This window comes from Tursiops truncatus, chromosome 15 (genome assembly GCF_011762595.2).
Source record: "Tursiops truncatus isolate mTurTru1 chromosome 15, mTurTru1.mat.Y, whole genome shotgun sequence".
Taxonomy (NCBI): Eukaryota; Metazoa; Chordata; class Mammalia; order Artiodactyla; family Delphinidae; genus Tursiops; species Tursiops truncatus.
This window is the reverse complement of record NC_047048.1, coordinates 20,564,854-20,627,141: the sequence shown is the minus strand read 5'-3', so window position 1 is coordinate 20,627,141 and position 62,288 is coordinate 20,564,854. Positions and strand designations below refer to the sequence as shown.

The following is a 62,288-nucleotide window of genomic DNA, read 5'->3' as shown; positions in this document are numbered from 1 at the left end:
ACTTTTGGGAATTAAAGTTTTTTTACTTTTTTTTTTTTTTTTTTTTTTTTTTTTTTGCTGTATGCAGGCCTCTCACTGTTGTGGCCTCTCCCGTTGTGGAGCACAGGCTCCGGACGCACAGGCTCTGCGGCCATGGCTCACGGGCCCAGCCGCTCCGTGGCATGTGGGATCCTCCTGGACTGGGGCACGAACCTACGTCCCCTGCATCGGCAGGCGGACTCTCAACCAGTGCGCCACCAAGGAAGCCCGGAATTAAAGTTTTGATAGAAGAAATTTAAAATTGAACAAAAGAGTTGGAAGATAAAGTTGCAGAAATCTCCTAGAAAGTAGAACTGTAACCAAGCAAGACCCTATGGGGCCTTCCCGGGACACACTCCTCCTCATATCCTCTACTTTAGCTCCTCTTTGAAGTACCTGGATAATAGTATCTGATGGACATTTCCAGAGTCATTTTACAGTTGCTAAAACCCCCACCAAATGGAAGATGTTAACTGCTTGATGACCATGAACACATAGCCTCCTGGAGTCTAAGGACTGAAAATGTTAACCCCTGTGACACCACCTGTTATTTCACCATCAGAGAATTGTGCACGAGCTGATCACAGACCCTGGGGTGCCACTCCTTCACCTGTCCTTTAAAATGCTTGCTGAAACCCTTTGGGGAGTTCGGGGTTTTGGGGGGTATGAGCCACCCATTCTCCTTGCATGGCCCTGCAATAAACCTTTCTCTGCTCCAAACTCTGATGTTTCAGTATTGTTTGACCTCACTGCGAGTTGGGCACAGAAACTTGCATTCGGTAACAGAATTAAAAAGAAAACAGATGGGAAAGAGGAAAGAAAAGATAATGAGAAACAATTCATTGAAGTTCAATACTTAACTGACAGTAATTCTACCAAGAGAGCAGTAATTTCCAGCAGGCAGTAATAGAAGAAAATGTCCAGGACTGAAGAACATGAGCATCTAGAGTAAAAGTATACAGCAGGGCTTGCCTGGTGGTGCAGTGGTTGAGAGTCCGCCTGCCGATGCAGGGGACACGGGTTCGTGCCCCAGTCCGGGAGGATCCCACATGCCGCGGAGCGGCTGGGCCCGTGAGCCATGGCGGCTGAGCCTGCGCGTCCGGAGCCTGTGCTCCGCAACGGGAGAGGCCACAACAGTGAGAGGCCCGCGTACCGCAGTAAAAATAAATAAATAAATAAAAAATAATAAAAAATAAAGTATACAGCACATTGTATTTGAAAAAGATCCCCACCAAGGCATGTAATTGGGAAATGTAGAATCCCAAGAACAAAAAATATCATAAAAACTTTCATAGTGAAAAAATAGGACACAGTCACAAAAAGAAAAAGGGAAAAAAAGTGGAAATCAGAATCACATCAGACTATCAAAAGCAAAATGAGAAGCTAAACACAATGAAGTAATGTCTTCAAAATAATGAGGGATTATTTCTAATCTATAATTCTATTCCCAGACAAACTATACTTGAATCAAGTGTGAGGATGGAACAAAGGTAATGCCTCAGAAAATATACTTCCCATGACTTTTTTGTCAGGGCTATTAGAAAATACAGTCAACAAAAATGAGGGGTTAAACCATTAAGACCGACAGAAAACCCAACACAAGGAGAGGCTAAAGAAAATTCCAGAATGCTAGTGAACAACCAGTTCAGGAGGAGTAAGATTACAGAAGACTCCAGGAAAGATGTGGGAAAAAGGGAAACTTGATGTGTCTGACTACATAAAAAATTTTTTTCAAGTGAAATTTTGCAATTCTGTTGGAGAGTTTAGAAAGAGTTAGAGACAGTGACATAGAAAACTAAGCAAACAAAAACAAGAAGCCGCAACTCCAAGGAAAACACAAAAGTTGACCAAGGGAGGAAATTAGAGTACATGACACAGATCAGTATGGAGTAATATTTACATAAGTCAAATAACATGAAACACTGAATTAAATAAAAACTGTCCCTTAGCCATATTGAGAGGTTGGTAAGGGTACATGGTGCTATGAAGGTGCTGAATCCTTTTCTGCACTGTGGCTGTCAGTGCTAGTTGCCCACCTAACATCTATTCTCCCCTTATGATTTAACAATAGAACTCTGATTTTTGTTTGGGGCAGCAATGAACCCGGTTTAAAAATTCCATTTTTACCTCCCCTGTATCTAGGAGTTGCCAGACAGAGTTCTAGTCCCTGACATCTCTGTAGAGATTTCTTGGAAAGTTTTTCTTTCCCAGTCTAGGTGCTAACCCTTCCACCTTGTCACTTGCTTCTTCCTCCCAGGAAAGATCTTCCAGACCAAGGGATGAAGAGGTCAGCTTGTGACCCTGAGATGCAAAGGACGGTGGAGCAGAAGAAAACAGGAGACTGGACCTTGACATCCTTGAGCAGCTGCGTTAACTTCTAGCATCTGGTAACACAAGCAGAAAATGAAATTAAAAATGAAATCATTTATGACAACACCAAAACCCATTGAATATCTGGGAATAAATCTGACGAGAAACATAAGACCTCTACACTAAAAACTATGAAATATTGCTGAAAGAAATTAAGCAAACCCAAATAAATGAAAGGATATACCATATTCATGGTTAGAAGACTCAGTATTGTAAAGACAATATTGTAATGCCAGTTCTCATAAAATTGGTCTATAGATTCAATACATTCCCTATCAAAATCACAGCAAGCTTTTTTGGTAGAATCTGACAAGCTAATTCTAAACTTTATAAGAACATACAAAAGACCTAGAATAACCAACATAATCTTGAAGAATGAGGACTTACACTACCAGAGATCAAGACTATATAATTAACTTATCTGTATTACTTTGTTGTTATCTGCTCTTATCATTTCCTTCCTTCTACTTTCTTTGGGTTTTATTTTGCTGTTCTTGTTCTAGCTTCTTGAGATGGTAGCTTAGAGGGTCGATTTTCAAATAGTCTTTAAAATTTGTTTAACTTTTTATTTTGAAATAATACAGGACTCACAAGGAGTTGCAAAACTAGTACATAGAGTTCCTTGAACCCTTCAGCCAACTTCTACCTATGATGATGTCTTATGTAACTGATGTGCAATATCAAAGCCAGGGAACTGACATTAGTACAACATCGTTGAATGACTACAATTATTTAGTTTTCACCAGTTTCAACTGTACTCATTTGTATATGTGAGAGGAGGGAATTCTGTGCAGTTTAGTCCCATGGATAGATTTATGTGACCACACTACAGTCAAGATACAGAACTGGTCTATCACCACAAAGCAACTCCCTCCTGCTGCCCCTCTCTATTCCCACTCACCCTCTCTTACCCTCATCCCTGTCCCTTAGCAACCATCAATCTGTCCTCCATCTCCATAGTTCTGTCAATTTGAGAAGTTATATAAACGGAATCCTCTAGAGTATGACCTTTTGAAATGAGCTATTAGCACTTTACATAATGCCCTTGAGATCCATCCATGTTGTTACATTTATCCACATTCATTCTTTTTACTGCTGAGTGGTATTCCACTGCATGAATGCATCAGTTTGTTTAACCATTCACTTACTGAAGAACTTCTGAGTTATTCCCAGTTTTTGACTATTACAAATGAAGCTGTTATGAACATTCACATAAAGATATTTGTCTGAATATAAGTTTTCATGTCTGGGGAAAATGCCCAAGGATGTGACATGATTGCTAAGTTTTATAGTAAGTGCGTGTTTGGTTTTTCGGTTTGGTTTGGTCTGGTTTGGTTTGGGTTGGGGTTTTTTTCGGGTTTGGTCTTATAAGGAACAGCCAAACTGCTTTCCAGAGTACCAGGTTACATTCCCACCAGCAATGTATGAGAGATCCAGTTTCTCTGCATCCTTGCCAAGAAATATTCTTTTAAAATATGTGCATTCAAGTTATAAATTTCCATCTGAGCACAGCTTTAGTTGTGTTCTCTACACTCATTGTTTAAGCCACTGTTAATCAGGGCTTCTAATACTTGGAGCAGAATGAAATCTTAGTCAGTTGTGTCCTTTACAACTCCAGGGGGTCACCATTAACATCATGGTATAGAGTTTTGTGAAACGAAATTTGAAAGCTTCTATTAGGTATCTTGAATTCAGTTAGGGGGAATAAACCTAATTTAAATAGAGTGGTCATGAAAGACTTGTTGGAAAGGTGACTTTTGAGAAAGGATCTGGAGGAGATCTTGAGCTAGGCAAAAATTAGGAAGAAGGGCATTCCAGGCAGAGGGTAGCCCAAAAGCCTGGGTTGGGACTTCCCTGGTGGTCCAGTGGTTAAGACTCCACGCTCCCAATGCAGGGAGACCGGTTTTGATCCCTGGTCAGGGAACTAGATCCCGCATGCCACAACGAAGACCAGAGCGGCCAAATAAATAAATAAATATTTTTTAAAAAACCAAAAAACATGCCTGGGTTGTTTGAGAAAGAGTGATGAGGCCAGTGTGGAGGTGAGTAAATAATGGGCAAGTAGTAGGATATGAGGTTAGTGTGGTAACTGGTTTAATGGCACTAAATCATGTAGGGCTCCAGGACAGACTGTATGGTAGGCCATAAAGCAGGCCTCAGTAAATTTAAAAGGATTGAAATCATACATCATATGTTCTCCGACCACAATTGAGTGAAATTAGAAATCAGTAACAGAAAGAAATGTGGGAAATTCACAAATATGTGGAAATGAAACAAGATACTTCTAAATAACCAATGGTCAAACAAGAAAGCACAAGGGAAATTAGAAAACACTTTGACATGAGTGAAAATGAAGACACAACATTGCAAAATTTATGGGATGTAGCTCAAACAGTTCTTAGAAGGAAATTTATAGCCTTAAATACCTATATTAAAAAAGAAGAAAGATATCAAATCAATAACCTAATCTTCCACCCTAACACACAGAAAATGAAGAGCAAATTAAATCATGGAGGACCATATGGGATTTGGGTTCTATAACTTCTGAGTACCTTTTGTATCCTGTTAATTTTACATGTCAAGTTGACTGGGCTAAGGGATGCCCACATAGCTGGTAAAACGCTATTTCTGAGTGCTTCTGTGAAGGTTTCTGAGAGATTCACATTTGGAACACTACTGAGCAAAGAAGATCATCCTCACTAGTGTAGGCAGGCATCATCTAATCTTTCCAAGTAGAAGGAAAAGGTAGAGGAGGAGCAAATTTTCTCTCTCTCTTCTTGAGCCGGGATGTCCATCTTTTCTGCCTTTTTGTTTGAGCTCTCATGCTATATTTTTACAGCCTATTTAGTGCCATTCTCTCGTATTTTTGTGCCTTTTGTTGGTGGTTTTGCTGTTTAAAACGGCCCTCAATTGTAGTGCTTATGTGCTGTCCCACGCACAAGAAGGCTGTGATGTGCCTTTCAGAGAAAATATGTGCATTAGATAAGCTTCGTTAGTACATGAGTCATCATGCCTTTGGTCGTTCGATGCTGATGAACCAACAGTAAGGTATTTTTAAACAGAAACGCACATTCTAAAAGTTATGTATTTATCAGTTGATGAATACGTTGTGACCAGAGGCTCGCAGGAAACTAACTCTCTATTTCTCCTAAGAGAAATGGTTCAGTATTCGCTAATTCGGTGTTTGTGTGACTTCACAGAACATAACTACTGCAAGAGTAAATATCAGGGATCGACTGTACATTTTTAGTTCTAAAGGCAATCTGAGTGTGACATCTCTTATCTGTCACCTGTGCTGATTGAACAACCTGGCTGGAGGAGGTCACTTTCACTCTTTCATCCTTCTTGCAGTATCCATCTCAGATCTTCAAGTGGCATTTTGTGGGAGAGGAACATACCATTAGAGACCTCCTGCGAAATGGGAGAACCCACAACGGCATCCATGGCTGCTGTCCACGGTGCTGATCATCTAAAGAGACATTCCTGCAAGAGAAGGAGCATCAGAAAAATCATGAAATTCACACAAGTGAACCTACGGATCCTGTTCCCTGTTCCCCAGTGATCAAAGACAGTAGGTTTCCAAAACTGGTCAGTGAGCATGCATGAAGAGAGAGTCTTGATCTCATCCTTGTAACATCAAGTTAACATCCCCAAGAACAGAGGGATATTATTCTAGAGCCACAGGAATCCTGGAAAGAGCCATACTTGGGAACAAGCTTACTTATTACCACTGGGTTCCCACACTTAGCCAATCCTGTGCCCCTGAGTCCTAAGCCCTATTATCAGTTTAACCAAACCTTTTAAACCCCTTTAGATCTCCTCTGACTCTCCAGAAGGTTTAAGATTTCCTGGTATTGATATTTCTCATGACCGGCTTCCTGAGTCCCTGAACCTTGATCCTCTAAAACCCAGAGTCTCTACAGACTCCACATTACAGAAAGTTTCAAAAAGCAGAAAAAGATTTTAGATAAATTGATACAACATAGAAGCCAAGAGAAGAGAGTGTTTCACTGAGACAACTATCAATTGCAAGTGCCAAGGAAGGCAAAATTGGGGAAATTATGGAAGATTAGCTGTTTTGCAACCCAGAATTCACTTGGATTTTGCTTTGGGGGAAATGACCCTTTTCTCACTCTCAGATCATGTGTTTTGGGTAAAGGTGATTCCAAACCTAAGCATGTGATCCAAACCTAAGCCAATCAGCACATTCTTTATTTTAATCACAGCTTTCAGTTAGAGGTTAGGACATGCTTCAAGCAAGGTAATAAAGCCTGCTTAGGATCATTCAGAACTAATCGTACAATGCTGGAGCCCCCAGTCCTGCTGGACTCAGTTTTGTACATTTAGGGGCTGGAGCTAATGCAGCCATCTTATGATTGCACTGGACAGAGAATGGCATGAACACTGAGAAAGTAGGGTCAAGACTTAAAGGCAGAGAAAACAAGTCCTGGTGACATCTTTTGAATCCAGGTTTATGCTAAGCTGAAACCAAACTCCTCAGTACATGAGATAATTTGTTCCATTTTAAAACCTAAACTAGTTCAGAGTTGTTTGTTTCAGATACTTGCAAAATACAGAGCTCTACTTGGATTACAAATAATACTAGAAGTGGAGTGTTTTAGATGATGTATGCTAAAATGTTGAATTGTCAAAGGCCTAGCGGGTTGGATATAGGGCAGTGAAAACCCTTCTGACATAGCTAGGAGGTTGAGAAGACTTTTCACATGTTGGCAAAAATGCTGGTTAAATTCTCCTTAAGGGAAGGTTTTTATCAGCTGGCTTGGGAAGCATGCCCTTCCTGAACCAATGATGGCCAGAGAGAATATATTATGATTGGTGTCGAAGGGGTGGGGGGTTCCTCCCAGAATCACATGGCCATAAGGTAGGGGACGAGGATTTCCCAAAGGAAAACATAGGTTCTTTCGCCAGTAGAAAGTGGAATGGATTCCATGTAGGCAGGAGAAACAGATTCCATCAAGAACTCTCCTGTGATAGTTGTCTTGTGTACTTTCAATAAGTTCCCATCATCATAGGTAATCTGTGCATGTCTCTTGAGCCTTAAAAAATCTGATTAACAAAAGAATGTTTCCTACACTAGATAATGATGCTAACTTTTGTTAGAAGCATGTGTGCCTCTTGGAGAAAAATGTGTCCTAGAAGATGAATGTAACCAAATTTACATTTCTTTAATATTACAACAATTAATGCTATTGCTCTAAGCTAAGTCTATATGCAGAAATAGTATCCAGGTCATTGGGAGCTTGGGTCAGATTAAGAAATAAGAATGATCTTCTATCATGCCACCACCTCTCATGTACCTAGCAAGTTGTGGAAGATGGCCCTCACTGGTGTCATCTGGCGTAGAAAAATGTTCCCCAGAAAGTCTGTAGATCCTGCGTCTGGGACTGGATATGGAATACCCTTACTTTAAGGAGTGGAAGATGGCATCACCCTCTCCAAGCAGATTGTTGGTTGGGGCTCTCTTGATTTCTAGTGAGAGAAACTGAACTCAGAATGTCTTAAGCACAATAGCAAATGTATTGGCTCACATGACTGAAAAATCCAGGAGGTATACCCAGCTTCAGGTAGTGCTGGGTCCAGAGACTCACATTTTATCATCAGGGCTGGAACACTCTCCATCTCTCAGCTCTCCTTTTCTCCCAGGTCCCATGTGAGTCTCCCAACAGTTCTTAGATTACACAATTCTTTCTGCTGTTAGCGCCAACAGTAAAAGAAGTTCTCCTTTTCAATCTTTCAGAAAATGTCCTGGGTGGGCCTGACTCTCATTGGATTGAATTGGGGCCCATGCCCACTCCTGAGCAAAACACTGTGACCTGAATGATAAGATAAGCGGATTGGCTAGACCTAGAGCCAGAGGTGTGATCAACCCAGCTTGAACCACAGTTTCAAGTACTAGGAAAGGAGGATGAATTGGTCTCCAAAGGATATTCAGGATGTCTCCAGAATAAGAGGAAATAAGTGTTGATAAAAAAAGAAAGAAAGAAAGAAAACAGACGACCACTGTACCAGTGTTTCGGGCAACAAATCTATAAAACCCGTGCATTTAGGGGACAGTGTAAATCTTATCTAATATTGTCTTTTCCTAAATGGCCTAGAAGTAGTACTATTAACACAAAAGGATGTGTTGGTTCACTTCATTTTAAGGTTTCTTCTTCACTTATAGCCACATTCTCTGAGAATTGCCCATCCACCCATAGCGGTGGACATGTACTGCCATGTTTAATCCCACCCTCATGGTGCTAGCCAATTGGACCAGGCATGAAGACAACAGATCCCAAAAATCTTGCTCATCTGCATACTAGTGGTTAATCAAATTCTTCTTGGTCTCCGCTGAGACTGAGAAGGGGTTTGAGAACTCAAGAAAGCCCACAAAATCCTCCTCCTGAGAGATCCAGAACGTTCCTGGTTCCCACTCTCCTGAGGCCTTATTTGTGTTTCTTCAGATCCTGTTAAAAAGACTTCTGCCTGCATCCATTTAATAATTTTTTTGGTTTTGCTTATGCTAATTTGAGTCTATTTCTGTTAACTGAAACCAAGTGACTTTACCAAGACTAATTCCAGCCACAAGCTTCCAGTAGCATTGAGGAAGGAATAGCTGATTTTGAGTGTGATTTTAACGTTCTCTGAACTTGGCCCCTGTGGTTGCATTTCCCAGGCTCTAAGCTCTTGCTGCTAAGCCTGTCACTAGTCCCAGTAGTCCTGAAATGTTTGGGTCTTTCAAAGCTCCTGTTTGAGTGAAGTAGTACCAGTTATCAGTTGCCATAGCAATGTTGCATGACTGGTGCACCTGGAATCAGCTGTGGGGTAAGCGTGGCAATCCTCCTGATCTTAACTGGGCCTGCCATACAAGAAAATAACATAGGAAGGCAGGTAGGAGGCCTTTGGAATGATAGGAAATATTGTGGTTTTATTTTATTTTTTAAAAGTCTTTATTGAATTTGTTACAATATTGCTTCTGTTTTTATGTTTTGGTTTTTTGGCCCTGAGGCATGGGGGACCTTAGCTCCCCGACCAGGGATTGAACCCGTACCCACTGCATTGGAAGGCGGATTCTCTACTACTGGACCACTAGGGAAGTCCAAACATTGTGATTTTAAATAGGGTAACCAGGGAAGTTCTAGCTGATAGAAAAACAATAACTCAAAGACTTGAAGGAGGCAAGGGGATAATCCATGGAAATATCTAAGTGACTGTGTGTGTGTGTGTGTGTGTGTGTGTGTGGAGAGAGAGAGAGAGCAGTTCAGATAGCAAACCCTGAAGCAGGAGTGTCGGTCTTATACAGGAAACAACATGGAGTTCAATTAGGAAGAAGCAGAATGAGCCAGAGTAAGGGTGGTAAGAGATAAGGGAAGGGTGATAACAGGGGTCAGGTCATGGAGGACCTTGTAGGTGACATGAAGGCTTTGGTTTTTACTCTGAATGAAGTAAAAAAACATTGAATGGGTTTAAACAGAAGGGTGACATGATCTGACTAATTGAAAAGCATCCCTTTGGGTAGTGAATTGACAACAGGCTGTAGAGGACAGACTCAGTGAGACTAGTTAGGAGGCTATGGCAATGGTCCAGGTGAGAGAAATGATGGATTGGAGCACAGTGGTGGCCCCAGAGGTGATGAGAAGTAGATTGTAGATATATTTCATAAATATGGACATGATGCTTCCAAAGGGAAAAGAAGTTGCCTATGGTCTAATGATGACAGAGATGGTTCAGAGACAACACCACCCTGTACCAAAGACGATGTTTACAACTTTGATCAACTATGCTTTATGCAAGCACCTTGATAGAAGGCTTGTTGCCCCATGGCCTAGGAAGTGAGGGGCTTCTCTGCGTCTCAGCCATTCCAGGCAAGGACTTTTCGTCATTCTTCATGTGGGGCCTGGGAGGGTGAGGGTTGGTCCCACTCACAGCAAGATTCTCATGAAGCTTTGTGGGTAAGTGTGTAGGCTTTGTACTCTACAGAGCAGACTTGAATGCACATCTTAGCTCTACCACTTACTTACAAATGGCAAACTTCAGCTTTCTGAGTCTCAGTCCCATCATCTCTAAAACTGGGGTAATAATAACTCAGTAAGCAGAAGCAGTGATGGCATAGTGGAAAAACAAAAGCCAGAACTGAATTCAGGAAAGAAAAGCAGCCACAAAAGAGTACATACTATGTGACTCCATTTACATGAAATTTAAGAACCTAAAAAATTAATCCATTATTGCCATAGGAAACACTGGCTGCCTATGTGGGAAGTGAGTAAAAAGGAGCTGAGGGAACTTTCTGGGGTAATCTATATATTGATTAGGGTGATGGTGCATAGTGTATACCTTTATCAAAACTCATTGAACCTGTAAAATCTGTACATTTCACTGTATATAAATTTTAACTGGATTTTTAAAAAGAAGCCAATCCAGCCTAAATTCATTATATCTTATGGTGACGTAGAGCTGATTTTAAGTCTTATCCCTGACTTCAACTAGCTCCCATCTTGTAAAAACATTCTTATTTTTATGGCACAGGTGATATGTATATACACACACATATATATATATATATATATATATATATCACAAGTAAAATTTGTGATATATATAACACAAGAAAACACAAATAAGTAAAATTCAATTGTAAGCTTACCCCAAGAGATAACCTCTTTTTAAATATTTTGATATATATTCTATTATTCTATACATTGTTTTGTAGCCTGCCCTTTTCTCTTAACTGTTCTTTTTGTTGTACCAATTAAACTGGGTAAGTACATTGACAGAAAAAAAAAATACACCAGTAGAAATTTATCCCAAGGAAATAGTCAGAGATGTACATGCTATTTTACAGAATCATTTATATTAGTGAAAAATTAGAGGAAATCTTAAACTATATCAATAGATCGATTAAATAAGTTATGTGAAAGGAATACTTGGGTAAATGTAGTTATTGGCAAGGAAAGTTACACATAATATATCATGAAGTGAAAAAGCTGGCTTTATTTTACAATGAGAACCTAACTGTGCAGTGTATTGTCATTAAAACAAAGTTAAATTAAAGAATAGTATGTACATCATTATATATACATACTGGTAACTGTGTTACCGGTATTTAGTGGGGGTCGCAGATTATGGAAAGACGTCCATTTTCTCTTTATCTTTTGAGTTCTTAACTATGAGGATGTATTGTCAGAAAAAAAAAAACAGTTGAGATTTTAAAAGACGATTTTCTTTAAATTGCCCTCCCCAAATACTGAACCACTCACTTGGGCAAGTGCCCCTCGCTAACTCAAAGTGTAGTCCTTGGACCAGCAACAGAAGCATCACCTGAGAAATCCAAATTCCCAAGCCCCATCCCACCCCTAGTGAATTAGAATCTGCACGTGAACGCGATTAGCATTGGAAAGTCTGAGCAGCTCTGAGCAAGAGCGACCGCTTCCCCTGTCTGTGTCCTTCCCTACTCAAGGGGCCTGTGACAGAGGTGCCCTAAGGTCCCTCCCAGTTGCAATTTTTTAAGCTCATGTCTTGTTTTCAGCGTGAATGCCTATAAAAAGACAGCTGAAGAGACTAAAGGATGAGCGGCCTGCCTGAACAGCCCTGCTGCCCAGGTGGGCACTGAAGTAGCCTCAGGCTCCATCGAGGTCAGGAGGAAGCCAGGGGCAGGAGGCTACTTGGGATTTATCTTGATGGTGGGGGCGTGAGGGCGCCCAACTGGACCAGAATGGAAGGCGCTGGGCAGTAACAGGGCGGCAGGAGACGCTGCGAGGCGCTTGAGGAAGGTGCCGCACAGACCCAGCTGGAATGCAGGGTGCAGGGTGGCCTCAGGGCGGCAGCAGGTGCTGAGCGATACCACCTAAAAGCGCCGCGCAGGATGGGCTGGGGCGCAGTGCGGCCTCAGGATGGCAGGAGGCGCTGCAGAATCGCGGCCCACTCTGGGCTGCCGCGAGTCCTCGGCCGCTGGGGAAATACACCTGGGCAGGCGGGGTCGGGGTCAGAGGGGCGGGGCTCCAGGGGGCGGGGCTCCAGGGGGCGGGGCTCCAGGGGCGGGGCCCAACCCACAGGAGCCTTGGTCTCTGGGACTGCGGGATGCTCTCGCTGTACGAGGAGCAGAGCGGAGCGTACCCGGACCGCGCACACGCTAGCCGCGGACCCTTCGGAACTGAGTGAGGTGAGCCCAGCCGGGTCGGGTCGCACCAGCTCGGGGGTTTCAGGCACCGGAGTGGCCTCGGGGTCCCTGGGCTTCCCGGACACTGCCCTCCCGGTCGGCGGCGGAGCGGGCATCAGCCCGGGGCTGCCTCCCGGTACCTGGGATGCTGGGACACCTTCCCAAGTCCATTCGGTCCAGCTTTCTGCTGTCTGCCCTCGCCGTGGCCCGGGACGCAGAGCTGGGGCGGGAGACGTTTCTGAGTTACTCAGAAACCGAGTCTGGGGTGTCCGGGGCCGCGCCCCGCCTCGTCTCTCCACCCAGCACCCGCTCATTCCCTTCCTGGCCTTGGTGAGACGCGTGGACCTGACCGCGATCGTTCTTTTTCCCCTCTGGAATGTTTTCTCTGTGGTGACTGGGGTTGCAGAATGTAGCAAACACTTGAAGCGGGTTGGTTGGGTTCTCTCCGGCGGCCTCAGCGCGGGCTGCCCTGGGGCAGACGTGGCTTCGGCCACAGCAGCCGGTCTCTCGGCGCGGGGAGGTCAGGGGCTGCAGAGTCGCCCCCCGGGATGAGCGCGGGCCTGGCGCCCAGAGCCCAAGGCTTGGGTTCCATCACTGAGGTCTAGGGGATAGTTGACGTCGGGAATGGGCGAGAGGGGTGCAGTAGAGAATCATGAGGGACTCCGGAACTCCAGAGAATTCTTTTAATCCTTCCTCCCCGTGTGGCATCGGACAAGTTGCCTAAACTCTGCACCTCCGTCTTCTCCTCTGTGCCTCATGTAATAATAATGGGGATTAAATAAGGTAATGTGTGAAAGGAGTAGGAGGAGGAAGTCTGGGAGTAGAGTAAGGGGTCAATAAATGATAGCTGCTATTGTTTCTGTTGTTCGTGCTGTTGCTGTTGCTGTTACTGTTATTATTATTATTATTATTTGAGGAGCAGTTTGTAGTTAAAGGCATGGTTTCAAATCCCAACTCAGCCACTTTCTAGGGTGACCTTGGACAAGCTACTTAACCTCTCAGTGTCTCAATTTCATGTGTATAATGGGGAAAATTATGGTGCCTATCTCAGAAGATATTTGTGGAAATTAAATGAGTTAATACCTGGAAAGTGCTTAGAAGAGTGAGTGCTGGGTGTCAGCTACTAATTCTTCCACAGGGGCATCATGTTTAATCAAGCAGTATAACCTAAAGGTAGCTACAACCTTGCTTTGTTTATAAGTTGAAATATTATTTGTGTGAACGTGTATATGTTTTATGCTGTGCAAGATGGGTTCCCTTCTTTCACCTGTGGTTTCACTAACATTGGTGGCTGATCCACTGGGGTCAAGGTAGTCCTGGATAAGGGGCTGATGGGGCAGAGGGACCCCAGGAGTTATCTTCAGTGAGAAAATGGAGGGTTTGATGACAGAAGCTTCCAGAATCACAGTTTCTGTTGAACGTTCACAGAGGAGAAAATCTTCCCTGGGTTGCAGTTTTATTTGACAGGAAATTGTACCTGGATCTAGGTTTCTTAAAACAAACTCTTGCTAATTTTTGCTTTTGGATTGTAGTGAGAGAGGAGATGAGGATGGGCAATTTTAAATGACAAAACACAGTAAATCACATTCTTCTTGCCAAGAGGCTTCTTGCATAATTTTGAGGGTCAGAGATCACAGCAAGACCATATACGTCTGTGGAGGGTTAGAGTGGGCTGGCTGCCTTTGGACGTCTCACCTTCCTTCCACAGCACTCTGCATCCTTGCCATCATAAACCTGAAACCCACTAACATCATTAACTTGAAAGCCTCCCACCTTTGCCCCAGCTCCCGATTTTGGATAATACCCCATGGGTTCAGGGTGGAGAAAAAGTATTTCCTCAATGCCAGAATCCTGCCTGAAGAATGTGATGGGGCACGGGGACTGCCCTGTATATCCTACTCCAAATTCGAGTATATCCTAATTTGCCGCTGTCACCGACGGTAGGCATAGGAAACAGAGTTTCCATATTCCCCCTCCCCAGTACCAGTGCTCACCAATACTAGTGTTAGGAAGTGGCCACACTACCTACCCAGAGTTTGGGAATTAAATAGCTCAGGATTCCATCTCTTTCCACCCCCCACTTTAGTCCCACGGACTGTTAATTAACTGTCTTGGGGAGGGGGCAGCACCCAGCACAATACCGGGCCCCTCAAGGCATATACCATGGTGATAAAGGCTGCAAGATTCCAATCCAGTGCCTCCACTTCCTAGCTGTGTAATTTTGCACAAGTTACTCCCCCTCTCTGAGCTCATTTTCCTCCTCTGTAATCTGGAAGTAATAATAGTATGCCTACCTTACGGCATTGTTGAAACATGAACTGAAATATATAGAGAGATTATATATATTTGGAGAGAGATTGATTATATATATGATATATGGAGAGAGAGACTGTATGCATTTGTGAGGCTAATGAGACCATATATTATTTTAGTTCACTTTTTAAAAGATTATTATTTCACATTGTGAAGTTTCTGTAATTCAGGGGCAGCACGTATATTGATGAACACGGTCATTTGCTTTCCAACACTCTTCCCCAGACAAAGTTGTTATTAAATCAAAGTGTACTCTCCAGATTCTCTTAGAATCAAGGAAATATGGCATGGTGCCTGGCAAATATTAAGTGGTCAGTATTTGTAGGCTATTATTATATCAGGTGCTCTAGAAACACTAAGGGCTTGACAGTAAAGAGAAGTGAAACAGAAACGAAACAGAAACACCCCACTTGCAGTAAAGCAGCTGAGAAAAGGCTGGGAAGACACAGCTGGGCTGGGAAGGGACTGGACATGATCTAGGGTGGCTGCCCGGAAATTCTCTTGGCAGATTTTATCTGTTAGAATCGATTTGCAAGGTGCTTGCTCTGTGCCAGACGCTGAGCTGGGCACCAGAGGGCAGGGCGAGGCAGGAACGATGCCCTAAGGAAGGCAAGCTAATGGAGACACTAAGATCAGACCCCTCGATGCTCTGATCACGATGGAGCTTGATAAGAGGGGCGTGGAGGCTGGTTGGGATGGGGCTGCCCAGAGGGTTCCTGCTCCAAGCACCTAGGGGGAAGTTCCTGCAAACCGTGCAGTGATTTCACAGGTTACACCTCACCCAGCCTCCAGAGAGCTTGGCCTGGGGGCCACAAGAGAAGGAGGCAGCTCTTTGGCAGCTGTGGTGGCCCAAAAGCAAATATCCTGGAGCAAGGGTCAAGGCCTCAAAACAGACTGTCCAGGCCAGAGGGAAAGAGGAAGGCAGCCTCTGAGGACATGAGGGCTGGTGTTTCCCAGCGCCCAGCCTCCGGGCTGTACCCACTCACCTGCTTTTTTTTCTTTGCCCCTCCAGCTTGCCTGCCCCGCCAAGTCGCATCTTCACCATGGCTGCTGGAGAGAAGATCAAAGCCAAAATCAAGAAAAATCTGCCCGTGCGGGGACCTCAGGCACCTACCATCAAAGAGCTGATGCGGTGGTACTGTCTGAACACCAACACCCACGGCTGCCGCCGCATCGTGGTGTCCCGTGGCCGCCTCCGGCGCCTGCTCTGGATTCTGTTCACGCTGACAGCCGTGGCCCTCATTTTCTGGCAGTGTGCCCTCCTCATCTCATCCTTCTACACTGTCTCTGTCTCCATCAAAGTCCACTTCCAGAAGCTGGATTTTCCTGCTGTCACCATCTGCAACATCAATCCTTACAGGTAAGAGGAAGGAGGAGGGACAGGGAGGGGGGTCACGCCCCCTCCAGGTGCCAATGCCCCTCCCAAAGGTGACACACTCCAGCCTGCAATCATGCTTTTTAGAAATTTGAATTCATTGCCAGTGTTGGGAAACTACCCTCTCCCAGGTTTGAAATCTGTACCAAGGTTTCAGTCCCTCAGCTACTTCTGGGGATGGGCTAGCTCAAGGAAGGCAAGAGAGGGAGGCTGCAAGGATCACTTTTGCTTGGTGGTTGAGCCTGGAATGAACTAGCATTCCTCCTACCCTGGAGATACACACACACACACACACACACACATACACACATACACAGCCCAGCTTAGCCATTTCCCCTGAGCTCTCCAAGCTCACACCCTCACTCTCCCCTGAATGTGAGCTGGAGGCTGACTCAGACATGACACCTAGGTGACTTCCAGAAGCATCTCAGCTCATCTGAGCGAACCCAGCCCCACTAATTGAGATCACTGGGCTCTGGGCAGGATCAGCCCTTGGTACTGCCCAATTGTCTGCTGCAGGACCTGTTCTAAGTGGGTCACTGGAATCCTTCTCAGGATTATTGAAAACTGATCTGTGAGGCACATCGGAATCTGGCAGAATTTGTCAGAGCAGGTGTGAGGGTGGGGAGAAGGGAAGAGCAGGGGCGACTCTCTCACCCAGAGTCATCAATGAGTTGATGGCAAAGCTCAACATCAAAATCAGGTCTAAACTCATCCTCCACCTCAAAGTCTGTCTTTCTTTCTCCCTTCCTTCCTTTCTCCATCCCTCGCTCCCTCCCTCCTTTCCTCCCTTTACCTCACCCTCCCTCCTTCCCACCCCCTCCTTTCTTCCTTTCATCCATTGTTCCATAATATGTTACTCAGCATCTACAAATCGTCATTCACTGTGCTAGATTCTGGGGCGTGGAAGTGAATGACCCAAACACAGCCTTTGTCCTAGTGCAGCTGATGTTGTAGTAGAGGATTGAAATATTAACAAATATAATTACACTAACAAAATTAATAACAGTGACCATTTAACAGCATATATGTGTGTGTGTATATACATACATACACACAGAGATACATGGATGGATGGATGGATGGATAGATAGATAGATAGAATAAACTCATTGACTCTTGCCAATAACCCCATTTTACAGGTGGGGAAACTGAGACACAGAAAGGCTAAACGGCTTGTCCAGGGTCACACATCCAGAACCAGAATGGGGAACTGGAACCCAGGTAGTCTGGCTCTGGAGTTTATACGCTCAGTCACTATGCTGTGTGGCCTGTGCCCCTAGCAAGGGAGAGAGAGAGTGGGGAGAGTTAAGAGGGAGGCCAGGATCATTTGGTATTGTGAAAATTAAAAGATGGTGTTGTTATGCTTCATGTAGTCAACTCCCAGATCATGCTTCTGTGTCCTTGGGGGCTGTCAAGGTAACAGTTATACCTCTTCCCTCCCAGCATTGATTCGAGGAGAACCCATGGGCAGGGGCAAGTATGCTGGGTCGAGACAGAGCCCGCCCCCTGGAGAGACTCCTGGTTAGCAGTTATTTACTTGTCTTCACTGTGGCTGGTTTATGGGAGGCACCTGACAGTCACCACTCCAGAAATGCTGGTTGGGGCAAACTCATCAACACACTCTGAGAGCAAGCAGACAGTGGTGGCAAAGGTGAAACCACAGGAAGCCACACAAGGGTCATATGGGAGCCTGCCCCATTTACTTGAGCCAGTGGTCACATTGGAGGGGGCAAATTATAAAGGGCCTGGTTTTCTTGGCCAAGTGCTCTGGGGTGATGGGCACAGGCTGACGCACATCGATGGAAAGCAGCATGGGGTAGTGCCAGCTTTCTGCCAGAGGGGTTTTCCATCCCTGACTCCCCCTTCCCACCTTGACAGGTACAGTGCCGTGCGGGACCTTCTAGCTGAGTTGGAACAGGAGACCAGAGGGAGCTTGAAGACCCTGTTTGGCTTTTCAGAGATTACATCTCGGAAACGCCGAGAGGCAGAGTCCTGGAGTTCGGCCAGGAAGGGCACAGGGTCGAAATTCCTCAACCTGATCCCACTGCTGGCCTTCGAAAAGGGTGAGACAAGCAAGGCAAGGGACTTCCGCACAGGACGGAAGCGGAAAGTCAGTGGCAGAATCGTTCACACAGCATCAGACGTCGTGCACGTCTATGAGTCCAAGGGCTTGGTAGGATTCCAGCTGGTAAGATGCACATCCTCACGGTTTCGGGGAATGGGATGGGATAGTGTGTCCAGGGAGGTTTCTCCTTTGCCATTAGCCCTATAGTCCCACAGGAAGAAACACACTCAGTTAGGGTGAATCAGCTGCGAGCAACTGAAACTGATCCAGGCAATCTTAAGATTAAAATGTCTTAGAAGGTAACCAGTAGCTCATGGAGGCCTCTTGAAGGACAGAAATTAGGGAAGATCCAGGGATCCCGGTGGCAAGAAATGATGAAAAGTCATTTCAGATACTGCTACTGGATTAAATAAGCTTCAACTGTTTTCAGTCTTTTTGTTAATCCAACCATAAAGATGGATTCAGATCCCATTTGGGGACTATCTGATTGGCCACATTTGGGTCAGCTGATGGCTCACATAGGGTAGGACATCTTGATGGACAGTCTCAGCTTACTGTATCCAAAGGGTGGAAGGAAATTCTACCAAAGCCAAATTGGGGTGCAGATACCAGAAGGAAGAAAATAGAAAATGAGCAGCAGAAACACAGTGTTCCCAGCAGCACTTGCCTTCATGAGGTGCTAAAGCTTGACTTCTCATCTCTCCTTCTTGGTCCCATTTGAGGGACTCTGAAGAAGCAGCCATTCACCAGAAATGAATTCCATTGTCTTCCTGGCCAAACTCAACCATCACCCTCCTGTCTGTGCCCCAGCCACCTCTGCAAGATGAGAACTACCTCCACTTTATAGTCCCGGTTGCTGATTGTGAGACCTCATGGCTCCGGTTGCAAATCCTGGGGGAAAATGGCCCTTTCTCTAAATCACTGAGCCTTTTTGAAGTCTTCCTGGGTCCTTATATAAGATAAAGTTTCCTTGATACCAAAATCCATCCTTTGGTGTCCATCTTTTTTTTTTTTTTTTTTGCGGTAGGTGGGCCTCTCACTGTTGTGGCCTCTGCCATTGCGGAGCACAGGCTCCGGACGCACAGGCTCAGCGGCCATGGCTCGTGGGTCTAGCCACTCCGCGGCATGTGGGATCCTCCCGGACCGGGGCACGAACCCATGTCCCCTGCATCGGCAGGCGGACTCTCAACCACTGCGCCACCAGGGAAGCCCTGGTGTCCATCTTTTAGGAGAGTTTTCAAGTCCTGTGTGATGAGAACATCTGGAATATACCACAGTTTCCCTATAAAACTCTCATTATTATGTATTTTAAATGCTGGTCCTCCCAACTACCATGTGAGGTGGGGAAGGATGGTATTTTGGTCAACATTTTGTAGGTGAAATAATGGATAGGTAATGCCTTGCCCAAGATTCTGCAGAGAGGTCGTGGCAGAGTCTGGGCTAGAATCTCAATTTCTAGACTGTTGACCCAATAAGAAATGGTGAGAGTTGGGTGGGAACTCAGTAGCCATAATCAGTCAAAGCCTGGATGTCTGGGGACCCTGAAGAAGCTGATTTTGCTTCTCGCTTGGTAGGGAGTCATGAGAGTGAGGCTCTATGTCCTTCCTTACTCAGCCCCTTCTTGGTCCTTGAGGCTTGAGAATGATGTATCCCAGGCCCCAGAAGTGAGAAGAAGCCCATCCTTGCCCCAGATATCCCTCCTGTTCCCCTGAGTGTTTGATCTAGAGTTTCAGTTCCTTACAGTCCTTCTGAAGGCCACTGGTAGGGCTGATAGTTCCATCCTGGTGTCTCCTCCTATTCACAGTGTTCAAATGACACATCCAGCTGTGCAGTCTACACCTTCACCTCGGGGGTTAATGCCATCCGGGAGTGGTACAAGTTGCACTACATGAACATCATGGCACAGGTGTCTCTGGAGAAGAAAATCAACATGAGCTACTCTGCTGAGGAGCTGCTGGTCACCTGCTTCTTTGATGGGGAGTCCTGTGATGCCAGGTCAGTAGGGGAAGGCTGCTCTCGCAGCTCCAAGGACCAGCGGCTCTGAGTGCTGGGCTCCTTGCGTGCACCTGAAGCTCAACTAGAGGTCTTGGGAGCAACAGGTGCTCTTCTCACTGACCATGACTTTTGGAAAACGACTTATACAGGAGCTCAGCTCTAGAGTCAGTGAGGAAGGTGGAGATGGTGTAGAGTCAAAATATCCTTAAATTCATTAAATTACTCACAGAAACAGAGTAGTTGATGGTGGACATATAACCTTGTATATTACTATCACCCATACCAGTGAGAACCACTGATCTAGTACAGGAAGGAAAGAAGAAAGGGAGGAAGGAGAGAGGGAAAGAAGAGGGAGGGAAGAAAGGTCTATGTACAGATGTGTGAACTTTCAGATCTTTCCACCTTTAAGAAACACTCAGATTCCTGGTAGAGACTGGGCAGTCATGAGACATTCTAGAGTGTTCCTGCTTATCTGAAGTGCTTTCTTCATTCTTTTGAAATACTAAGCCTTTCTATATGTTAATTGATATACTGACCCTTGCGAAAACTGAGTGATTGGAATCGTGTCTCCCTGAAGGTTGGGTTCTAAAGTCAGTATAAGGACGCATATGATGTAATTCCTTTTCTGGGGATCATTTGCTAGGAATTGGAATGGAAAAAAGTCAAGTGTTGGCTGAGAAATTCAAGAGTAGAGGAAATGGGGGGCAGATGTATTGGCACAAAGAATGCCGAGTCAGGATGGAGATGGAGGTGAGAAGATTAAGAGGGAGAACAGAAAGCAGAGAGCGGTTCTACATCAACAGGTGTCAATTGGACGAGGGGCCTTGTTTGTCATCTATCAGAGGAAAGATGGGGGAAGTAAGTCATGTCTATCATCCACTGTCCACAAAAGAGAGCTGGCCCGTTAGCACTGCCCATTGGGACTTCAGCTCAGGTGCATGAGGGGAGTTCCCAGCACGGCCCTTTTCTGACCTGTATTCTCCCTCCCCGATAGGAACTTCACACGTTTCCACCATCCAATGTATGGGAATTGCTACACATTCAACAATAGACAGAATGAGACTATCCTCAGCACCTCCATGGGAGGCAGTGAATACGGTAAGGAGATCTGCACCAAGGAGACCCTGGGGTGCTCTAATGGCAAGCATGCTGGCAGCAGGACAATTGGGGATGCTTTAGGCCTTCCAGAGATGCAGGTTTGCCCCACCTGGCCAGAAACTTGGGGCACAACTTTTCTTCTTGCAGTGTTTCCATCAACATCCATGTCGGTTCTTTCCTTCTTTATCAGAGTCTGTTTTCCTTTCTGACATCTCCTCTTTGCTTTCGAGAGAGCAACACGGACAACCCTGGGGTTTCTTCTCCCAGGGAAACCACTCAGGTTTAAGCTTGTAACTGGAGTGAGTAATGCTGGGCAGGCAGCTTCCAGATGGACTTAAATCCAGACGTGCTGAACAGGAGATTAGGGAAGCAAACACACCTTTATCTTGGTTAAGATGACAGATTCTGGAGCCAAAACCCAGCTCAGCCACTCACTGTGTGACCCAGTGCAAGTTACACCCCTTCATCTATAATGAGGGAATAATAGTAGTATCGATGATACAAGGTAATTGAGAAGACAAAATATAAAAAGCACTTAGAATAAGACCTGATACACACTGTATTAGTTCGGTTGAGCTGCCATAGCAAAATATTACAGATGGGTGACTTAAACAACAGACATTTATTTTCTCACAGTTCTGGAGATTGGAAATCCATGGTCAAGTTGCTGGCAAATTCAGTTTCTGGTGAGGACTCTCTTGCTGGCTTGCAGTTGGCCATCTTCTCTCTGTGTCCACACATGGCCTGTCTTCTGTGGAGAGAGAGAGCTTCGTTGGCTCTTCCTCTTCTTAGGAGAACACTAATCCTATGGGATTAGGGCCTACCCTTATGACCTCATTTAACCTTAATTACCTGCCTAAAGTCTGAATCTCCAAATACAATCACATTGACTTCAACATATGAATAGGGTGGAGGGGCAACCTGCGGAGAGACACAAAATTCAGCCCATAACACACACTATACACACAATAAATGCTAGATGTGGTTGTCATTACTACTATTACTACCATTACTACCATTGCTGCTGCTACTACTATCACCACCAATAATTACTACCTCCAGTATTAGTATTACTACTACTCTACTACTGTGACTTTTGTAGAGAAGGCAGGAACTCAACAGACTGGACTGGTTTACCTACAAAAGGAATTCTTGAAAGGTCCTAAACAAATTGAACATGATTTGATATATAGATATACTCCTACAAGGAAAGGCAAGATCTTGTCATGGAGGAAAACCTACCTGGACACCTCATCTTTGTTACTGTATTCTCTGTGTTCTTACCAAATCTGCAAGAAACCATAATTCAGGGCACACACGTCAGTGGGAAGAAGAAGTAGTCTGGGAACTGTTGCACAATCCTGGCTCTGCTGAATGTGGGCTGTGTGACCTTGAGCAAATCGCTTCCCCACTCTGGGCTTTGTTTCCTTTACTTACAAATAGAAGAAGTCAGAATAACTCTCAAAGTTCTCTTCTTTCAACACATATAGGCCCTGCTCTCATTTGTTTACCAAATGTTTATTGAGTGTCTTCTCTATGCCAGGCCCTCTCCCAAGTCTTAGGGACACAGTGGTGAATAAGACAGATGCCATCTCTGCTTTCAGGGAGCTTGCATTTTGTTGCAGAGAGACAGATAAATGAGTGAACAAGCACATAGATATTATCTGGTTATCAATCCTAGCGAGCGTTATGAGGAAAATAAAGCAGCGCAAGGGTAGAGAGAGTGGCTGGGGCTGAGATGGGGGGTTTATTTCAGATAAGGAGGTCCAGAAAGCCCTCTGGAAGGAGGGTTATTTAAAGATGGAAAATACGCATTAAGGTCCATGGAAGAGCATTTTGGGCACTAGCAAGTCCAAGGACCGCAAGAAGGAAATGGATTTGGTGTGCTGCAGAAACAGAAAGAAGCCCAGCCTGCTTGGAGCTTCCTGATGGAAGGGGAGAGTGGAATGAGGAGGGAGGCAGCATCATCTCCCTGAGAGCCACAGTCAGGTTGCTGGACTTTATTCTATGGCATCCCCGTGTATGCAATGAAATGCCACTGAAGAGTTTCAGGCAAGGGAGTGACCTGATCTGATTCCTGATTTGAAAAGGTCCCTCTGGCTGCTGGGCTCAGATGAGACTGCAGGCGCAACAGAAAAAAAAAGAGTGGGAACAGGGAGAGGAGTTAGGCCAGTGATCAGATTCACCACTGGTGTCTCTCCCTGAGGGTTGAAGCAGCCACAGCTCTGTGTGTCCCTTTGGGTGCCCAGCAGAACTCCCCATCTCAAAGAACCACATGGAGATTCGTGTCTCGGGCAGGGTAGTAGTTTTCCTTATGCTTAGCAAACCTGCAGTAGTGACACTGTTTCTGAGCCCTATTTTGGGCTAAGCCCTGGAGACAGAGCAGTGAACAAGTCAGGCTGGAGTTTCCAGTCTCACCTTTGTCTACCTTTCACTTGTGGGAAGTGCCTGGGTCTTGGTTTTGAGAATCTCAGAGCAGTGGGAGAGGTAGGCTAGCACCAGGGAACGTTCTCCTGGCTTTTGACCACAGCAGGCTGCCTTATCCTCCCAGGGCTGCAGGTCATCTTGTACCTAAACGAAGAGGAGTACAACCCCTTCCTGGTGTCCTCCACTGGGGCTAAGGTGATTGTCCATCGGCAGTTTGAGTACCCCTTCATCGAGGATGTGGGAACAGAGATTGAGACGGCCATGGCCACCTCCATAGGGATGCACCTGGTAAGAGAATTTTCTGATTCCCGTCGGCTTGGTGAGGAGGACAGATTTTGTTGAAGGATAACCAGTGAGGTGCAGCTTATGGAAAAGACTGTTGGTTTCAAAAGGAAGCATGGTCTAGTATTTTCCAATGGTTACCCCAGTGGTCATTCTAGTAGTTATACTAAAGGCTGTCTTCGTATCTTTTGTATGGATGAACAAGGACAGGATGCCATTTTGGATAAGAATTGAAGGAACCTTCCTTGTTCCAGAGACAAATGTCAGCATTTATGGAACCTGTGCTGGTCAGACACTAACTATGTATTTGTCACTAATATAAATAGAGCAGATTAACACCTTTCTGGGACACCTAGAGGCCACTGGGGCATGTAAACCACGATTGGAAAGTCATTGGGCCATCAAAGGTCTATTTGGACCATCCTACTTCCATCAGTTTCACCTCATTTACCGAGAGCCACTCCCCTCAAGTCTTTGACCTTTTCTGACCTCAATAGGTGCTGAGAACACTCACACCTGTCAACGAAAGCACATCTGGGCTGCAGACTCCAATCCCTGAGTCAGTCACGCCCAATGGAAGCACAAGGGCAAGGCGAGGAGTGTGCTCAGACGCCCCTGGCCATGCTTGTACAGTCTCTTGTTTGCAGGCCTGGGGTCTTTTTATGCCAGTCTCTGTCTCACTCTGTCTCACTCTCTCACTGTCTCTGTCTCTTGCTCTATTTAATAGAATAACTATTAAGTACTTATTTAAAGGGAGTATATGCACAAAGTAAAAAACCCAAACAGTACAAGGAGCCTACCATGCAGGTGTATCTCCCTTCTATCCCTGACCTCTGGTTCCCTCCTTCCTCTTCACGGAGACTATTGCTGCTGCTTCTGTGTTCCGCCAGGGATGTGATAGTCTGCTTCAAGCATGTGTGTGTGGGTATAGGCATTTCTCCTTTCATGCAAATACAAAATACTGTTCTGCCCCATTTTTCTTTTTTTTTTTTTCATTTTAACATCTTTATTGGAGTATAATTGCTTTACAATGGTATGTTAGTTTCAGCTTCACAACAAAATGAATCAGTTATATATATACATATGTTCCCATATCTCTTCCTGCTTGTGTCTCCCTCCCTCCCACCCTCCCCATCCCACCCCTCCAGGCGGTCACAAAGCACCGAGCTGATCTCCCTGTGCTATGCGGCTGCTTCCCACTAGCTATCTACCTTACGTTTGGTAGTGCATATATGTCCATGCCACTCTCCCGCTTTGTCCCAGTTTACCCTTCCCCCTCCCCATAGCCTCAAGTCCATTCTCTAGTAAGTCTGTGTCTTTATTCCTGTTTCACCCCTAGGTTTTTCATGACATTTTTTTTCTTAAATTCCATATATATGTGTTAGCATACGGTATTTGTCTCTCTCTTTCTGACTTACTTCACTCTGTATGACGGACTCTAGGTCTATCCACCTCATTACAAATAGCTCAATTTCATTTCTTTTTATGACTAAGTAATATTCCATTGTATATATGTGCCACATCTTCTTTATCCATTCATCCGATGATGGACACTTAGGTTGTTTCCATCTCTGTGCCCCATTTTTCACTTGATACTATGGCTTGGAAATAGTTCCATATGAGTACACATACAGATTCTGCCTCATTCTTCTTAAAGACCCATAATAGTCCATTGTGTGGGTGAGTTATTGAAGCAATTCCCTGTTGATAGACTTGAGACTGTTTCCAGGTACAGCTAAAAGCAATGGTGCAATGTGAGGTGTAGTCATCGATTGCTTCCTAGAAGTATATCAATCAGTATATGCATATTAGCCAAGTTGTCCTCCAATAAGGTTGTATCCACGCGGGTATTAACCAATTTTTAATCTTTGCTAATCTGTCAAGAAAAAAATGGTATCTATTATAATTTTTTTGGTTTGTTTGTTTGTTTGTTGTTTGTTTGTTTGTTTTTATGGTACGCGGGCCTCTCACTGTTGTGGCCTCTCCCGTTGTGGAGCACAGGCTCTGGACACGCAGGCTCAGCGGCCACGGCTCACGGGCCCAGCCGCTCCGCGGCATGTGGGATTTTCCCGGACCAGGGCACGAACCCGTGTCCCCTGCATCGGCAGGCGGACTCTCAACCACTGCGCCACCAGGGAAACCCTATTATAATTTTTGACAGTCATTCTTAGTGGCATTTTTTCACCTATTTATGGAGGAAAACAATCTCCTTGTGGACTCTTTGTTCATGCCTTTGTTTATATCCAACCTCAGTATCCCAAATTAAACATATTAGCCCTCATCCCTCACAAATTTTTCCTCCAGCGCAGTCGTTTCCAAACTTGTTGATCAGCAGATTCAGATCTACTGAATCAATGTCTCTGAGAGATGAGCCCAAGGATCTGTATTTTTACCAAACTCCAGTGGTCATTTCAAGAGGCCACAAACTCAGGAACCTCAGCTTTAGAAACCTGAGTAGTTCAGAATGAGAGAAGAAAAGTGTGTCTTCCTAAGAGAAAGTAAAGCTAGGATGACACCAAAGCTTTAGCACAGCCATAAATGATGGCTTCGGAGTGAGTTATAAAGTGATATGGTGGGCATTGGGGATTGTATATTCCTCCATCATCTATTCATTCAACAAGCATTTTCTGAGCGCATCCTGTGTGCTAGATGCTGGGGCTACGTCCGTGTCCCCGGGACTGTCGCTGTCCTTTTAGAACTTAGGGTCTAGCAGAGAGAATCCATAACAAACAAAAAATTGCACAGGTGATTAACTCTAATCATCATAGGTGCTAAGAAGGAGAAATACAGGATGCATGAGAGCACATCACAGAGATGCCTGATTTAGGGCTTTTTAATAGGGAGAAGAGGGGAAGTTCAGGGGGTGCTTTCCTGAGGAAGTGGTATTTAAGTTGAGACAGCAGAGAAGATAAACTGGCATCTGTGGCTTCGGTGCCTCACCATGTCCCATCCAAAGGCAACCCTGGACAAGAGAAAACAGCAGGATGGTACCATCTGTGAAGCCGTGTCATTTAGTGGCTTTGTTCAATGTGGGAAATTTGTTCCAACATGAGAAGTGTTGTGTACCAGCTTGGGCTGTGTGAATGCTGATTGCCCAAGGAAAAATCTTGAGCCACAACCTGCTCGAACTGTGGTTTGAAAAGACTTTAAGTTACTATCATTTTTTTTTTTTTTTGGCCTCACCGTGTGGCATGCGGGATCTTAGTTCCCCAAACAGGGATCCAACCCATGCCCCCTGAATTGGGAGAGCAGAGACAACCACTGGGCCACCAGGGAAGTCCCTTTAGCTTACTACTTAAGGAGCGAGGTCTCTATCTCTGTTCACTGGCAGATTACAAAACTCCCAGATCAGAAGAGCGAACATTTTGATCCAGCATTTCTCAGGCAGCTTTATACCTTGAAGAAGCACCTGGGATTTGCAGCACATTCTTACCTTCTGCCTCTCACAGTGTCTGCGCACTTAGAGCTTGGGAAAGTACAAAAACTAAGGAATTGCCCTCTGGTTTTCTTCCCTGAGCTTAGAGAACTATCCATCACACTGTTAAGCAAATGCTCTCTTTAGCAATGATGGTAAACAAAGGCATGGGTCGCTTTTCTGCTACACTTAATTTGAGATATACAAAATCAAAGCCACAGAGCAGGGTCAGGAAGCTCTAGTTCTGACTTATGAGCGTTTGAAACGACAAAAAACTAGGGATTACTGAGAGGTCACCAGAGAGCCACTAGAATAAGTCCAAACAAACTAGACTTCCGTTCTTATTTATTTTTTATTTAGTTATTTATTTCCTTTCGATAGGCATGTTAAACTGGTAGACTCAGTTTGTTAGGCAGTTGGTTAACTACTCTTCCTTCATTCACTGAGGCATGTGTGTCCAAAGCACTGGATATTCAGAGATGGATACAACAGAGCACCTACCTTCAAAGATTCACCTTTAAGAGAAGATAACATACCTTTGCAACGCAAGTCCAAGCTCTGTGAGAACAGGGACCTTCTCCGTCTTGTTCCCAGGCTCAGTTCTTAGAACGTAGTAGATCCTCAGTAAATATTGTTGGATAGATGGATGGGTGGCTGGGAGCCGGGACAGAAGCTTTTGGTGAAGGCTTTCTAGGTGATGGATTCTTAAAGGACAATTGTCAGGCAAATAGTATCAGGAAAGGCTAGTCCAGACAAAGGGCATAGCAATTACAAAGGGGTCGCAGAAAGGATTTGAAGCCAGGTAGTGAGGCATTCTGAAAAACCGCTTTGGCTGAAGTGCAATCAAGATACTGGAGGGTTTCCCTGGTGGCGCAGTGGTTGAGAATCTGCCTGCCAATGCAGGGGTCATGGGTTCGAGCCCTGGTCTGGGAAGATCCCACATGCCATGGAGCAACTGGGCCCATGAGCCATGGCCACTGAGCCTGTGCATCTGGAGCCTGTGCTCCGCAAAAAGAGAGGCCGCGATAGTGAGAGGCCCGCGCACTGCGATGAAGAGTGGACCCCGCTCGCCGCAACTAGAGAAAGCCCTCGCACAGAAACGAAGACCCAACACAGCCAAAAATAAATAAATAAATTTATTTAAAAAAAAAAAAAAAGATACTGGAGACAGCGCAGTATTTACAGTAACGCTAGAAGGAAATGATGAGGCCCTAGCTGAGGCAATGGCTGTGGGGATGAGCGGAAGTGAATGGACTTGAGAGGTATTACAAGCAACAGGGTTTGACAACCGAGGTCACTGAGGAAAGGCCAGGGGGAGTTAGATTGATAGTTGGGTTCTGGCTTGGGTAGTGGGGTGGATGGAAGCGCCAGGTTCTAAATTAGGGAAATACAAGAAGGGTAGGTTTGGGGGAGAAAAGAACCACTTCAGTCTGGGACATACCCAAGTTGTTGTGCCTTTGGGAAATCAAGGTGAAAACATCCTGCCAGTAGATGCTGTGAACCTGGAGCTCAGGAGAAAAATCCGGGGGCCACGGCGGGGTTGAGGGTGGGGTTACATCTAGCATAATTCTAGACTTGGAAAGGAATGCCATCACCCAAGACCTGAGACAGAATGCAAATGTTTAAGGGCTGAGCAGAAAGAAAATGGAGAAATAGAGGGACCAAAGTAGCAGCAGAAGCTGGAAAGGGTTGGTGTGAGAGAAACAAAGAGGGTTTCCAGGAAGGTGTTAGCTAGGGTGCCAAACGCAGTTGAGAGGTCAAGCAAGGTAAAGGGCAAAAGCTGTTGGGTTGGGCAGCCAAGAGGTCATCGGTTCTCTGCCAGAGCAGTTTTCAGTGGACGGAGTGGAACAGAAACCAAAGTACAATGGGTTGGATCACGAATGAGAGATGAAGAAGCAGGCAAGGGCAAATCCACCCAGGGGAGTGTGGAGCCAGGCCCCGGAGAGGGGCGAGACTTCACTGTCATTGCAAACCTTACTGTACATTTTTTTTTTAAGATCTATTTATTTATTTTTGGCTGCGTTGGGTCTTCGTTGCTGCGCGCGGCTTTCTCTAGTTGCGGCGAGCGGGGGCTACTCTTCGTTGAGGTGCACGGGCTTCTCATAGCGGTGGCTTCTCTTGTTGCAGAGCATGGGTTCTAGGTGCGTGGGCTTCAGTAGTTGTGGCATGCGGGCTCAGCAGTTGTGGCTCGCAGGCTCTAGAGCACAGGCTCAGTAGTTGTGGTGCACGGGCTTAGTTGCTCCGCGGCACGTGAGATCTTCCTGGACCAGGTCTCGAACCCGTGTCCCCTGCATTGGCAGGCAGATTCTTAACCAGTGAGCCACCAGGGAAATCCTCCCACTGTACATTTTTATCTTAAAGCGTGCACACACTTCTCTTCACAAGCATATGTATAACAGGGATTAAGGGCTCAGACTTTGGAGCCAGACAACTGGGGTCCAAACCCCAGCTTTGCATTTTGATTGTGTGATCTCTGTGTCTCAGTTACCTCATCTGTAAAATGGGGATGATAATAATGTTACTGCATAGTCTGGTGAGAATTCAATGAGTTGATTCATGTGAAAATTGAAAACAGTGCTTGGCATGTATTGGGTGCTCCAAAAATATTGGCTATTTACTATACATTTTTTTTAAGAAAAGAGATGTGAAGGGAAGGAAGAATATTTGAACCAAAAAGAGGGGTTAGGGAAGATTTTTCTTATCCTCATGACAAGAAAGTGAGATATTGAGTAAGATACTGACCTGTTCCATATAGTATATAGAAAGTACTAATTATTTGCCATATGTGTTGCAAATATCTTTCCCAGTGTGTGCTTTCATCTTGGTTTTCATTATGCTACTTTTTCACATGCAAAAACATCAGATGTTTACATAGTCAAAATCTTTGTTTTCTTCTTTAGTCATTATGTTTATTGAGGATTTTCCCTCCTGAGATCAGATACTGAGCTGATTTTCCTTCCAGTTATTTTATTATCTCATTTAATAGTTTAACCCACTAGAATTTTATTTCTGCAGGATGTGAAATGCGGAATTCCTCCAAATTCTTAACAAGTAGTCGTAACTTCATATGTTGCATAATTCTTTTTTCCTCCATTGATTAGAAACATAAAAATAACTTTTATAATTATTTATATCTATAAATTATTTTATAACATTACAAATAGCTTTTATAATTTATTACAATTTAAAAACAGGACAAAAGAAAAAAGAGTTAAAACACCCATAATTCCACCTAGAGCCTCCTGCTGCCACCTGGGCTTTTCCCTGGCACAGTTCATACCTTTAAAGAGGTGAGCTAAGGACTCTGTGCAACTGCCCTCCCCCTCCAGGATTCTCAGAAGGAAGCAGATAGGACCTCATTTTGATAAAAATGAGTCCTGTTCCCACATGCACCCACATACAACACGTGTGCACACAGGCGCCTAATCACACCTACACATACCTGTGCTTGCCACACACATATCTATCTACCTATCTATCTATCCATCTAAACTTGCACACACTCTCACACACACATACATATATACCCATTCTCATTTTTGGGTCCCTAGGGGTCAGGACAGAAGCCGAAATGTTTCCCCACGCTGCCCAGATCAGCACTTCTGGTAAACTGACAGTGAAGTGGGGGAGTGAAAGGCGGCGGGGGAGAGAGAGTGAGAGCAAGCCGGGGCTCTGTCCAAGTACATCTAGCTGAGGCTTTGAGAAGCTAAAGACCTCTCTTCCCCTTTCAAAAGGCCATTGGCCCCATCTGCCCCAGCCCCAGGTGTTTCAGGAAGTAGCCTGAATAACCCAGGAGCTCTGAGTTTGATAAGCATCGTTGCAAAGTAAAGGGCCATCGAGTACTCAAAAAGCGTAAAAATCACAATATGGCTTCTCACAGTCGGTTCTCTGGAAGTGGTCCATGGCCCGGTTCTCAACGTAGAAAGAGCCTCAGCCACCTTTTCCAGCTGCACAGGGCTTACCTGCGTGGACGGACCCTCTCCCCTAGATGCCAGGCTGTTGCACTCTCCCCACAGGCAGGTAGAGCCCTGTACCTAGTAGCTGACTCTCTAGGCTCTGTGGACATCCTGGGCCTGGGGGCTCCAAGGGACATCCGATCAGGGAGATTGCTGCTTGGAGAAGCTTAGAGGGTAGCACTGAATGGAGGTGTCCTCGAGGGAAGCCACTGCTTGGCATCTTCGTGCCCAGATCCCAGCCCAGCCCTGGCATGCACTAGAGGCTCTAAATCAGTTTGCTACCCAGCTATTAGAGGAATGAAGTGAGTCTGTTTATTCTGTACTGACGTGGAAAGACACTCACTCTTTATTATTAGTGAGAAGAGGACATTGCAGGGCAAAGGGAACGTGTGATGTGTGTCTGGATCTCAGGATCGAGATCTGACCTGTTGGAGTGGGTACCCCGGGGGAAGAGAGGAAACCAGACAGCTACTTTCCTCTCTGCTTCTTCGTTTAAACGTTTTCAAATGAGCACTTTTGCCCCGGAGGGCAAATTAATTTGCAATTAATTGAGGGAGACTAATGGGTCAACAGATGAATTATAATACAGACAGAAAGAGATTATAGCCACTTGAGATGTCTGTAGTTTCTACCTGTGCCAAACTTCTTGATTCCTTCCCCCAACCGAATCACCTTTTCTTCTGTGCATCCACTCTTCAAAGGAAAAAGAATTTTCTTCCCTCCCATAAATCTGCCATCCAGTTGCCCTTTACCCTCCCCATTTCATAAAAGACAAAACAAAACTCTTTGTACACACACACACACACCCCCCAAATCCTAGCTATGATATGGTCACAATATATTCAGTTGTTTTCCCCCTTGGGAGACATTACCCCTTTTTTTTTTTTCTTAATTGGCTTGTCTGGATTGTTCCTTTGCAGTGACAAATATTAAGCTAGAACCAAACGTAGTAAGCCATAATAATACATAATTTAATAAGGCTTTCGAACAGTGAGTTACGATGCTCTTACCTCCTCTGGTCAGGGTATCATTCTGCCCTGCTGGGTATTCTTTGGTCCTCTCTAAGAAAGTCCATTTTTTCAAGTCAACTTCTGGGACCAGAAGACAAGAGGGTAGGAAATGAGTCCATTGAGACAAGGACCCCGCGCAGCACAGTCACTGCTCATCTTTCTAATCCCTCCAGCCCCTCCCCGTGGATTCTCCAGTGGCTCACTACCTTCTGAAAACCAAATCCAAACCCAAATTTCTCAGCACAGCATAGGAGGCCACCATGATTTGGCCTTGGCAACCCTCTCTGACCTCATCTCCAGCGACGGCTCTCCCTTGGAGCACGTTCCGGCCGCCCTGGCCCTCTCCTGCCTTCAGCCTTGCTGCTGCCTCTGCTTAATCCTCTTCCTACCTTTCTTGGCAAGTCCAGCTCTTTGTTGCCATTCCATGTCGAGCCAACCTGTCTTTTTCTCAAAGACGTCTTCCCTAATCACTTTTGGAAAGACTGCCCCCTCCTCCCAACCCCTCTAGTCTCTACCCAGTTTCATCGATCACTATCAAAAAAGATCCAGAATGATTTATTGGCTTTTTGACCATCTGTCTACCCCACTAGAATGTGAGCTCCACAAGAGCATGAAACTCGTCTGTTTTGATCACTGTGGGTTCCATAGTGCCTAGAATAGCATCAAGCTCCTAGTAGGTGCTCAATAAATATCTGTTAAATGAATGACTGGGTAGCTGCTCAGCTCCTCGAAGCTGCTAGAAATGCCCCTCGTCTGGGTCCTGGGGGAGGTCAGGGCTGAATGTGTGCTGCTGTGATTACAGACGGAGTCCTTCAAGCTGAGTGAGCCCTACAGCCGGTGCACGGAGGACTGGAATGGCGTGCTGATCACGAACATCTACAATGCTACGTATTCCCTCCAGGTACAGGCTGGAGGCAGCACCCAGCCCCGGGTTGTGGTCTGGACCCAGGAAACAAAGTTATATATAGGCTGGGGCGTGTCTGGGACTGGGAACTGTGGTTAGAATCCTGGGGTTCATCCAAGGACCTCAAGAGCACATGGTGCCAGCTGGTTCTGGTCCTCTTCAATCCATCTGTAACCAGAGCTTAATTGATTCATCGAGGTTTGCATGGAACAGAATGTACAGCTGAGATCCACTTCCTAAATGGGCCTTGGCGAGCGAGGGACAGGAGGGGGAAGCAGTCTGGGAGAGGCACTGGGTGAGGGGTGCCCTTCACCCACTGATGGCTTTGGGCAACTTGTGTGCTCTTCAGCAGTCGCCAGGGCAGTTTGGATTGGATCCGGGGCTGCTAAGTGGCAGCTCCCAGGTCCCTTCCACCCTGCTCACCTGGTTTTCCTGGATGGTGTTTAAAAGTCAGGGAATTTCACAAGAAAACCCAGATTTCTAGCTTCTCCTGAAATACAAGGTCTGGCAACATTGGGCCCATATTCCTACAGGATAAACAGTGGGTGGAGTGGCCTTATCAAAGGAGACATGTTCTCTGGTTCCCCATGATCTCCACCACCCGCTAGTGTACTAACTATGTCAACCCTTGAGTGAGATCACCTGTTACACTGCCTCCTGTTCTGGCAGTCTGCCCTTCGCCTCCCACCAGGACACTAAGAGAGCCAATGAGAATCATCCCAGCAGAACAAAAGGACCACGTGCCCTGAGTGCACTGAGTCCACTAGCTTCCACCAGAGCTGAGCTGAGGGGTGGTGGAGACACTGAGTGAAAAGAGACCAGTAGTCAGACAATGTCTGCTTGTAAGAAATAGAAACACATTCACACTGACTTCAAGACCAAAAAAAAAAGTGGGGGGTGGGGGGTCAGCTCGTTGGAAAGATACTCTGGATAATATTTAGTGAGAGGCTACCATTTACAAACACTTTACATCTTTCAATTCATACTCACAACAACTTCATGAAGTAGGCCTTGTTATACTTATTTCAAAAATGAAGAAATCAAAGCATCAGAGAGATTAAGTAACTTGCCTGAGGTCACACAGCTGGGAGGTAGCACAGCTGATATTTGAACTCAAGCAGCCTGCCTTCCGAGCCCACACCGTTAGCTTTTATGCTGTAAGCTTCGTGGATATTATGATCCCCAGGGATCCAGCCTGGAGGGCTTGGACCTGAGAATCGGAAAGTTGGGGGCTGGGTTTGTTTCTCTGTTTCTTAGCACCTGCTCCAAGTTTCCCACTTATATCTGGGTCAGCACTTACATGATGGAAAATGACCACCGCAGCTCTAGCTCAACCTGGCATCCACATCTGTTTAAATTCCCAATAAATTTTCTAGCTTTGTCCCTGTGGCCCAGTTGGCTGTGACATGAGGGGTACACTATGCTGTCTGCCAAGGCTGTGGGAAGCTGACCCTCTCCGACTGAGGGATGTAGGGAGGGGATCTCTGGCATCCACGTGCAAGGAGGTTAAGGGAATTCCTGGGTCTTGTCTTTCAGATCTGCCTTCACTCGTGCTTCCAGGCAAAGATGGTGGAGAAATGTGGGTGTGCCCAGTTCAGCCAGCCTCTACCTCAGGGAGCCAACTACTGCAACTACCGTCAGCACCCCAACTGGAGTGAGTGAGACCCACCCCCGCCTTGCACACACCAGGAGCGGGGTCAGCCCAGCCCTGGCAATAGCTAAGGCGCTCCCGGGACCCTGCCCCTATGGCCTTTGGCCTGAGGGAGATACTGATAGAGAGACACCGACCAGTTTCACTCCTGTTGTGAAGCCTGGCTTGAATTCTACTTTCTGATTAAGGATCAAATGCTACACCCCAGCTTGTGCTAAAACCTTGAGCACCTCTGTCAACTCCAGGAGGTAGGAACTATTGATAGTATCCTCTGACAGAACAGGTAACTGAGGCTCAGAAAGGTTAAGCAACTTGCCCAAGGTCACACAGCCAGGGAGCAACAAAGCTAGACCCAAAGCAAGGGCTGCTAACCTGCCCCCGACCCCAACTCAAGTTCTTAGCTGTGGCAGTATTCTGTCTCTCAAAATCACAAGCCAGAAATTGTTTCCAGAGAACTAGTGTTTGTAGAAAGTGGAAGGTGAAATCATTAAAAGGAGACTATGGGGGTACCACTGGAAAACCCTAGGAAGGGTCCTGTGACCCCAAAGCTCATGCCACCCTGCACTCTGTCCCTCAGTGTACTGCTACTACGAACTGCACCAGGCCTTTGTCTGGGGAGAGCTGGGCTGCCAGTCGATGTGCAAGGAAGCCTGCAGGTGAGTGGACCCAAAGCAGTGGGATGAGCAGGGCTGGGCTGGGCCAGGCCACCCACCCTCACTCCATGCCCTTCTCCACGTAGCTTTAAGGAGTGGACGCTGACCACCAGTCTGGCGCAGTGGCCATCTGAGGTTTCCGAGGTGAGTTCTCTGTCCTCTCTTCCCCCTAGAGTCCTCAGCCTGGAGCCTCATGTCCTGATTGTGTCCTCTGGCCTCAGGGGTGATCCACAGGGGAGGCCTGGGTCAGGGGCTGGGGCTGAGAGGGGAGAGCAGACAGGCTGGCTCTGGTCTCTCCAGGCATCCCCAGGCCACTTCTTTCTCCACCACAGAAATGGTTGCTGTCTGTTCTCACTTGGGACCAAGGCCAAATAAAGAAAAAACTCAACAAGTAAGTTGACCTCCACCCTGCTTCCTCTGCTTCTGCCAGCCTCCGCCCCAGCCTCCTCACTTGACTCCTCAGTGCCAAACGCTCTCCTTTTCATTCATTCATTCATTCATTCATTATTTCTTTATGCAACAAATATTTACTGAGTTCTTATCATGAGCCAGGCCCTGCTCGAGGCCTGGGGCTCTCAAACTTTTTGACCATGACCCACAGTATGAAAATACTTTTTCCATTGTGGCCCATTGAATACATAACTGAAATAAAATTGTCATGAAACAGTACTCCCTTATGATGTACAATGCATTCGGCTGCTTCTCAAATGTTGCACACTCGTGTACCAAACCAATTGTTTACATCCATCCCAGTTGGTCACAGCACAGTTCTGAATGATTAGTGCCCATATCAGTTGATAAAAATTTCGAATCTCTCTGTGGATGCAATCTGATCTTTTCTATTTCATTTTGTAAAAGGTACTGGTCATGACCCAGTAAGTTTATTTCATGGCTTCCTGATGTATCTTGACCCACTTGGAAAAATACTCCTTTGAGCCATGCAGCTTCTAATTCCACTTGAATTTTCCACATCGAAATTCACTTCCAAGGGACCTTTAGCAAAAATCAGCCAGGGCAGAGTTCAGGGACCTCAGCAGGTGGAGACAAAGATGGGAGAGGGTGGGGGGATTGCCGTGTGAACCCACATCTCTCTGGGCCACTACTGTCTCCACAGTGCCCAGCCCTGGGCCAGATCTTTCTAGGTTTGAATACCAGCTCTGCCAATCATGAGCTGTGTAGTCTTGGGCAAGTTACTTATCCGATCTGTGTCTCAGTTGCCGTATCTGTAAAATGGGTACAATTAAAACATACCTGCCTCATAGAGTTGTTGTGAGAATTAAATAAGTTGACTCACATAAGGTTCTTGGAACACATAAGGTTCTTACAGTGCTTGGCAACACAGGAAATGGTCAGTAAATGCTAGCTGTTATTATGGTTGTTATCATTATGACCTTACACCCAAGCTGCCTCGCTCATTTACATCACTCGCCTGTCTCCCGTACATGTTTTAGACTGCAATCAAACAACTACAATGTCAAGGTTTAATGGAGAACATTGTGCTGTGGGAATGCAGCTGAGGGAACTTAGTCTACAGGTGGGGAAATGGTTTTTGAGTGAATGAATGAACCAGCCCCAGGCCAGAGATGTGCTCTGTGGTGCAGAAGGAAACCCAGAAACCAGGTTCTAAGACCCTGTGGAGCTCAGAGCCTGGTCTGTGCTGGGGGCTGGGCAGGAGAGAGAGAGCCACGCTGAGAGGCTGTCCATCTGGTAGAGTGCAAAGGCCTCCAACTCACCTCGGCCCCGCCTATTGGAATCTTTACAGGACAGACTTGGCCAAACTTTTGATATTCTACAAAGACCTGAACCAGAGATCCATCGTGGAGAGCCCTGCCAACAGCGTGAGTGGCTTCCTCCTGGGACATGTCCCGGGTCTGCGAGTGTACGCATCTGCCTGGCCTTGGGGAGCAGAGTCAGATGGTGGGGGTCCAGCCTGAGCTCGTAGGGTCACCAAAGGCCAACCAAGCGTCAGATCAGGCAGAGTAAGAGGGGACAGGAAGGCTGCCCCCATTTCCCCCCAAACCTGTTCGGGGCCAGGGCTAGCCAGTGACTCCCTTGGGAACTGGGGTCTTTGCATGAAGCCAACTTGGCGGGGGCCCCTCCTGATAGTCTGGCTTGGCCTCCCTTGCAGATCGAGATGCTTCTGTCCAACATCGGTGGCCAGCTGGGCCTGTGGATGAGCTGCTCCATCGTCTGCATCATTGAGATCATCGAGGTCTTCTTCATCGACTCCCTGTCCATCGTCGCACGCCACCAGTGGCACAAAGCCAAGCAGTGGTGGGCCCGGAGACAGGCGTCCCCCTGCCCCGAGGCTCCGCCCAGCCCTCAGGGTCAGGACAACCTGGGCCTCAATATAGACGATGACCTGCCCACTTTCACCTCTGCCTTGTGCCTACCTCCAGCCCCAGCAGCCCAGGTGCCGGGCACGCCGCCCCCCAGATACAACACCTTGCGCTTGGAGAGGGCCTTCTCCAGACAGCTCACAGGCACTGAGGTGTCAGCTGAGTCCTGAGGTAGGCTGGGGAAGAGAGACCGAGCCAGGACCACCAGCCATGGTCTGAGAACGTAGACCCTGTCTCCTGCACACAGAGCGGATCCTCTGCACCCCCTCTGGGCTTTTCAGAGACATTGACTACAAGTCTACTTTGAACAAGGTGGGGCCTGGGCATGCGCAAGGGACTGTTGGACCCCACCCAGCAATGCTCACAGCCGCCCAGGATGAGCTAGTTCCTGCAGCCCAAACCCTTAGGACATCTGCTACCGAGACAGATGGGACCGAGGAAACGCGGCCGGCCTGGACAAAGGCCAGGAGAGAAGCCTGACAGAGTTCTTCGGAGAGAAAGACTCCTCCAAAGCCCTGAGCTGGGGGTTCCAGCCACTCCCCCAGCCTGGGCTGGGACCCAAGGATGTGACCTTAGGTGTTGAGGCCTGACAATCACTGCCTGGTGCCAAAGATAGGAAGGAGGAAGCTTCAGGCCTGGAGCTGGAGCCGTTTGTGAATAAACTGCTTAGTCACTGACATTGGGGCGAGGTCTGCTCTGTACCCTGAGGCAGGAGCTGGCCCACAATGCTCGGAGTGTGTGGAGGGGAAGGGTACACTGGAGGGAGGCCTGGGGGGCGTGACAGGAGGTCCTCACTCCAGGGGGGGTGTGGGGCCTATTCTGGGCAGCTAAGCCAGTGCTCTGGGCCCTTTCCCCAAGCAGAGAAGGACCAGGGAAAGAACACTGTTGGACACTGCTGTCCAGTGGTAGCCTGAGCCATAACGGATTATCTCCTGATAACCCGCTCAGCTGCTCCCCCTCCAAGGCAGACCCCGTACCCCCACCAACGGCCTGAGCCTCACCAGCAAGCCAACCACGGGGACAGCCGCCTCCTGGCGTATTCACACCTCCCAGGGAGATAATAGCTAACATGTATTAAGCGCGTAGTAGGTGCTCAACGTCAGCTCGAGGGCCGTGTTCTGGCTCCCGTGCTAAGCGCTCACAGAGATGGGCATAGGAGACTGCAAATGACAACACACAGGCCAAATCCCATTTTTGCTTGTGACCTAAGAGTGAGTTGGATGGTTTTTGGTGGGGTTTTTTCACTATTATTAAAAATATCAAAAGAAGGACAGTTTGTGACCTGAAAATTATATGCAATTCAAATATCAGTGTCCGTAATAAAATTTTATTGGAACACTGTCACGCCCATTCATTCCCTAATTGTCTTTGGCTGTGTTTGTGCTACCATGGCTGGCAGAGGTGAGTAGCTGCAACAGAAACTCTGCAGCCCCCAAAACCAAAAGTATTTATTCTCTGGCCCTTTACAGAAGAAAATACCTGCCAACCCCTGGACTAGCACAGTAAGTAGGTATCCCACTGTATGGATGAAGAAACTGAGGCATAGAAATGTTGAGTTACTCGCTCAGAAATGTTGGGTGACACAGCTAGGAAGTTGCAGAGCTGGGATTCTAACCCAGGCACTGTGACTCCAGACCACGCCCCCGACCCTGTGCACTTTATCACTCCATCATTTTGCATCCAGTCAGTGTCTGTGCCTTATATGTGTGAGGCTCACGTCAGTGCAGGTGGGAAGAGGGGTAGGCTCCCCACCTGGCTGTAGGACAGAAGGGAGTCTCACATCCGTGGGTGTGGAGAGGCCTGCATTCAGGACTGCTTCCCGCTCAAGCAGAGGCAGAAGTCTTGGTGAAAGAGCAGGGATTGGGGGACCCTGCCTGGTCCAACCCAACCTCAGACCTGTGGCTGCCAGAGCCGTCTCTGCCCCCTGCGGTGGTTCCTCTGGCCCTCATGGGTGGGGCGCTGCTAGGAGGCATGGCAGCCAGCAGGGAGACGGTCACCGTGACCCCTGGCTCCCCTGAGGAGTGGGCTCAAGCCAGGGCTGACGCAGGCAAGCATCAGGTTGCCGAAGGCAAGAGCCTGGCTCCTGTCCATGCTGGGCTGGGGTGGCCGCAGCCAGTGCTGCCAGGGAACCTGCAATGGATGCCTGCCTGGGCGTTGCCCGGAGAGAGCTTCCTCCTCCCCAAAGCAGGAGGGGTGGGGGCCAGGCCCTCACGTTCATGGAATTGACCCGCCTCAGCATGACATCACAGGCAGGAACATTTGCAGCGAGGCTCAGCTTTTGATGTTCGTCAAAACTGAGGCCAAAAGCATCTGAGGCAACAGTCGCCCATATCTCCCCCCGCGTACAGCGCACACGCCACGGCTCAGCCATCTCCCTCCTGCCCAGCACCCAACCTCGTGCACCTGTAATGCCAAATACTGCCCTCTCTCCGCCTCCACTCATCCTTCCAGGTACAGGTATCACCACCTCTGTAAAGTCTTCCCGTACTCTCCCTTACCCCAGGAAGTTGGAGCTTTCTCTCTTACAGAATTTCCATCCCCTAATACAATTTTTTATCCATTTATCTGTCTCATTAAACAGTGAATGCTTTGAGGGCAGGAATTGTGTCTTACCTCTTTGTCTCCAAACTGGGGTAGGACTGCATACAGTGATGGTATTTTGGGAAAGTTTATGGAGCTAATCAAAACAGTCACGATCATAACAATGGCTAATATTTGACTGAGCGCTTATAGTTGGCCAGGGAATCTGCTGAGCACTCCACACACATCAGTTTGTGGAATTCTCACAGCACAGGTATTCGTACAAGTAAGGGAATGGAGGCACAGGGCACCATCCCTATGGGTCCCATTCTCATGGCCCCAATCACTAATAACTGGTGGACACAGGCCTGCCCCAGAGCTCGTGCACTTAACCACTGTGCAAACTGCCTTTCAGGTGGAAGCTTTTCCCCAGAGGCCGAGTCCACGTGGCCCTGAAGAGGTCCCCTCTGGCGTTCTCTGGCTTCAGGTGTTCTTGTGCCGGGACAGAGGCGGGGGCAGGGGGGACTGCTTCATTCCCAGAGCCCTGGGTAGGTAGCCACACGGCCAGGAGTTACTGACTCTAAGAGACAACGGCTCCACGTGCAGGTTGTGGAAACGTTTGTCCTTGATATGCCCTTGTTCTTCTCAAGCTGAGCTCCCAACCTCACCGCTCTTCTGATCTCCCTTCTGGGCCCCTGAGTCCCAGCCCCAAGCATTGCACAGCCCATAGAACGTCTCCCTGATGATAGAGGTGTCTCAAACTCAACACGTCCCTGCTGCGCCTGCACCCCAAGGGGTGATATCGGATAGACCCCAACCTCTCCTGGGGTTGAAGACTCAGGAGAGAGGTCTGGGCCAGAGAGAGACATGAGGGGGTCGGCAAGGGTGGTTTGAGGTCACATGGAAGAAAAGAGGAAGAGAGTTGATGATGGGACCCCGAGACCTCTACATTTAAGACGCAGCTGGCGCACAAGACGGAGCCGAGACAAAAGGTAGAAGCGGCACGAGGCTCCATCCTCACGACTCTCCCAGTCTCCCAGCTCTCCTCCCTCCCATCCCAGCTCCAGGCTCTGCCCGGGAGATGTCTCCACGAGGACCGCCCATCACAGACGTCCCGCTGAGATGCCTCTGGCGGCCCCCCCATCACCTCAGTCACATTTGTCAAGTCACAGGATCTACCCTACAGTGGTGACTTTAGGTGGCCCACAAACTTAATTACAATGCCACACTCTGATCTCTCTCTTTCTCCACTAACCCTCCAAGACCAGGTACAGATGTCACCATCTCTCTGAAGTCCGCCTTGAACCCCTCGCCTGCCCCAGCAAATTGGAGCTTTAAGTACCATTGACTGACAGGACAAGAACGCCATTCCATTCTTCAACGTGCAAAGACGTCAGTTCCCAGCGTGGGGCTCATAGGTCTCTAACAGTCTCTAACGGGTGCTCAGCTCTCTTTTCTAACAGAGAGAGAGCTGCCTCAGAGGCCGTAGATTTCTAGCTATCAAGCCAAATTTAATTGCATCACTATGTTTACACTGCCTGTGTTTTCTCAGTTACCTTCTGCTTATTGTAAGCAGTAACGGTGTTTCCCTTAGTCACTGGTTGGACAGTGTTTATTCATTTAACAGCTGTTTATTGAGCACGGCGTTAGTGTCCTGTGGGTGCTGTACCAAACTACCACAAAGTGAGTGGCTTAGAACCACAGAAATTTACTCCCTTACCGTTCTGGAGGCCAGAGTTGTGAAAGGAGTCTTGTGGAGCTAAAATCAAGGTGTTGGCAGGGCTGTGCTCGCTCCAGAGGCTCTAGGTGAGAATCCGTCTTCTTGCCTCTTCTGGCTTCTAAACTGCATTCCTGTTCAGGGCCAGCAGAGTAGCATCTTGCTTCAGTTGTCACATTGACTTCTGCTGCAACCAAGTCTCCCTCTGCCTTTTTTTTTTTTTTTAAATAAGGATACTTGTGATTATATTTAGGGCCACCCAAGATAGTCTCCCCATCTCAAGATTCCTAACTTAATCATGTCTGCAAAGGCTCTGTGTGCCACAGGGGGTAACATTCACAGGTTCCAGGGATTAGGATGTGCACATCTTGGGAGGTCCATTATCCAGCCTCCCACAACTGCTTACTCGCTGCCAAACACTGTTGTAGCAGCTGGGGATGCACGTGTGGGGCAAGCAGACAAAGCTCCCTGCCCTTGTGGAACTCACACCCTCCCAGGGGGAGCGACAGACACAGAAACAATCTGCGTAAGAAGTGAGTACCTTGGATAGCATGTCAGAGGGTGAGAAGTGCTATGGAAGGAAGAAAAATGTAGAGCATGGTAGAGAGGGTCTGGGAGTCTGGGGGCGGACAGAGGGGCCAGTCTCTGTGTTATGTGGTCAGGGGAGACCTTTGTGCAAGGGTATTATCTGAACAGCTTGAGGGAGTCATTCATGCAGACATATCCTGGAAAATAACTTTCTGGACAGAGGGAAAAGTCAGGACTAATGAAGCAGTTTCCTTTTAAAAGAAATTTATTTGCCACGGAATAGTAGTCAGCCATAAAAAGGAAGGAAGCACTGATACATCTACAACACGGATGGACCTCAAAACCACTATGTTCAGTGAAAGGGGCCAGCCACAAAGGCCACGCATCGTGTGATTCCATTTATATGAAATAGGATAAGTAAATCCACGAGGCAAAGTAGGTTAGTAGTTGCTGGGAGGAGTGGGAGGGAAGAGTGGGGAGTGACTGCTCAGTGGGTACAGGGTTTCCTTTGGGGGTGATGAAAGTTTTGGAACTGTACTGAGTGCCACTAAACTGTACACTTTAAAATTTTAAGTTATGTGAATTTTACCTCAATAAAAAAAGTCAAAAAAATCATTTGAATTAAAAGAGTGAGTTGGGCTTCCCTGGTGGCGCAGTGGTTAGGAATCTGCCTGCCAATGTAGGGGACACGGGTTCAAGCCCTGGCCTGGGAAAATCCCACATGCCGCGGAGTAACTAAGCCCGTGCACCACAGCTACTGAACCTGTGCTCTAGAGCCCGAGCCACAACTACTGAAGCCCGCGTGCCTAGAGCCCATGCTCCGCAACAAGAGAAGCCACCGCAATAAGCAGCCCGTGCACCACAACGAAGAGTAACCCCCGCTCACAACTAGAGAAAGCCTGCGCGCAGCAACGAATAACCAACGCAGCCAAAAAAAAAACAAACCAAATAAATTTATAAAAAATAAAAAAACAGATAAAAAAATAAGAGTGAGTTGACTTAAAGAAAAATGCTAAGTGAACTAGAAAGAAAAGCAGGATGCACTGACCACAGAAGTCAGGATAACGGAAATTTCTGGAGGGGTCGTGGGAGTGGGGGCGGTCAGAGGTCTCCATGTGGAGAACTGGCTGTCAGTGATCTCCTCTTCATCGGGAGTACAAACGTGGGTGTTTGCTCTCCTGTATTTTAAAACCACATACACGTTCTATGCACACCTCTATAGTGCATGATTTTACAGAATTTTTTAAAACTCAGAAAACAAAGAGAATGATGAGTAGGCAGTAACAGAGGTATTGCATGGATGTTTATAACATCCTAAAAGCAACGCGGTGTTCCAGGAAATGCCTCCAAGGGGCAAATATCTCTGTGGCTCTGTCCCCTCCCTCCTCCACTGAGGCAGCCCCGGAGATGGCCGGCGGGGTATCCGCCAGGGTGGGTGACCTGGGAAGGTCCCCACCAGGCCCAGGTCTGGCCTAGGCAGCCACAGCCGCCTCCCAGCAAGCCAGAACTGTTCCAGCTCCTTCTTTCCAGAGGCAGGACCAGCCCCGTGCCTCCGCAGGATTCCTGAGACACATGCTCTAACTGCAGGCTGAGGGCTGCATTCATTCATTGTGCCCAGCTGGAGCTGGGAGGAGCCAGGGGAGGAGGTGGAATGAGCTGACTGTTCACAGCTCCTCCCCCGCCTCCAGGAGCACTCCTGGAGCAATCTTCCCAGCCATGTCTGCTCACATCCCGGGCCAGATCTGCAGGTGTTTGTTTGACAAATTCTGTTTAACAGCTCTGCTAGTTGACTAACTACATGTACTCAGGAATCTGACAGTTGTCTTTTGTGTTTTTTAAAAAACATTATCAAAAATACAAATTTGTATTTGTACAAAAGTAATAAATCTTACGTTAGGAATCTTGTCGCAAGTGCCAAAAACCTAACTCACACTGGATTAAGAAAATGTTGGCTCATATCATTGGAAATGCGTCACTAGCTTCAGGTATGGTTGGATCCAGAAACTCGAATGATAAGATCAGAACTCTCACTTCCTGCCTCTCCTCTGTGCTCTCCTTCACGTTAGCTCTATTCTCAGACACACTCCCCGCTACAGAGTGGAAGCCCCAGACATGTGTCCCATCTTTCACACCCCCAAAAGGAAGAGAGCTTCTCTCTTACAACTATTCCAAAAAAAAAAAATTATTTAATGGTTTTGCATTGGACATACTTGAGACTTTTTCTTGAACCAATCACTGCAGCCAAAGAGGTGAAACACTGTGATTGTCCGGGCCTGGATTGTGTACTTCTTTCTTTCTTTTTTGTTTATTCCCCACTCTGCGCAGCTTGTGGGATCTCAGTTCCCCGACCAAGGATTGAACCCAGGCCATGGCAGTGTAAGCCCGGAATCCTAAACACTAGGCCACCAGGGAACTCCCTGTGTACTTATTTCTGTATTAGGGGAGCATCCTCACCCCAGAAACTACACTGAAAGAGGGTGGGGTAAGGGGTGGTTGCTCAGGAGCCGCTACGGTGCTGCTATCACAAGAAGGAAGAATGGTTCAGCACAAGCAATAGGAACCCATTACACATGGTAGAAAATTAGAAAGTTGCAGAAAAGCACAGAGAAAATAGAGACCAGCCATTATCCCACCATAACAGTCTTTCTCCGTAGATGCTCTGGGTTACTCTTTCACGTGTGAGGGAACTCAGTCAAGCTCGGAGGATACCCCAACCCAGCAACATGACAGTGATACAAGTAAGAACACGAGAACGAGAAGAAAAACAAAGGGAGCTTTGGCGAGACAATGAGGCTGGCTATCCACTGTTCCCTGCCAGCCTCCAAATCACGCGGATCTCCAAAGAATGGTGGCTGAGCAAACTAGCACAGATCCTCACCTGAGCAAATTGAACTTGAACTGTGAATGACCCACTCAACCGGAAGACCTCACAATTCCTCGAGTTCCCTCACTCAGATAGCTTCATCTCCATTCCTCTGTAGCCACCCACTCCCAAGGCTACACCGTGGATATAAACATACCCCTCATCCCTCCACCTTTCCTACTCTGTACTCCCTCCACCCCTGCTTCTTGATCCAATCCGATTCTCCAGACTCCCTCAGCCTTCCCTAGCCACTCAGCTCACCAGCCCTGTTCCTTGTCTTCCTTCCATCCTAGACCCCATGTTCAAACATTGCAACCACCCCTTCACCACCCTCTTCATCTTCCAGCCTCACGACCCTGGTCAGTCCAAATGGGAGGTTCTCTCTTCCTACTAGTGGGCTCTCCAGTGGGGACAGCCATGTTTTTATGCCAATTATATATATTTATGGTAACAGTTTTTACTTAGCATAACGCTTCTCAAATTTTGATGTGCGTATGATTCACTTGGAGATCAAATTTAAAATGCAGAAGCTGATTTCTCAGGTGTGAAGTAAGGCGTGCTGCTCAAACCAGCTCTCAGGTGAGACCGATGCTGCCAGTCCTCAGAGCACACTTTGAGCAGCCAGACCTTAGCAATACTTCAGTGTTCCTCCTACTTCGCTCCAGGGAAGAACCACCTGGGGGTACTTGTTAAGTATAAAGGTCTTCAAGTCTCTTCCCTGGTTTGGGTTGGAGGCACAGAGACCCTGTGATTCTAACGCATTCCAAGTGACTCTCCTGGGACACTTGGGAAATACCGCAGTCTCACGGTCATTTGGTTGTATGAGGCATTTTGGCTTCCAGACCTCATCTATCACCCATCCACAAGCTCCACGCTTTCCCCATCACCCCCACCTTCAACAGGTAAGCTGGCCCTTATCTCCCAGAGAAACCCACCTCCCCAGGTGGGCTGACATAAACTCTCCTGCCAATAAACTTTAGTTATATCCCCTCGTCTTTTTTCTTTTCCCTTCAGTCTTTGAGAAAGAGGCACCTCCTCCGAAGGTCCCACCGGCCTTCGTCAGCCACCTTGTTCAATTACAGCTCCCCTCCATGCTCCCCTTCAGCCTCTGCCAGCCTCCTGGGCCCTCCTCTGCCTGTGAAATCTCTCCTGTCCTAAAATCCCACTCTCCTGATAGCCTACCTTCCTCTTCCTTTCACGATCAAGCTTTGTTTTTGGTCATGTCTAACTACATTCTACAACGCTATCATGATAGAAAAAGTGATATTTTTAGGTCATTAAACTTATTTTTAAAACTTTGTAAAAGCTTTTTTATTTTGAAATTATTTTAGGTTTACAAATGAGCCACAAAAATAGTACAAAGAGTTCCCATATACCCTTCGTCCAGCTTCCCCTCATGCGAACATCTTAGAGAACTGCGGCATGTTGGTCAAAACTAGGAAACTGATGTTGGTGCAATACTATGACCTAAACTACAGACTTTCTGATTTCACCAGTTTTCCCGCTAATGTCCAAAAAGTGTATATTTTTAATTAGACAAGGCCTACAATTAATCATTCTTTTAATAATTAGAAAATATAAATATAAAAAGAGAAAAAAATCATGGTCACCAAAAACCACCATCCAGACACAACTACAGCTAACGTTTTGTTGCTCCTCCTGCAATGCTTTACCATATAAATCAATTTTTTTACAAAAATATGCTCACCCTGCCCTGCAATGCGCTTTTCCCGCTAAACACTATATTGTAAATGGCCTTCCGTGTTTAGTAATTATAGCTCCAGATATAATTCTTATTGTATTAAAATTTTTATTTTAACTTTTTGATAGTCAGTAGATTCACATGGTCCCAAATTCAAAAGGTAGGAAAGGGTATTTAGCAAAAATATAAATCTCCCTGCCATCCCCATTTCCTCCTCACCCAATTCCTTCCTCTCCCAAGTTATTATGTACATCAAAAAATGTCAAAGGCTGAAAGCAAATTCTGGGATGAATAAACCATTGGTTTACTCAGTCAACCCCCATTACTGGATACTTAGGTTGTTTCCACTGCTTTACATTATAAAGAACACTTTGATTTAACAACTGTATGCCTCCTCCCTTGTCCAGCTGTCCAGTTATTTCCTTAAGATAAATTGTTAGTGGAGTGGCCAGGTCAAAGTCTTGACATTTGTGGGGAGAGGGGGCAGGGTTTTTTATTTCGAATTGCTTTTTCCAAAGATTATACACCACTTCCTACACCCAGGCCCACCCAGGCTATCAGACTATACCAATCAGATGGGCCATAGTGATATTGTTTTAATCTGTATTTCTTTCGTAACCAGAAAGGTTGAGTCATGTTTATTTGGTATCTATGTGCAGATGAATTTCTTGGAAGATGTCCTCGATGACTACCTCCACTTCTTCCCTCCCCATTGACTCCTGACAATATGGGGTCCAACTTCATCCCTCCCCAGCCAAGATGCAAAGCCTGGCACGTAAGTAGCCATTCAAACGATCCCTTCGCATCCTCATCCTATTTAATTTCTTCCTGTCATTGAACATTACAGACGAGGTCATCCTTTAAAAAGAAAAAATTGTTGTTGTTAGACTGAGTCTTTTTTTTTAAATCCAACTTTGTTTATAGAATTCACAATCTTATGTATTTGAGTTTTGACAAACATACAGTCATGTAACCACCACCACAATCATAACATAGAATATTTCCATCACTCCAAAAAGTCCCCTTGTGCCTCTCTTGTCAGTTCCTCCCCAGCCCCCATCACTGGCAACCACTAATCTGCTTTTCATTACTATAGTTTTGCCTTCTCTTGAATTTTATATAAGTGGAATCATACAGTATTTGGGGTTTTGTTTCTGGATTTTTTAAGATTCATCAATGCTGCTGCAAGTATTAGCTCATTCCTTTTTACTCCTTTGTACGGATATGCCACATTTTGTTTACCCATTCCCAAGCTGATGGACTTTTGGGGTGTTTCCAGTTTGGGGCTATTTTGAATAAAGCAGTTAAGAACATTCAAGTCAAGTCTTTCTGTGAACATAAAATTTCATATTTCTTTGGTAAATCCCTAAGAGTGGAATTCTGAGTTACTGTGTAGATGTTATGTTTAGCTTTGTAAGAAAATGCCCATGTGTTTCTCAAGGTGTCTGTACCATTTCACATTCCCACCAGCAGCCTATGAAGGTTTCCATTGCTACACATCTTGCGCCAACACTTTAAGGTGATTCACAGCCCCACAGTGATTGGTTCAGAGCCAGACATGTGACCCAGGCAGGACCAATCAGAATGAATCCCTTGGTGAGTTGTACACTGGGAAGGGAGGATCACATTTTCTTTGATGTGAATGAGCTGTCAAAGCAATACAGGCTTGGGGTGGTGCGCTTGGTATTGTTGGTCTTTATAATTCTAGCCATATGAATAGACTTGCAGTGGTGTCTCATTGTGGTTTAAAGTGCATTTCCCTAATGACTAATGAATTTAGCATCTTTTCCACATGCTTAGTTGCTACTCATATACCTTCTTTGTTTAAAATTTTTAATTAAATGAAAATTAGGGTTACACATGCCATGGTTTAAAAATAATTCAGGGACTTCCCTGGTGGCCCAGAGGTTAAGACTGCACTTGCATTGCAGGGGCGTGGGTTCAGTCCCTGGTCGGGGAACTAAGATCCCCGCATGCTGCACGACACGGCCAAAAAAAAAAAAAATTCAAAAAGTACAAAAGGGAAAAGTAAATCTTCACATCTCTGATAACCCTGTGAAGATGACGGCTGAGGAAACTGAAGCACAGGTAGCTTTTCCCCCAGTTACATAGCTAGACAGCGGTGGGGCTGGGAATTAAACCAAGGCAGTCTGGCTCCGAAGCCAGCCTTATCCATTTTTACATAAATGATAGCACATCCTGTTCTATTGTCCTTCTGATGTTTTTCACTTCAGATATCTTAGCTATGGTTCCAAATTAGTACTTATTGATCTCCCTTGTTTGTTTTAATAACTCCATATATTCCACTGAAATGCATATATTCCACTGAAATGATGTCATTATTAATTTGGCAAGTCCTCTATTGATGGACGTTTAGGTTGTTTCCAACCCTTTGCTACCACAAATAATGCTGCAATGAATATCCTCGTACAAACCTCTCTGTACCCATGTATAAGCATATCCATCCAGTGGGTTCCTAGAAATGGAATCACTAAGCCAAAAAGTGTATATCTTTACTATTTTAAAGTGTCTATTTCCCCACATCCTCTCAAACACTGTGTTAAGCTTTTCCATTCTTGCCAGTCTGGTAGATTTTTTAAAAAATGCTACCTCTTCATTGTTTTATTGTACATGTCTTCATTATGAGTGAGGTTATGTTTTCATGCCTTTAAAATTCAATTTCAGCTCTTCGCCACATCTACTGCGAGAATGAAGACCATTCTCAGCAGTCAGACTGTCGACATTCCAGAAAATGTCGACATTACTCTGAAGGGACGCACCGTTATTGTGAAGGGCCCCAGAGGCACCCTGCGGAGGGACTTCAATCACATCAGTGTAGAACTCAGTCTCCTTGGGAAGAAAAAGAAGAGGCTCCGGGTTGACAAATGGTGGGGGAATAGAAAGGAACTGGCCACTGTTCGCACTATCTGTAGTCATGTACAGAACATGATCAAGGGTGTTACACTGGGCTTCCGTTACCAGATGAGGTCTGTGTATGCTCACTTCCCCATCAACGTCGTTATTCAGGAGAATGGTTCTCTTGTGGAAATCCGAAATTTTTGGGGGTGAAAAATACATCCGCAGGGCTCGGATGAGGCCAGGTGTTGCTTGTTCAGTATCTCAAGCCCAGAAAGATGAGTTGATTCTTGAAGGAAACGACATTGAACTTGTGTCAAATTCAGCTGCCTTGATTCAGCAAAAGCCACAACAGTTAAAAACAAGGATATCAGAACATTTGTGGATGGTATCTGTGTTTCTGAGAAAGGAACAGTTCAGCGGGCTGATGAATAAGATCTGAGTGATCCAGTTACAGAGACCACAAGGGGCCAGGTTCACATGTAATATTTTAAAAATGAATAAAAGCTCTTTTGACTTGGGGAAAAAATATTCAATTTCATTTCCTGTGAATCAGAATTCTCCTTAAGATGTCTGGTGGTCTCACAGCTAGGCCCTAGTTTTGCTCTCACTTCCCTGCTTGTTTTTTCCTTCTCCATCTTCTCTGCTGGCTTTCTCTCCTCCATTTTTCCTCTCCAAATGGCAATTCTCTATGGTTTTCCCCTTAGTCCTCTTCTCACTCTACGTTATACCCTGGGGTGTCTTGTTCTTGCCCACAGTGGACATGGTCCCCTTCTTATTTACAATTCTTATTCTCCATCTTCTTTTATTTTTGGCCACGTGGCACAGCTTGTGGGATCTAGTTCCCTGACCAGGGATCAAAGCTGGGCCCTTGGCGGTGAGAGCGTGGAGTCCTAACCACTGGATTCCCAGGGAATTCTCTCATCGTCCATCTTTATATAACTTTCTGTGAGCTCCAGATCCACATTTTCAATTGCCTTCTAAACATACCTACCTCGGTACCCTTCAAACACCTCAAAAGTCTCTATATTCAAAACTGGACTTGGTGTCTTCCCTCTCCAAATCTGTTTATCTTCTCCAAATGTCAACTACTGGTGCCTCTATCTATGCAATTCGTCAGGCAAAAAGTTGGAAGTCATTCTGCCTTCACTGTCAATCCAGCCAGCCCTAGATGCTGGGCAGGCTTAAAAAGAGAGTTGACACCTGAAACTAACACAACACTGTAAATGAACTATACTTCAATAGAAATTTAAAAAGTTAAAAAAAAAAGAGAGAGAGAGAGAGCTGCTCCAATGCATTGGGCCAGAGCCATAATTTAAACATCTACATTTTGCAACACAGGACTTCATCTATGGCTCTTTGAAACCTCCTTTGGCCTACATTCTTCTCCACTTGATCCCATGATAACCCTTTTATTGCTAAATCTAGCTTTTTTGATGATATCCAAGTAACTCCTTTTATCCTCAGATTTTTTACTGTGATTAGGTATGGTTAGTGAGCGCTGAGACTTTTCACCTTTTTGAGGTGGCCTTAGGCCTCAGATGCAGCATGTTGGGGAAGACCCAGATGTTCTGTGCTATGTCCCAGCCAAAGGGAAGTCTGGGAAGGCACAGGTCCAAGCAGGGAGCTTTCATTTGCTATTGGCTGCTATATACATGGGGCTCTTAGAGATAGCTAAAGATATACCTCCAAACTGGGGCAAAAGTTTTGCTCCTCTTATCTCCCCTAGACATACTGCAAATTAAAAAAGCAAGCCTAGATAACAATAATTGTTAACATTGATAAAACTTTACTGTATGCCAGATACCAGCCTGATATATCATATACATAATCTCATTCCATCCTTGCAATGGCCTACAAAATGGGTACGAGTCTTATTCCCATTTTACAGAAAAGGAAACTGAGGCTCTGAGAACTTAAGTAACTCTCTTTGACTGCAAAAACCCTAGGCTTAAACATTTCACTACACTCCAGCATAGTGGTTCATTGGCGCGGAACCCTAGCCAAGGAGAAATTAGCCACAGACACAACATCGAAGGGTCTGCCCAATTCCCAGCCCCGGCTGGCTCCTTGCCTGAGCCCTGTAGAACAAATTCCTGTTGGCTGCTATCAGGTGGTTCCCAGTGCAGGCTGACCTCAGGGCACCAGCCCGGTTAGGAGAGCTCAGTTCCCTCTACCCTAGGACTTATCTTGCTCCCTGGAGCTGAGACAAGGCTCCACCCATCGGTGTTCCAACATTCTTTCTGATCGCCAGCCACCATCTCAGACCTGGTTGCTTCAAGCTGGCCCTTAATTCTTTCAGTGAATATTCGCTATATAATTTGCGGCAGGCACTGAGCAGGAGACAAAAATAGTGCCTAGCACTGTGCCATACATATACTTGGCTCTCCATAAATAATTTTTTTTAATTTTTAAAAATTTTTATTGGAGTATAGTTGATTTACAATGTTGTGTTAGTTTCCATAAATGATTTTTAAATGAATGAATAGGCACTGCTCAGTGTAGAGGTAGAATTCCAGGTGTGAGTTCCATGTCAGGCAGAATATGAGCATTTCGAAGAGCACAGTACAGGGTATCTACTTGAGGGAACTTCCCAGAACACTTCCTAGAGGAAGTGGGGCTTAAGTTGAGGGGCTTGGTTAGCCAAGTGAAGGAGGATGAGGCAAGGGAGCATAAGCATAAGAGGAGGGCTTCCCTGGTGGCGCAGTGGTTGAGAGTCCGCCTGCCGATGCAGGGGACACGGGTTCGTGCCCCGGTCCGGGAGGATCCCACATGCCGCGGAGCGGCTGGGCCCGTGAGCCATGGCCGCTGAGCCTGCGTGTCCGGAGCCTGTGCTCCGCAACGGGAGAGGCCACAGCAGTGAGAGACCCGCATACCGCCCCCCCACAAAAAGAAGCTAAAGTGCTTTCCAACGTGACTGTACCAATTTTCACTCCTACCAATAGAGTATGAGAGTTCCAGTTGCTCCACATCCTCATCAGCACTTGCTAATTTCCATCTTTTATTTTAGTCATCCTGGTGGGTGTAAAATGGTAACTCGTTGTGGTTTTATCGTATATTCCCCTGATGACTGATGACGGTGAGTACATTTTTAAATGTTTATAGAGCATTGGGATACTCTCTTTTGTGAAGTTACTGCTTTTCTATTGCCTTTTTCTTCTCTAATGGGTTGTCTGCCTTTTATATATTTTAAATGTATATTCTGCATTTATTTCCTTTTCAGCATTTTCCCCCCAGTGCTGTTTGCCTTTTCACTCTCTTTATGGAGTTATTTGATGAACAAACAGAAGTTCTTAGTTTTAATATAGTCCAATTTATCTTCTGTGTGTGTGCGTGTGTGTGTGTGTGCATGTGTGTGAGTGTGTGCATGTGTGTGAGTGTGTGTGTGTGTGTGTGTGTGTGTGTGTGGTGGTGGTGGTACGTTTGTGTTCTGGCAGACACTTTCATTTGTCTGTAAATATTGATTCCCTATTTTTTCCTTTGAAATGTGCCTAGCTGAATAATTTGCCTTCCCAGCCTCCCTTGCAGATAGGGTGGCCATATTGAGACTGTGCCCCATAGGGTTAACAGAAGCTGGTGCCTTAACAGAAATCCTTGAATGTGTCTTATAGAACAGCAGATAAGGGAACAAATTGTTAGAAGCCCCTCTGTTTGTAATCTTCCTTTACTGATTAAGCCCGCTTTAGTTGTTCTTTTTTTCCCCCTTTCTCTAACTGCATACCCTCCCCCCTCCAAGCTTCACGTAGCCTAGGTAATATATCACCAGACTTCTTAACCACCCCTATAGATAATGCTTCTGACATATGGGTCACTATAGTAACAGGGGCTTAAGTTGTTTTACAGAAATTTGGAGTCGGCTTCTGCCCAATTCAGGCTGGCTAAGTCTAGTGGGGACCACCGACACTAAAACTAAGCCTGCACAGAGCACCGATTACCTCACCTTTTCCCTACTTCCAATCACCTTTCCCCACACCTTACAACCACCTTGCTTCTTTATCCCATAAATATCTCAAGCCTCTTGCCTTTTGGGAGGCAGATCTGAGATTTGCTCTCCTGTCTCCTCACTTGGCTCCCTCGTGAATAAACCCTTTCTCTGCTGCAGACCTCAGTGTCTCAGGGTTTAGCTTGCTGCATGTCAGGCAAACAAACCTGGTTCAGTAACAATATGACACAGCTGTGGCCAATGAGATATAAACAGAACTTGCTGGGAGGTGGAAAGTTCTGGGGAGTTTTTTCTTTCCTAATAAAATGAGTCAGCTATGACTCTACCTCCCCTCCCCTCCATCTTGTGCCTGGAATGCAAATACTATGTATGGAGCTGCAGCAGCCACCTTGCAACTATGAGGGAAAGGCCAAGAGAACCACAGAGACATCAGCACAATATAAGCAGCTAAACCAAAATACATAATAAACACACAAAAACACACATACATATATTTATATGTATATATTTTTCCTTCGCTGTTCTGGATATTTTGTATATGATATAAATGAACCTCTGTTCGTTGCTTTCTGTGACTTGTAGCCAAATTGTTTCTAACTGATAACAAAACAGTCCTCCATCTCCCCCTCTCATTCTTCCCATTGCCTTTGCCAGGTTAATCTTCCTAAAATTCAGCTGTTTGCACGTCCTCCCTCTGATCAGATGCCTTCAGTGCCCTGTATCCTGGCTTTCAAGGGCCTCCAAGATCACAGCCTCCATCTTCAATGCTGTCTTCCATTCATTTCTGACTCACACAGTTCACTCCCTCTGTTCCTCATTCTCCTTTCTCAGTCCCCCTTTCTCTTTCTCCACCTGGAATGCTAAGGGCAACGTCAACCGAGTGCTGAGTTCTGTATCCAGTTGGGATGTTGTTCATGTGCAAAGAGAACCTAAAGACATTCTCAGATATGGAAGAACTCAAACATTAGAGCACTATTTACTCATTCTGGAAAAATTGCCTTGAGGATACAATGCAGCCATCTGGAAGATGAACCAAGGTGAAAAACAAATGCATGGAGAAGGTCTACTGTGAAAGCACTGGTGGTGAGTACTACACCCCAATGATCAAAGCACTCAATCTAGAGAGAATTAAGGTAAGGACCTCATAACTATAGCTACAAAAAATAAAGTGCAATAATTGTTATGAATATTGAAAGAAACATCCTTGTGATAATTTCTTAAATTACATTCAACTGGGACTGTCACTTACAGGGTATGTCAAACAAAATAGATAATGTTGTCTGTATCCAAAGAGTTTCTACACATCAATGAGAAAAGTGTAAATAAATGAGGCCATTCCAGAAGAAATAAGAATGACTGAAAAGTATACCAAAGATGCTCAACCTTACTAATGATTAAATATATGCAAGTTGAAACAAACAATAATTTTTGTTCAATTTTACCTAATAGGCTGTCCAAGAATAAAATTTGGTAATACCAGTGTTTGAGAGGATGAAAGGAACAGGCACTTTGATTGTCTATTTGTGGTTCTATAAATAGGCATAATCTTCGTGGATGGCTCCTCACGTTCTCTATTAAAATATAAAATACATGCAGTAAGAAGTTCCCCAGATATCACCAGTCCATGCCTACCAAATAAGGTTGCATGTTTTAAACGTTCATCCTATGATGACTACAACCCCCAACTTTCCCGGATAACAGAAAGTGCAGGCTTCCCCACCCCCATTCTTGGCTTTCCAATGAATGCTTAGAAGTTCCATTCCCACGTCACTTCCACCAGCTCACCTTGCTTTGAATTGCTACCGCTCAGGACTTTGCAATTCATCTTGGACCCTCTGTTTTGTGGTCCCCATACCATTCTCAGCACAGAAACAAGCTTAACATTAACCCTGACCTTAACCTCCCTTCCTAATGAGGGTGTTGAGCCAAACTTAACTGAATGCTTGAGTAAAATCAGAACCTGCCTGACACTGCTGCTCCAAGTAATTGTTCCTGGGAACCACAAGCCCAGCCTGACCCCTGGGGACTTTCTACTTCCCTATAGCCCAATCCGCATTCAAGAAGATTCCAAGCCTCTCTGCTGAATAGAAGACATTTCTTTTCCTACCATGCATAATTCTCCAAATGTTTGAAATTTTATGAGGATAATGTTTCACTTTATAATCAGAAAAACATATATACACGTGATAAAACTACGTAAGAAAAAAAAATCTATCCGGGAATTATAGGTGTATCCAAATAACACATATAGTCAAGATTATGGTGGCCGGAACAGGCAGTTCAGTTAAGGAACACCCCTCCTAGAGTACACCTTGCTCCTGTCTGGGTGTGCCACACGTTACAGGCACTCAATAATGTTTGTTGAATCAATAAATTAATGTTGACCTCCCCAATTACCTTATGAGATAAAGTCCAAACTCATTGGAATGGATTCCAAGTCTTCACGTCCTGGCCTTAAAGTTTCATCATTTTACTCCAATCACACTGCTGTATTCACTGGGCTTTTCCCTGCTCTATCTCATCCTCACTTCAAAGCTCAGTTCTGCCTTCAAAGTCTGACCAGCCTCTGACATCCCTGCGTTCATATTCATCCCTCCTTTCTTGAGCTTTATTTTTTTAATATTTTTTTAGGGTTTAAAGCTTTTGTTTTTGTGGGGTGGGGTTTTTTTTTAACATCTTTTTGGGGTATAATTGCTTTACAATGGTGTGTTAGTTTCTGCTTTATAACAAAGCGAATCCTTTCTTGAGCTTTAAACCTCAGTACTCTTCATCACATTTCATGTCACGCATTCATTCTTTTTCTACACGTGTAAACCTTGTCTCCTTAAGAAGATACATCCCAGAAGGAGGGTCCTCTCCTACTCCTGTTTCTTCCCTGCAATTAGTGACCAATAAATATTGTTGATTTCTGAATTCATTATTCTTCTCCTTCTGTTCATTGAATCATCAACTCTGTCTTAGGCTGGGTTCCCCAGAAGCAGATCTGAGGACCTGAGACCAGGATTTGTGAGAAAGTGACTTATTAGGAAGTGTTCCAGGAAAACGGGTAGGAGAGTCAGGGAGTAGGGTGGGGAGGGGAAGGAGGTCGAGCAAGGATGGGTTATCAAGTCACATAGAGAGTAATGGTGGCCCAACCCTCCAGAGACCTTTGGGGGCAGTGAAGGTCAACACCTAGAGTAGTCCCATTAGGACACCCCTCCCCCTCACTGTTAGCCATTGATTAGGGCTGTCCCCAAGGCACGAAAACGTTTAGGTATTTCTGGCTCTACAGAGTAGGGTAGGGTGGGGCTGGGGTAGAAGCAGGCTCTGGCAGAAAGGTACCGGTTGCTGGACTGAAAATCCACAGGAGCTTATAATACACAAAAATGGTCAAATAATCAGCTTGTGGGCAGCTGACCCTGTCTGCACATTCTTTAAACAGACATTTACTGAATATCTACTACACTGCAGACAGTGCAGGGAAATTGTCGAGGCATAGCCTTAGCTCTAAGGGTCCAGTCCTGACATCTTAAAGGGGCGACAGTCCCACAGGATTCAATCCTGTCCAGGTCCAGGATGAGCAGAGTACGAGTAGAGGTAGGTGGGAGCCCAGGGAGAAGATGGACAAACTGCCCAAGTGATTTCCAGACATGACTTAGGCTCTTAAAAAATGAATAAGGGAAGAGGGAATTTCTAGCAAAAGGAACAGCATGTACAAAGGCAGAGAAACAAAAGTACGCTTTTGTTTGGAAATGGGGAATAGTTTGTTGTGGCTGGAACATAGGGTGTGGGAGAAAGGAAGAGAGCTAAGAGCTGTAAAGAGAGCAAGTTGAGGTGGGACAGAGTTTTTCCACCCTGCTAAGGAAACAGTAAAATTTTAAGACAAGTTTGGCCTTGATTAGAGAGGTGTTTTAGGAAGACGGCAGCCATATGAACCATATATTGGACACCAGGTGTTCTGTCAACCCAGCATCTATGACCCCGACCAGAGCATCTGCTTCTCTAGCCACTGTGATTGGTCAGGGAGAGGCTCATGGCCAAGCACATGGGTGAGTCTGGTCTGGAGCTGCACATGGGATGGAGGGAGGCCTGGGGCAGCTGGAGACCAACACACAGAAAAGAGCCAGGAGATGGAGACAGGGAGGAGGGTTTCTGAGGACATTGGCTCGGCACCTGATCCAGCAGGATGTGTGAATACCAATATTCTCTATGAATGTGAATATTAATTAATTTCCATAAATTCCCTTTTTCTAGCCAGTTTGAATCAGGTTTTTGTCACATTAAGAGCCCGTCCCCAAAAAAAGAGGCCCCATATTAGTACAGAATGTGTTTCAAAACTAAAACCCTGGGGCTTCCCTGGTGGTGCAGTGGTTGAGAATCTGCCTGCCAATGCAAGGGACACGGGTTCGAGGTCTGATCTGGGAAGATCCCACATGCCGCGGAGCAACTAGTCCCGTGAGCCACAACTACTGAGCCTGCGCGTGTGGAGCCTGTGCTCCGCAACAAGAGAGGCCGCAATAGTGAGAGGCCCGCGCACCGCAATGAAGAGTGGTCCCCACTTGCCGCAACTAGAGAAAGCCCTCGCACAGAAACGAAGACCCCAAACGAAGACCCTAGTCTAAATAAATAAATAATTTTTTTTAATTATAAAAAAAAAACTAAAACCCTTCCAGATATGCAGAAAAAACCAAAACACAAAAAACTTCATAATAGAGGAGAAGAACTGTGACATCACAACACAAAACTCAAAAATATTGGACAGTTTGGACCAAGTTGAAAGGAATGCCAACTACAACCCCTGTACCCTACTCCCAAGCTCCATATAAACTGAAATAATTCCCAAAGGGTCCATCACTTCCCTGAGCTTATTGGGAAGAAGATGGACTTACAGAGAGGTTTGGGAAAGACAGGATACATATCATTTGATTTCTGTTCCTTATGATGTTCATCAGTGGTGTTTGGATTAGAAGAGCAAGTTCCAGCAAATCTGTTCTGTGTTCCCCTACCCCACGCCTCCCTGGAGGAGGGATGGTCCAACACACTAGGGACTTCAGGGGAATGACTCAGCCTACAGGGCCCTAGTTGACCCCAGAATTCATGTGGCACAGATGGTTTTCTATGTAAAGGAGACTTTGCCATCCAAGTGCCCATGCAGCCATCAACAACTTTGGAGAATGCTGCCAAGGTGGTATTCAGAGGAAAACACCTAGCTTTAAGTGTTTTTATTAATAAATAAGCAATTCTAAAATAAGTAACCTGCATTCAACTCAAGAAATTAGGAAGAGTGAAACAAAATAAATCAAAAGAAAGCAGAAGGAGAAAATGAGAAAAATTGCAAATGGAAGTTGGGGAAGGGAAAGAAGGAAAAGGTCAGCATTGGTAAAACCAAGAGCAGCTTATTTGAAAGGACTAGACAATAAAATTATGTGAGTGTGTATGTTTGTGTGTGTAATTATGTTCACAGACTCCTTCTTTCTTTCTGACCCACTTTAGAAAATCCTGTATTTTTGTATTTCTCATATAGCTCCTTCCTCTCCCCATTACAAACATGCTAGTAATATGATAGTTAATATAATTATTATAACCAATTTAAATATGAAATGCTGAAAGGGGAGCAAAGGCTGAAAATGGGAGGTAACAAGCCTATGGAACAGGAATGAAGGCTGAACTTGGAGGGGTCGTTGGAGCCACTTAAGGTCGAAGTGGATCCCTTAGACTTAGCTACGTTATGGAAGCCCCCTCCTGCCTCTTCAGGATATCCCACGAGATGCGGGGATAGAGAAGCACAGCCTTTCCAAATGACTTTGGCTGCCAAAAGTACACCTCGCAAACTGGAATCTACTTCACGACCAGCCACGTGGGCCCCCAGGCATATTTAGATTACAGTTAAAGCAAGCTAAAAGGCAGAAAACACACACACACAGGGACTTCCCCCATGGTCCAGTGGCTAAGACCCTGTGCTCCCAATGCAGGGGACCTGGGTTCGATCCCTGGTCAGGGAACTAGATCCCACATGCATGCACCCACTAAGAAGTCCACATGCCACAACTGAAGATCTCGCATGCCGCAACTAAGACCAAAAATAAAATAATTTTTAAAAAAAGAAAACACACACACAGCTTTTGGAAAGAGAAAAGGAACATGAACAGTGAAGGGGAAGAGATTAACATAGTTTTTAAAATTTACTTACTTTATGCCATTAATTTGAAAAGACTGATGAAAAAGATTAAAGCCAATTAAAGCTCAAAATATCTCAATTAATTTGGAGGGAATAGACATCTATTCCATTTTGAGTCTTCACATCCAGGAATAGGTTTTTTCGTGCATTAAAGTTTTTCTTCAGCCTCTTCTGTCTAGTTTTACGGTTTTCTTCAGAAGGGTCTTGCACAATTTTCAAGATTGTTCTGGGATATTTTTGAGTTTGGATAATTGAGAGGTTGAAGGGATCACTCACAAAAACAACCAAAGCTACAAAATCCCTAGGAATCAGTACACTTAGAATAGCCAAGACACTTTTGGAAAACAAATAGAACAGGAGCATTGTAAGTGGGCAGGAAACTTACCAACCAGATATCAAAATCATTATAAGGCTACAGTTCTTAAAAGTGGGGTATTGCAGCTCTGTAAGGGACAGCCACGCAATGGAACACTCAGCAATAACAGGGAACACGCTACAGATACAGGCAACAACTACGATAAATCGCAAAGACTTTTTGCTGAGTGATTAAAGCCAATCTCAAAAGGTGCCCAACCATGGGATTCCACTTATATGGCATTCTGGAAAAGACAAAACCATGTTGATAAAGATCAGATCAGTTGCCACTTAATGAGTGTGAAGTGGGTGACTATGAAGGAGTGACATGAGGGAGGGAGTTTTTCAGGGTGATGGAAGTGTATCCCAATTTCATATCTCGGTTGTGGTGATGGTTGCACAAATATATACATATGTTAAAATTCACGAACTATACATCCAAAAACGGGCAATTTTACTCTACAATGATTTTAAAAATAAAATAAGCAAAGCAGTATATGTAGTGGGTAGTATTGTTTTAACAAAGAGATGAATTAAACCAGAACAAGTCCAGGTATATAAGGCTGTTACTATGTAAAAATAGGGTTTCCCCGGTGGCACAGTGGTTAAGAATCCACCTGCCAATGCAGGGGACACGGGTTCGAGCCCTGATCCAGGAAGATCCCACATGCTGCAGAGCAACTAAGCCCGTGTGCCACAACTACTGAGCCCGCGTGCCTAGAGCCTGCGAGCTGCAACTACTGAAGCCCATGCACCTAGAGCCCGTGCTCTGCAACAAGAGGAGCCATCGCTATGAGAAGCCCGCGCACCTCAACGAATAGTAGCCCCCACTCGCTGCAACTAGAGAAAGCCCGCACGCAGCAGTGAAGACCCAACGCAGCCAAAAAAAAAAAAAAAAAAACTGAAAGATGGTAAATTTTCACAATTTTTAAAATTGGTCCTAAATTGTTAACTATTGTAGATGGGAATACGTATTTGGGGGGTCATTATACCATTATACTATTTTTGTATAATTTGACATTTTTCATAATAAAACATTTTTTGCTTTTCTAAAAAATGGTGTTTCAAAGCAGGGAGACATTTGACTTTTTATTTAGAAAAATTAGATCTTACCTGTATTTTAAAACATCAGTTAGACTTACATTTTTGTGTAAGAAAAATAAAAACATGAAAGAACTAGAGGAAAGTCAGGAAGGTGAACTTACAACCCGGGAGGGAGGAAAGCCTTGCAAAACCTCAAAGGAAACCCAGACAGCATAAAGGAGGAAAAAGAGTGATGGATTTGGTGACATAAAAATTCAAACTTAGGTGTGGTTAAAAAAAAAAAAAAGCCAAACCAAACAAAAAACCATAAAGTTATTAAACGTTAAACTGGGGAAAATGATTTGTCACAAACCTCCCCCCACCCCACCCCACCCCCCAGGCCCTATCACGCAATTAAGGAAGCTGCCTGGCCCTGGAGGCCTTTGAGTTTGCTTCCTGTGGTGTAAGTCTTCCTTTCAAGTCTTTATCTTTGCTTTTCAGGTTCCAATTTAAGAGATAGGAGAGTTCATGATAATTAGGGTTGAAAAAACCCAGATGTAGTTTATGGATATCAGAGATACCCTGCTGCCTGTTC

The 62,288-nt window shown here is 45.7% G+C and overlaps 1 protein-coding gene and 1 pseudogene across 1 annotated transcript; both read left to right on the top strand.

Annotated features, from left to right (window-relative positions):
- Positions 1-12,427: 12,427 nt before the first annotated feature.
- Positions 12,428-39,371, top strand: SCNN1G (sodium channel epithelial 1 subunit gamma). Its single transcript, XM_019921786.3, has 13 exons — positions 12,428-12,547; positions 15,870-16,217; positions 18,114-18,423; positions 20,105-20,295; positions 21,290-21,393; positions 23,945-24,108; positions 33,286-33,384; positions 34,924-35,041; positions 35,616-35,694; positions 35,778-35,835; positions 36,024-36,082; positions 37,454-37,529; positions 37,820-39,371. The coding sequence occupies exons 2-13, from the start codon at positions 15,901-15,903 to the stop codon at positions 38,198-38,200; spliced, it is 1,956 nt and encodes a 651-aa protein (XP_019777345.1). The 5' UTR covers positions 12,428-12,547; positions 15,870-15,900; the 3' UTR covers positions 38,201-39,371.
- A 10,680-nt stretch (positions 39,372-50,051) lies between these two features.
- LOC101323183 (large ribosomal subunit protein uL6 pseudogene) lies at positions 50,052-50,651 on the top strand (annotated as a pseudogene).
- Positions 50,652-62,288: the final 11,637 nt, after the last annotated feature.

Coding starts and splice junctions, on each gene's coding strand:
- SCNN1G (XM_019921786.3), top strand. CDS start 15,901: ATGGCTGCTGGAGAGAAGATCAAAGCCAAAATCAAGAAAAATCTGCCC. Junction 20,296..21,289: donor GGGGAGTCCTGTGATGCCAG/GTCAGTAGGGGA, acceptor CCTCCCCGATAG/GAACTTCACACGTTTCCACC. Junction 35,836..36,023: donor GGCCATCTGAGGTTTCCGAG/GTGAGTTCTCTG, acceptor TCTCCACCACAG/AAATGGTTGCTGTCTGTTCT.